Source organism: Mesoplodon bidens, assembly GCF_964165515.1.
Source record: "Mesoplodon bidens genome assembly, chromosome: 17".
Taxonomy (NCBI): Eukaryota; Metazoa; Chordata; class Mammalia; order Artiodactyla; family Ziphiidae; genus Mesoplodon; species Mesoplodon bidens.
This window is the reverse complement of record NC_138174.1, coordinates 75,522,180-75,593,293: the sequence shown is the minus strand read 5'-3', so window position 1 is coordinate 75,593,293 and position 71,114 is coordinate 75,522,180. Positions and strand designations below refer to the sequence as shown.

At 46.9% G+C, this 71,114-nt stretch overlaps 1 protein-coding gene and 1 long non-coding RNA gene across 3 annotated transcripts; both read left to right on the top strand.

Annotated features, from left to right (window-relative positions):
• Window positions 1-16,009: 16,009 nt before the first annotated feature.
• On the top strand, window positions 16,010-20,914 carry LOC308605150. The gene is made up of 3 exons (XR_014013612.1): window positions 16,010-16,115; window positions 16,943-17,137; window positions 20,790-20,914. It is a non-coding gene; the product is annotated as an uncharacterized lncRNA (long non-coding RNA).
• Window positions 20,915-32,114: 11,200 nt separating this feature from the next.
• ANKRD10 (ankyrin repeat domain 10) lies at window positions 32,115-65,892 on the top strand. Of its 2 annotated transcripts, none has more exons than XM_081215195.1 (6): window positions 32,115-32,506; window positions 35,973-36,125; window positions 40,087-40,178; window positions 51,929-52,164; window positions 60,507-60,747; window positions 64,281-65,892. In XM_081215195.1, exons 1-6 carry the CDS (start codon window positions 32,297-32,299, stop codon window positions 64,738-64,740), a joined length of 1,392 nt encoding a protein of 463 aa, XP_081071321.1. In that variant the 5' UTR covers window positions 32,115-32,296; the 3' UTR covers window positions 64,741-65,892. The 2 variants fall into 2 exon arrangements, with proteins under 2 accessions (XP_081071321.1, XP_081071320.1); XM_081215194.1 differs by having other exon boundaries at window positions 32,118-32,506; window positions 60,507-60,596; window positions 64,265-65,892.
• The last annotated feature ends 5,222 nt before the right edge of the window (window positions 65,893-71,114 follow it).

Here is a 71,114-nt window from a genome sequence, read left to right as displayed (position 1 = left end):
CATTCCCGCTTCAGGCCACTAATGTAATGAAGCTACTTTTATGAGCAGACATTAATGACAAGGTCTATCAAAATGGAATTATTTGGGGATTCCCTGGTGGCGCAGTGGTTGAGAGTCCGCCTGCCGATGCAGGGGACACGGGTTCGTGCCCCAGTCCGGGAAGATCCCACATGCCGCGGAGCGGCTGGGCCCATGAGCCATGGCCGCTGAGCCTGCGTGTCCGGAGCCTGTGCTCCGCAACGAGAGAGGCCACAACAGTGAGAGGCCCGCGTACCGCAAAAAAGGAGAAAAGAAAATGATGCTTAATCTTCTTTCGGTTATATTTATATGGATAAAAGTTTTTTTCAGAAATTGTGTGAAGTTCCTAGAAATTTGTCAATATCCTTGCTTTCCATGGTATGTCCTAATATAATGTTATCAATCATTCCAGTTATCTTAACATGTTGTATGCCACAGGAACAACCAAATTGCCTTGTCAATTGCAAACTCTCATCAGATCTTTAACTATGGTCATTTTAAGCCATTTGTCATTCACAGACAGCTATTTTCTACTCTGATATTTTCCCAAATGCTCTTGCAATCAACTACAGGCCAAAGTTCTTCATCTTGAACAAAAAAGCACCATCCTTTAGACTTGTGGAAAGGACAGGTACTCTGGGAGTACAGGCTCCTAGTGACCTTTGCTTAAATAACTTTAAGATCATACCATTGGACTGGGTAAAAATTTTCAGAATTAATGGAGAATCTGATAGATTCATAAAACTGCTAACCCAAGATCAAGCAGAACAAGAATCAATTACATGGGACTAAATGAATTGATGAACAGTGGTTATGATTGTTATGGCTTTTTTTGTTTGAAACTGCAGGTTCTTTAATGTTTTGTTTTTCTAGATTTAAGGAAAGCTTTTCCTCTTTTCTCTTAAGCTACCTATAACTTACAGCAATTTGATGAAGTATACCTTTGTAAAGAGAGTTGAATCATTTATCTTTTCTTTCTACCTGATCTCTCCAGAATTTGAAACTCTTCATGGGTGTTCTTATTTTCATGGCAATCTGGTTATTTGCATAAGGTCAGTAAGAATGTGTTCTCCTGGGACTTCCCTGGCGGTCCAGTGGTTAAGACTCTGAGCTTCCAATGCAGGGGGTACGGGTTCCATCCCTGGTTGGGGAAACTAAGATCCCACATGCTGCATGGCGTGGCCAAAATTTTTTTTTTAATTAAGAAAGAAAGAATCTGTTCTCCTTGTAACAGGACACAATAGGAATTACTGGTTATATTACAAAGCGTTGACTGGATGTGGTATTTGAGAATGTACCCTGTAGTGTAAGTGACAGATATTAAGCTTTTTTGGTTGTAATGTAAGTGCATGACACTGAGATTTTGATTGCCAAGGCATCCACTTCAAAGACATTCATCTCAAATAAACATATTACCAGCCATATGACACAGTCACTAGCTAAACAACTAGATAAGGGGCCAGGCCGTCCCACCCATCAAGTTTCCCTACTAAAAAGTCCTGGGTAACCTGGATAGCTGACCATTTGAGTGACCTGCTTCTCTCGTCCCGTGCCCTGATTCCCACTCTTATGTTTCAATTCACCAAAAAAGAGTGAACTCATGAAACCCCAAGCACTCCACCCTTGGACCCTAATAAAGGCAGAGCCCCAGGTTCACATGTGCTCAATCTCTCTCCCTTTCTACCCACAACCTCACTGCGTGGTCCTAGGGGAACCACGTGTGGCCATGTACCCACCAGGACCTGCGAGTAATAAACTTCGTCTTTTCCTTGATGGATTTTGCTGAAGTGCATCTTGCAATCATAATAAGAACCACAGGGCCGGTCCAGCTACAACATTGGTTCCAGTCGGGGAACCATCTGTGGGGCCTTGCCACAGGTAATATGGCCTCAGGTGAGTGACCCAGGCACTTCTAGCCAAGAGCATCACTTTCAGTAAACTGAGACTGATGCAAAATATACATGCAATCAGATATAGCCAGACGGCTCTAAGGAACTAAGGCTTATTTTATGGAGCCAATACAGATCCTTGGAAAACAAGCCTTGTGAGTTTCTTACTGGGTTTCCAGAAACTTTACCAGGTGAGTCACTTCCTCACAGGCCCAGGAAACTTAGAAGGTTTGGAGGACATCTAGAAGAAAGGATTCACCCAAATTATAGGTATTGCAGGCAAAATCGGATGGCAACGCTGGGCTTGGCTTACTAGCCTCAAGAGGCTTTTAACAGTCCAATCGGAGATCCCTTGTGAAAAGTTCCAGTGAAGTAAACTCAAAATCCCTATTCTTGCTGCATTTCTGCAAGTAATCAGGCCAATTTTAATGAGACTAGTCTTATCTTGCAAACAAATTAGTCTTACTTTGATTTTCTTTGATAGAAACGGGGGTGATTATAGAAAGAAAAATTATGTTTCAATGGAAAACTATAGCACACCCCTGTGGGTATTCCTTTACTGTCTTTAAGGTTTTGTTACCTACCTATAAACTGGACTAAACACATATATACAATCACTATGCTGTACACCTTAAACTTATACAACGCTTTATGTCAGTTATATCTCAACAGAGCTGGAAAAAATAAAAACTGGACTGAATCCCAAATTCCTCTCATTTCCTCCAATATCTGGCTACAACTTTCCAAACTAATGTTTCCAATTTTTTCCCATCCCTCAAACTTGAATCACTAAAATAAAAACGGCCCTTTTCCTAAAGCTCTGCCAGCTGAAGCTGGACAATTTGATAAAAACTTCAGAGAATTCACCACAGCAGCTCATGTGTGGACAACCTTCATGCCTGTTTCTGTGTGGGCCACTCAGTTCAAGTTCGCCAGAGTATCTGATGACATCATCAGAGACATTCACACTGCAAGCCAGGAAAACCTGTCAGGGCTGCCTGCCTTCCCTCCATCTGAAGCTGCTTGGAGCCCGACATCTAGAAATCTTCTCCAGTGACTGTCCTCTGGACACGAATTTAAAGCTTGTTCTAACCGTTAGCCTTTCTCGGTTTGTTTTGTTTCCACAGACATGCGCAGGGCTGAGAGACTGGGTCATTGTGTAGGGGACAATCTATTCTGGACTATGAGTCTTCTTGGGAAAGTTTCAGATGGGAGAATGATGGGGTTCAGGACATGCTACTCTAAAACATGGCACCATGGCGTTTTGCATGTCTTAAGCTGAGGAAGTTGAGGAAAAGGCAGAAGCGGGGAGGTCTTCGGAGCTTCTCTCTACCCCCTCTCCCTGAAACAGGGCCCCCCCCCATACCCAGAAGAAAGGAGCATCCTCATCTAGGAAGACAAATGGATCCCAAGAAGAATCCCAACGGACAGGCGTTGCTGAGTTTCCCTGTTCATGACACTCACCTCCTAGCCCTTGACCTTCCACATTCCTCCACCACTCTCCATCCTTCATCAATCACAGCATGAAAACACTCAGGTCCGTGTATACACTACCAAACGTAAGGTAGATAGATAGTGGGAAGCAGCCGCAGAGCACAGGGAGATCAGCTCGGTGCTTTGTGACCGCCTGGAGGGGTGGGATGGGGAGGGTGGGAGGGAGGGAGATGCATGAGGGAAGGGATGTGGGAACAGATGTATATGTATGACTGATTCACTTTGTTATAAAGCAGAAACTAATTTAAAAAATAAATAAATAAACTTAAAAAAAAAAAAAAAAAAAAAAACACTCAGGTCCAGCTGTTTCTTCGGATCTTCATTTCCTTACGAAGGTTTTCATTTCCTTACGAAGGTTTCCATTTCATGTAAAATATATTTAATAAATGTGTATGCTTGTCTCATTAATCTCTTTGTCAGTTTAACTTTCAGACTTAAGGGGGTGGAAGAAACCTTTTTCCTCACCCACAAGAGCCATAGTAGCCACTAAAAAAGATGCCCTGTAGTCAGAATTTCACTGTGCACATGTATCTTCCAGGGCTCTGGTGAAGATGCAGGTTCTGATTCAGGAGATCTGAGCTGGGTCCCAGGCTCTGCATTTCCAACAAGCTTCTAGGTGAGCTGTGGAAATAGCCAAAGGATCTCCAGGACTGAAGAAGGAACCAGAACAGGAAACAGGCGTGAGTAGAGGCAATACCCACTAGATCAAGGCCCCAGCCGGCCTTCTATCTCCTTCCCAGTTACAGACCCTGAGCACAACTCTCTGTCACCCCATACACACAGGGCAGGACCAGGCTGCTTCCTGCCGTGATGTCACACACCCTGGACATTCCAGTGTCCTGGAGACCAAGGCGGGAGAATCTGAGGGGACCCCAGGAGAGCCTCCTCCTTCCGCAGCTGGAGGGACATGGCAGCTAATACAGGAGTGGCCGTCTTCGTCCTGCTGCTTTACTGCAGTCAGGGAGCTGAGCTCTGGCCGATAAGGATGTTTACAGGTATGGTCACGGGGCATTGCTGTGGCCGGGAGAAAACGGGCGCCTCCCCGGGCTGGGTCAGGCGGGCCGTGGCCTTCTCCTAGAGCTCCCTCTCCTTCATGCCTCCCCAGATTTACCACTTATTCCCGGGGGAATGGAGCAGGTTGAAGCCTTGTTCTATATTTGAAGCTTTTTTCAGATCCAATACTCCATGGGAGAGTAGCATACATTATATATTTTAACTTTTAATTATGGAAAATTTCTAGCTTACCCAAAAGTGGGGGAATCATGGAAACTCCATCACCCGGTTTCAATAGTATACGTTTTGCCATCTTGTTTTACACACACACACACATACACACACACACACACTTTAGTTGTTACTGGAGCATTTCAGCATCGTCCAAGATGTCGCAAACGCCTTCTTGCTAAGATAAAGGCATTTTTCTCGTACACACCTACAGTGTCGTTGAAACACTAACAAAATTAACAAAAATCCCATGCAGGGCTAGTACTGGCCCACACTCCAGCCTCCCCCCAGGTCTCAGAATGTCCTTTACAGGCGGCTGGTTCGAAGCCCACCCAAGCAGGCCCCACTTGGCTCTGGCTGTTGTGTCCTGACCTCTGAGTTGAGGAAGGGGACAGTGGACGCGCCCCCCTTGCTGGGATGTGGCTCGCTGGCCGAGGAGGCCGAAGGTGCAGACAGGGGCAGGGCCCCCCGACCCCCTCTTCCTGGCAGGAGGCTGCAAGCCCAGGCCCCCTGCTCCCCCCTCCCCTTCCTGTCCCCCCCAGAGGTCACCAAGGGCGAGCTCGAGGAAAGGGGCCCCGACAGGCTCCCGGCCCAGCTCCCAGGCCGGATGAGCAGGCCCTGGAGAGTCAGCACAGGGCCCATGCGGCTCCCCTGAGAGCAGGACGTGGCCCAGGCCGGGCCCAGAGTTACCGGGCCGGGGTGGGGGGGGGGGCGGGGCGGCCCAGCCCAGCCTGGCTCTGGAGGTCACCCTGCCTGACCTCGTCATGAAGAAGCTACTGTTTCCAGCTGCTTTCCTGCAAGAAACTTTGAGTTTTGAGGCACCTACCAAGGACGGCATCCTCTGGGTGCTGGGGTGTCGAAGGGTCTGTGACAGGTGGGGACGTGCGGTCACCCCACACAGCTGGGTTGCCCTGGCTGCCCGTTCCTTTCACGACTGTCGGGCCCCCAGTGCCCCGGGAGCTGCTCCCACACAGGCTTGACCCAAGCGCTCCTGACGCAGCCCCAAGTCGGGCCGTCTCCTCGTGCAGAGACGTCCGCAGGTGACCGTCAAGGCCTTCCCAGCTCGGTTATCCTAACGCGGGCACAGGGCAGGTGGGAAACTGAGAATGTCAGGGAGAGAAGGAGGCGTCAACAGGCAAAACACGGCGAGGTGGCTACACTTGACAGTGCACTCTGCAAACCGCCGAGACCACAGAACGTAAATTTTCTTCTGCATGCGCTCACTGGCTGGCTGGCACAGTGGCTCCATTATAATTGGGGACAGACACAAAATGAGAAGAATATTTTTAACAAAGTGCTTGCACGAGCAGCTGTACTCGTTCGTAATGACTCGTTAGTGTTGCATCCAAAGAGGACTGTACTTTTGTTCGCTGCGTTTACGGAGGTCAGCGCACTGGGGAGCCATTGTCATCACAGCACGGCCCGCTTTATGCCGGTTTCCTGTATTGTTCTAAGCCGCGGGCGCGCAGATGAGCCGATTGGTATGCAGATTGTCCATCATTAAAACTGTTTGAAAATCAGCGTCGTCACTGCTTTAGTGCTGGAACTTGAGCGTCTGCAGGCGCCACCTGAGCGCTCTGTGTGCCCCGAGGGGAAGGTGGCCCTGCCCGGCCGGCCCCTGGGGGCGGCTCTCTGCTCTCTGCTCTCCCCAGGGGCTGGAGGAAGAGGCTGACCCTGACCTTGAATGGAGGACGTGGAGCCCGACACCCGGCTCTAAGAAGAGGGGGAGGGGCCCTGGGTGGTGCTGCCGGGGGACCGACACTCAGAGTCCCCGCCCACTGCCCGGCCCGCGAGGCTGCTTCAGGTCGGCCAGGCCGCTGAGGCCGGCAGCCAGGAGCCCGGGGGCCCCGCAGAGGACTGGCTTCCGGCGGTCAGCTCCCCCACGGGACTCGGGCCACCCGGAATCGCTCGCTTACGGAAGAGGAGCCGGCGGGGCCAGTGTCTCTGCCCCCCCCGCCGACCCAGAGAGGCACAGGGCAGGTGGCCGTGACGGTGTCCCTTCCTGCACGTCACATCCTCAGCCCGCCGGCCATACGGGAGCAGCGTGGGCGTTTTACGGAAGACGTGCGGGTCCCTCTTCACCCGCCCGGCGCTCCTTCCCCCCCGAGGGGCGGCGCCAGTGAGCGCTGCCCGGGAGCGCGGGTGTCAGCTCCAGCGCCCGGCGCGCCACCCGTCCTCACCCCTCCCTCCCGACGGGCCCCGAGTCCCAGGAGCCCCGTGCAGGGCCCCTCCCCCTCGAGCAGGTGGTCGGCCCCGCAAAAGCCAGTCTGCCGACGGACAAGTCGGTGCAAATTCAGGGAACGTTGCTAAACTATTGGGGTTTTTTTATCTCCCCTCCAGGTCCAACCGCTGAAGTGCGAACCACTTCAAAAAGTCAGGAGGAAATACCCGGAGAATTCGGTAAGCAGCCTCCTGTTATCACACATCTGGTCCACGCCTGGAGGGGGTGGGTGTGTCCCAGATAAGCTGGGGCAGCCGCACAGGGTGGAGAGAGGTGACTTGGTCTGAGGCTAGGGTCACGTTCCCACGGCCCGCGCAGGCCTGAGCTGCGGGGAGTGAGACCCCCTTCAGGATGCTGCTGGTTAGGACGCGCAGCTCTGGGGCCGGCCGGTGGTCAGCTGAGCGCTCGGGGAGAATCCGGCGCCACCAGGTCAGGGAGTGGCTGGGACGAGGTCTCACACTTGCCTGGCGGGTCTGACAGTTACTGTAGCGGAGAGTTATAGTCCCGACACCAGCACCCGCTCCGCCCGGGCGGCCCACCACCCAGAGCCCCAGACAACCTTTGGGAAAAGGTCAGAAACAATGGAGTCACCGGGATTTCTGATGATTTTCTGGGCCCAGCAAGCTAACCCTGCAGGGGAACTGCAGCCCCTGCCCTACCCTCACCTCCCAGCTAGAAAGTGGAGAGCGTTAGAAGTGAAAAATCCTTGTGTCTGGAAATAAGCCAAGGCGACCCACATGAGAAGAGCAGAGGTGCTGATTCAGAGCTCGCTGTGCAGCGTCAGCCACCGTCACTGGCGTGTGGCAGAGTCTCAGGCAGGTGGGGAGGGGAGAGCTCATGGTGGGAAAAGGGGTTCAGGGGTGTCCCGGGGGAGGTGCTGGGGGGACAGCTCAGGGGTGTCCCGGGGGAGGTGCTGGGGGGACAGCTCAGGGGTGTCCCGGGGGAGGTGCTGGGAGGGCAGCTCAGGGGTGTCCCGGGGGAGGTGCTGGGGGGACAGCTCAGGGGTGTCCCGGGGGAGGTGCTGGGGGGACAGCTCAGGAGTGTCTCAGGGGAGGTGCTGGGGGGGCAGCTCAGGGGTGTCCCGGGGGAGGTACTGGGGGGACAGCTCAGGGGTGTCCTGGTGGAGGGGCTGACCAGAAGCGGGTCCGTGTGATGGGTTAGGGGAGCACGTCTGACTCTCTCGCGTCCTGAGTTGGAAGCAGGGAGGAGCACGGGAAGCCACCAGTCACTGATCAGGCCCGGCCGTCAGGGGGGCATCGATCCCTGCGGGCGGGTGTTTGGCCTCCGGCGTCAGCTTCCTGTGATGTCTGGGTGGCCAGCTCGCTGCCCTGCAGGTCGCTCACACAGTGGGTCAGAGTGTTTTCTATGTTATGTGGGTCATTGTCCATTTGCACGTTCAATATCTCATTTCTCAAAAAGGAAAATTTTAAGTAGAAAAAGGACAAGGTTTAAAAACACAGAGCTTTCTCACCTTGCACACCTGGTCGGCTCATGTCTACCTGAGGGTTTTTCCAGCCACGATTATACGCACAACATACAGAGGTGTGGAAGTTTCCAGCAGCTTTTGGTTTTGGTTTGCCCACCTTTGGGGCGTCCCCAGCCCCCAGCCCCGAGGGTGACTTCGGCCCCTCTCACCCGAGGTTGTCCCTGCCCGCCAGCAGGGAGTGTGTCCTGCTGCAGCTGGGCTGTCACCACCCGCTCTGGGGACCTGTCAGGATGTCTGTGGGTCATGGCGCGGGGGGTCCCCGGAGGCCACCCCAGCGTCCTGCACGTCACACTGACCCCAGGAGGCCTCGCTTCTCTGCGCTGGTCGGCCGAGCCCTGTCCCCTGCCTGGCCGCCGCGCCAGCCCCGGGTAGGGGCCCTGTGACAGCCTCGTCCTGCCCTCACACACGGCTGGATGCCTCGCGACAGAGACCAGGGACCAGGGCTGGGCCGTCCCTGACCCTCCAGCACCCGGACCGCGTCTGGTACTCAGTAGGTGCTCAGTAAATGCTTGTGGTTCCCATGAGTGTCCACTCTTCCCCGTGACCCCCAGTCTAGCCTGACGCCACGACGTTTTCGGGACTTAGTGGTGGTCCTTCTGCACAGTAGCTCCCAGCAAAGGGGCCGAGGCTGGCTTGAGGTGGGGGAGGTGCTGCGGAGCCGCTGCAGAGGCCGCGCGAGCAGAGCCCCGGGGGGGCAGCACCGCCCCAGGGGGTCCGCACCGCCCCAGGGGGTCCTGTCCTGTGTCCCCAGCAGCCCCACCAGGAGGCCGCGCCCCTGAGGTCACCCTGGCCGGCCCTCCAGCTTGTGCCCCGGGGCCCCGGGGGGCGTCCACAGCTCTAGACGTCAGGGCCGCCGCCAGGTTGTCAGAAAGAAGCAGGGCTGCAGGTCCAGACGCTCCGCACATCCTGTACCCCCCACCCCGGCTGCAGGGGTCTCAGAGCGCCCCTGGGTGCACACAGCCAGGCCCTGGCCAGGCTCAGGCTCTGGGGGGACGGAGCCACAGAACTGGGAGAGCCTGGCCCCGTGTGTGGGGTGAAGTCTCTGCTGCCCGTGATGCTTGCGGGCTTCTCCCCTTTCCGTGTGTCTCCACGTGAGCTGGAACCGGGGCACCAGCCAACAGCTTCAACTTCCCTGGGACCGAGGGGCTCCCGGGAATTGGGACTTTAATGCTGAACCAGAAAAATCAGGGCTCGAGTCAATACAAACCCAGCGCGTGGATGGCCGGTCACATGACCACCGGGCTCACAGCTGGGACTCAGCGCTGCCGTGTATTCATTCAGCCTCAACCCCATCCCAGTCTGTGTCACGTGCTCCCTACATGCCCTGCTTCATTTGAACCTCGTAAGAATCCCGATGAGATAAGCACAGACCCCATTTTACAGACGTGAAAACCCAAGTTTCAAGAGAAACGTGTGTAAGAGCACAGCCAGTGAGAGCAGAACCAGAGTGTGGTCCAGGGCTGCCCGACACACAGTCCAGGACGCCTATGTTAGAAGCTCCCTGGCAGAGGTCAGAGGATGTACGGGAAGGAAACCCTGCCGCATTAGGTAGAAATCAGGAAAGGTGCTCGTGCCTGCCTGGCGGGGGACAGCTAGAGGGAGAAGTCTCAGAGAGCAGACAGAACGGCCTCAGGGGCAGGAAGGAGAATTACGACGACGCCCGGGCCGGGTTTCCAGCATCGTATCTCCGGGGTACCTGGATGATCTCAGGTTTTCAGAAGTTATTTAGGGAGGCGGTGGTCTCCCCACCCCGAGACAACGTTCTTTAGAAACCATGTCCATCTCCACGGAGCTCCTTGAGTCCCTGTGTCCAGTCCAGCATTCGCCGCCTGCCTTAGGTCTGCATAGAGCAGAAGGATGTAGGTAGGGTCTTGCATTGCTGGTTTAACTGTCCTTGTGTGCTTTTTCCAAGGTGAAATTCTGGTCCAAGAGATGCTGGAGCCAAGTAAATCATGATTTCTTGAAACACAAAGACTACCACCAATATCAACAAAGACTCCGACAAAGAAAAAAAGCAAGTACACATTTTTTAAAGCCTAATTGCATGTGTTCCTAGATGTCTGTGGTATATATGCACAGTCCCATCATGATTGCATTCTTTGAGGCCAGCTACTTCTGGGGCAAAAGCAGATGGAGACGTGGATGAAACAGTAGTCCCAAACACTTCTTATACTCTTCCCAAGATTGGGGAGGTCACACCTAGACTGGCAGAGACAAGTTCCTTTATCCTGGCTGGTCTCTGGGTGCACGTGCAAGAAGGGCCTCGTGCTTGGGATGCAGGTGGGGTTTAGCCACTGCAGGAACCCGGGGCGCACGGAAATAGGAGCTTTCGACAACCCAGCACGTTTGATGCTCACCTAAACCTTCTGAGAGCTGTGCAGTGACTACAACCCCATCCGACAGGATAAAACTAAGGTCTGGAAGAGGACTGGCCCAAGGCCCCAGAGCTAGTAGTGAACAAAACAATGTGCTTTCCAAACTGCAGCTGCATGTGGTCCAAATGCGTACAGATACGTAAAATAGCACCCTGAGACCCAAGACGGAACATTTGGTTGACCCTCACTAAGGAGAGGGCCACGTGACAGAAATCTACACGCAGCGTGTGAAAATGCGTTCAGCAGCAGGGAAGTTCAGCATTTTCTTGAAATGTTGCATCCAGGTGTAAGTTCCAGTAGCTCATGGAACATCTGCCAAACAGCTGGGTTCAGGAGGTCAGATGACGCCTGACTGTTTCCGTACTAAGTTGCCAGAGCACATTTTCACTAGAAGTTGAAAACTGTGTTAGCATCCCAAGCTAATGTTTTAAAGTACAGTACGGGTCGGAACGCTCACGGGAGTGTACATTTATGTTTTCCCTCATTTTTTTTCCATGCTCTTCATCAAAGAAGCCCGTATTAAAATGAATTATCAGACTGACACTAAGACGATGCAACATGAAGATCAATTCTCTGCCAGGAAAGGAAATGAACTCTTCTTTAATGGTAAATGCAGCCTGGCAGGTCCCCCCACCCCAACCCCAAGCTCAGACGAGGTGGGAAGACAGGAGGATGCAGGCAGAGACGCCTCCCTCACTGGGGATGAGCATGTGGTTGGAGAGGGAGCTTACTTCCCCCAGGTCGGGCAGATTTCCCGCCTCTGTCGGGGCTCAGGGACCCAAGCCTCCACCTGCCTCCTGTGGGTCTGACCCAGGACCACTGGACAGAGATTCTGTCCCGCAAGCAGGTGGACGCCCCAGCCGAGGAGGGCGCTGTGGTTCTGCACGTTCCTCCCCAGACTTTTACTCAGGTCATTGCTCCTCCCTGGAGCGGGCGGGACAGGGAGAGCCCAGAGTGTCCCCCAGGGGTGCCCCCAAGGAATGGGAAAAGCGTCTCCCCAACCAATGAACTTGCTGGAATAAAGACCAGGGAGGCAAGGCTCTGAGGCTGCAGAGCCAGCATCCTGCGGGATAACGGAGCTTCCCTTTGCCCTAAAGACCAAGCTCAGGAAAGGGGGCACGGCACAGCCCCCGGGGCTCCCGGCCGGGACCCGAGCTGGGCCCTAGAGGCGAGACCAGGTCACGGGGGAGGGGAGCTGGCTCAGATTCTCACTCCCGCCCCCCCCCCACCCCGAGCTTCTCCGTAGGCAGGGCCCGGGAGCCTGCGTTTCAGTCTGTTCCCCAGCCTCTCCAGTGAGCCAGCTTCTGGTGTTTGGAAGACTGAGCAGGAATAGGGTTCCAGTTCCGGCTACTATTCCTAACACCTTTGGATGCGTCCCGCGCCGTGACTTCTGCAAAGAGCCTGATGGTTATAAATTAAATGTAGCTGGATGTCTTTGGTGGTGGGCCCACACTGGGAGAGGCTACAGGGTGAGTCAGGTCCGGCCCGAGCTGGACTGGCCTGGGGACGCAGCGTCTCTGCATCACACGCATCGAATTCATTGAAGAAGGGAAGGAAGTGAGGACGGCCCTAAGGTCCCAGGACAGGCTGAGAGCAAGTCACAGGGAGCGGGTGAGTCGGGGCTCAGGAGTTGGGGAGAGAGGCCGGGGTGAGGGGAGCCTGCATCAGAGGAAGCGCCGGCCCACCAGGGTCCTCAGAGGGACCATGAGGTTCCCAAAGCCGTCCTGCGGCGCTGACAGCTGCAGAGGGGACCACACCCCCGCTGTGTTCACACCCCCGCTGTGTTCACACCCCCCGCTGTCCCCTGCTGCCTTTGTCCCTGGTCCTCAGTCAATCCTGAGACCGACCTGAGGGCCGGGGGGGGGGCCCTCCCCCCTGTGCAGCTCCTTGAGCTGCTGGGACCACAGTAGATTCATCCAGACCCTGAGGCGGGTGCCAGGCTTTACCGCCAGCGGATCTGTTAATGGAATTGTTTTGCTCCTAACCGCCAAGCGTGACAGAGAGAAGATGGAGGTAAGTTATGAGCTTGGGGCAGGGCAGGCAAAGGCCGGCCTAGGAGGGAATGTGGGGACAGAGAGCAGGGCCCTGGGCCGACACTGTGAAGAAGCCGCTCCACTGTGTCCTGGCATGTGACCCCCGATGGAACCAGGGCCCGGGACACCACGGGGGGCGGCCATCCATCCCAGCAGCAGCTCTGAGAGTGGCGCCTTCAGGGCTGCTTACTGTGCTTGCTGCGCAAAGACCCTGAAGCTACCCTCCAGGTGTTTCCCCGTGAGCAGGGGCAGCTGGTGGCCCACTGATCTGTTGGGTCCACAAGCTTCTTGACAAATGGCCACTGTCCCGTGAGAGTCAAGGACTGCTCCCTGGCACCCGGGCCAGCCGTGACGTGTACGTGAGACAGACAGCCATGGACGACAAACGGAAGGGGGCCGGACCCAGCGCCCCCCTCCCGCCACACCGTGTCCCTCTGCCAGGTTCCAGTGAGTGAGGTTGTCACCAGCAGAGCTGCCGTGGCGTGTCTGGTTCTGAGACGCTGGCTTTGAACAGCCTCCTCGTGTTACAAGGCTGGGTACCTAGACCGTTGTTGTCCTGGCTCCTAAAAGAATACTCGGGCCAGGGGACCGCAAGCCAGGCACCTCGGGGTCAACAGCCTGCCCCTCCTTGCACATTGGAAATGCTTTTGCTTGGACTGGATGGCGAAGGGGTCCATCCCTTGGTCTTTGGAAAGGCTTGTAGCTTGTGCTTCTCAAAGGACCCGTGTCCATGGCATGAGGGCTTTCTTGGAGTGAGCAAACAGTGCATGCGTGTAGTGGCCACTTGCAAGGTGCAGGTGATGGATTTATAGGCACACAGGCAGCACTGGTGATTCCCCGTCATGCAGGCAGACCCGTCTCTTATCCACTGCCCCTACTCTTTGTCAGCCATGTCCTGCCCCACTGCCCAAAGCTGCAGGACGTGAGGAAAGGTGTTACGAGAGCAAAGTCCTGCATTGGTGGAGGGCAGATCAGAGGAAGCACCAGGGTTGCCCGGACGTTGTGTTCATGGCGTCATTTTCATCTTAATCTTTTAGGCTATTTTAAGCGCGATTCACCTAGTGAAGGTCTCCTACATTAGCAAGAGCTTGGGTGTGGTGAAAGTAGACTGTGCCTCTCCCAGCTCGAGAATAAAATTATTCAGTTGTATCCTGAATTTTTCAGGTGGGGAAGAGGAGGCACTGCTCGGTGAGGGATTACCCTGTATCCATAGCGGGTATAGGTAGACGGGGAACTGGCCGGCCGGCAGGACGGGAGACGGTGCAAAGAGGTAGTTGGAGGTTTGCAAGAGGAGATAAAAGCCTTATTAACATAGTTTGGTCACAATAGAAGCCTGGTTGGAGAGCTCCAAGAAGGGCGGGGTGACCCTGGGCAGGGGGTGTGGGTGACCCTTGGGTGCAGGTGAGGTCTCCGAGGCTCATGGAAGAGCCCCCTGGCTGGAGCGGAAACAGAAGGAGATTGCTGAGCAGGATGGAGGGCTGTCACCCTCAGCAGAGATTATGATGGTGCATCTGAACAAAGATATTTATTTGCAGAATGCTCTTGGCGATAGGCAGATTGTCTCCGGCTATTTATAAATGGAAGTGGGTTGCTGCTGTGTGTGCGCCCGTAATCCCGAGTGTACAGGCATGAGCAGCAGCGTGTCTGGGGAACAATAGCACGGGTAGAACAAGGACAATGTGAGCATTTAAAACAGTTTCCATTGTGAAATCATTTTAGACATAAAAAACCTGCAAATGCATGCAAAGAGCTTCCTGTGCTCCCTTTACATGGCATTCCCCTGCTGTGAACATCTTAAGCAACTCAAATACAGTCACGAAAACCAGGACATTACCATCAATGTGATACTATCAAATAACCTACAGACCTGATTCAAATTTTGCCAATTATCTTACTAAATTTATTTTATTTTTTTACTGCTCCAGGATCCATCCAGGTTTCCACATTGCATTTACCTCTCATGTCCCTTTAGCCTCCTCCAATCTGGGAGGTTCCCTAGTCTATCTTTGTCCCTCATGACCTTGAAGAGAACTGGCTAGTTCTTTCATAGAATCTCTTTCAATTTGAGTCTGTCTGCAATTTCCCCATGACTAGGTCCAGGTTACGCATTTTGGTCAAGAATGTTAAAGATGTGATGCAGACATATCTCATTACCAGGGATGTTTACCTCATCACTTGTTTAAGGTGGCGAATACCACGTTTCTCCATAATGAAATTAATACTTTTTGCGTTTGTAAATAATTAGTATCTTGTGGCGAGATACTTTCAGACTGTGAAAATTTCTTATTTCTCATCCTATTTTCACCTATTTAGCATCCTTTGCTTCTTACCTGCAAAAATTGTCACTGTAGTATTTGCCACAAGGTGATTTTCTATCGCCAGCTCTCCTTCTACATTTATTGGTTAGAATTCTACTGTAGGAAGAACTGTTTTTTCTCCGCCCTTTATTTACTTGTTTATTCCATTATGTGTTTACATCAGCGTGAACTTACTCATAGTTGATACTGATAGTGGGTAGCAAACCACTAATACTGAGTCTCTCAGACTCTCAGATTTGGTTCTTGGGGCCTTGGCATGCTGCCCTCGCTTCTGAGTACTTGCCAGCTTTCTGGCAACACAAGAAACTCCAGGCCCCTCCCTCACTTTCCCTGGCCCAGCCCTGGGACCAGCCATGTCTCCAAAGAACCCTGGTCTCTTATATTGGAGAATGGTAGTTAGAAGTCAACATCTGGGGCTGGGAGTGTTCACTGCTCCTGGCGTGTCCTTGTTTCCAGGCCCTTCCCACGGACAGAGCCAGGAAGATATGTGTGCGTACAGATCCATCTATTCTACATCTGTCTGTTCAGATGAGCCCCCTGACCCCAGGCCTGTACCACCAGGCCATTCTGAGCTTCCTCCTCTCCTTTTAACGGTGGGAAACCTGGCTCTCAGACGTCACAAGAGCTGACCCCCTTGCTCAGTCCTAGAATCACAGGAAATAGTTGCTGACTTCCTAGCGTATACCCACCCCTGTGAAAAACAAATTTGCTATCAGACAAGAGCTGTGTACAGACTTTTGTTCTCAGCCTTACAGTATACCGTCGTGTACTGCTTTCCAAAGTGCCTTACTGGTTCCTTTCTTCCCATCGCCTTCCATAGGGTTCTCTTATTTACCTATAATGTTCCATCTGGGGGTTGTATTCCATTTTGGGTCCCTCTCCATCATGGTTGATCTCACTTATTTATTCTGGAGTGTGTGAAACGTGACCCTGGTTCTAACAGAAAATGTGGTACACTGGGAAGTCTCACTCCACCCCACCCCCTGCTCCTGTGGTTAAGCAGCCTCACTTCTTCCTGGCTTGGCCTTCCTGTATCGCCTTGGACACAAATGAGCAGGTACATGCACATGCTCCTTTTTGGGTACAAGATTATTCTGTTTACTGTTTTATATTGTGTGTTTTCATTTTTAATTGAAATATAGTTGACACACAATATTATGTTAGTTTCAAGTGTACTACATACTGATTTGACATTTGAATACATTATGAAACAATCATCAGGCTAAGTCTATTAACCATCTGTCCCTAAACAGTTATTACAGTATTATTGACCATATTCCTTATGCTGTATATTACAGCCCCGTGGCTTATTTATTTTATAACGAGAGGTTTGTCCCTCTTAATCCCCTATTTTGCCATCTTCCACATCCCTCTCCTATGGCACCCCCCCGTTTGTCCTCTGTATCTATGAGTCTATTTTCATTTTGTTATGTTTGTTTGTTTTGTGTTTTAGATTCGACATAAAAATGAGATCATACAGTACTTGTCTTTCTCAGTCTGACTTATTTCACTTAGCATAATACCATCATAGTGTATATCTTCTTATCCAGTGCTTTTTAAGCCACTTTATTGCGCTATGATCGTGTATGTTTTCTCATAACCTCTCCGTTCTTACACGAAAGGCAGCAGCACTGTAGATACTTTGTACTTTCCTTCTTTTAACCTAACAATATATACTGTAAAGCACTCCATGTTAGTTTGTAGAAAGCGTCCTCATTATTTTTTTTTACAGTTGCATAGTTCTCCACTGTGTGGACGTAATATAGTTTATTCAACCACCCCACTATGCATGGGCTTTCAGCTTATTTCTAATATTTTGCAAACAGTGCTGAGATGGATAACTTAAGCATGTGTGTTTTCATTTTGTTGGAATGGTATCTTCAGGATAGATAGCTACAGTGGATCGCCGAGTCAAAAGATGAGTGTAGTACGCATGTGGTTGTGTCTGAACCACCAAACAGCCCACAGGAGGCTGTGCCGGTTTGTGTCCCCACCAGCAACATATGCGAGAACCTATTTCCTCACAGCCTGGGCTGCAGAGTAAATCATCAGACATTTCCATCTTTGCCAACCTGACAGGTGAGAAATGGTACTTCGGAGTTGTTTAAATTCACATTTCTCTACATATAAATGAGTTGGAACACCTCGTGGTCATGGGTCGTTTTTATATATTTTTGTGAATTATCCGTTGACATCTTTTTCTCATACTTCTATACCTTCATTTTAAAGAATTCTTTATACGTGAGGGATATTGGTCTCTGTCTGTGATGTACGTTGCAAATATTTTCTCCCAGTTGGTCAATTGTCTTTTGATGTTGCCTGAAAGTTTATAAACACAGGCTTGTGGCGGGCGGTGGGGGGGGGTGGGGTTATGGTTTGAATTGGTCCTTTCAGCATGTTCTGGTCAAGCTGGGAAACATAGCTTTAGAGCCCTGGCAGTGACACTGCTGAGACACCTGGTAGAAACAAACGCAAAACTACTTTGAAGAAACAGCCTCAACCAAGCTCCACATGATTTCCTCAGCCAAAAGCACTGCCAGAGAAAAGCTTATAATTCACATACAAAACATGTAAAGAGCAGTGCACCACGGGGGAGAATAAAAATAGCAGGTTTAGACAGGAAACTCAGATAATGGAACAATTTCACAGTGTAGAATAAGCATGCTTCAGAACTTTTTCTTACTTTTAGGTTACAGAAAGCTACCAAGAACATTGTTCCCATCCTAACAATGTGCTGTTTGTGATAACAAGGTGATATTTTCCTGGTTCCCTATATGCTGGGTATCAAATCCTAGACACTGTAAATATTATGTTGTTTTGATTTAATCCTCTGGAGAACCATTGATGTTGTTATTTTAGCCATCATTCTGCCTGATTAGGATCACACGGTATATTTTGTCTTGCCATGCGTAGGTGGCGGTTCAATCTGTCACTTTTTTATTTTTTTGGCCGCGTAGCATGCGGGATCTTAGTTCCCCAACCAGGGACTGAACCCGTGCTCCCTGCAGTGGAAGCTCGGAGTCTTAACCATTGGACCACCAGGGAAGTCCCACAAATCTTTCACTTCTCAAAGTGTTTGCTCTGCTGGTTTGAGTGTCTTATGTATATACGAGTTCCAGGGTGAGGCTGGGACTTGCAGGGTTCCATACATAGAATTAGGAAATCCACTTTTCCTGCGTTCTCCCCTTCTGAATTCCCTGAGGCACTCTCTGCTCCCAGGGACTCCTAACCTGTTTCCTACGGCCAGGAAGATGGATTTCTATCTGAGTTTTTGTTCTCATGACACAGCATCTCACCACCACTGAGGCTGAGCCTTGGGGCAAAGCCAGGAGAGAAATAAACACAGACACATGAAATTCATCCCCTCATGGGTAATGTTTCCACACCTGCTTTCTTCTCCGAAGCCTCAGGTCGTTCCTATGTGAATTCTGCAGAGGTTTCGGTTGTAATCGTTGGAAGAGATGACACAGACCTTACATAGGACTTAGAGCACCAAGAGGACACCTAATTCCCACTTGAGCTTTTTTAAAGTTTCATGAAACGCAGACCTTCCACCCATGAGAAGGTGCTAACAAAATGGAGCCTGAGCTACATAGTGTGACCTCCCCTGGGGACCTTTTACCTGCAGTTACTGCTTGACCACCTCCTACTTCCTCCCACAGCCCGAGTCAGCTTTTTTTTTTTTGCGGTACGCGGGCCTCTCACTCTTGTGGCCTCTCCCACTGCGGAGCACATGCTCCAGACGTGCAGGCTCAGCGGCCATGGCTCACGGGTCCAGCCGCTCCACGGCATGTGGTATCTTCCCGGACCGGGGCACCAACCCATGTCCCCTGCATCGGCAGGCGGACTCTCAACCACTGCGCCACCAGGGAACCCCCCGAGTCAGCTTTTTAATTTAGGAAAAGGTGGCTGAAGTGTTAGACGCCCCCAACCTAGTTTGGCTCCTGGACATTAAGGGTAGATGGAGGTGGAACTGGTGAGAGCCTTTGTTCAGGCTCCGGCTGCAGGCTCTCTGGCGCGCCCACCTCCCAAATCTACCCTTGGCTCTAGGATAACTTTAACAATGGCTTTAAAGTCCATTTTCATGTGTGTTCCATCCTTTCCTTGGATTCCTCCTTTTTCCATTTTCTCTTCCAACCAACAACCTCATTTAGACAGTTAAATATTCAAGTGGCTTCATATCAGGGAGGAAGGATACACAGAGCAGGCTCAAGTCTATGTCCTTAGGTCAGTGGTGGGTCCCACTTCCTGGGCCTGGGACCGCTGCCCGTCAACCCCTGATACGTCAGAGGGCTACGGTTGAAGTGCTGTTCTGCTGGTGAGTATTGCCTCCCTAGCAGGGAAATCTTGACTAGGAAAATCTTTCAAAGGAATGGACCTCAGCCATTTGGGCAGATGGTGGGGATGGGTGTTGGACTTGGGTGGGGCTGACTTTCTCAGGTTCTCTGCCCACATTTCACAGGTGCTTTGCAATGCACAGCCACCCACGCTTTCTTAGGAAACGAACCAACCCCAGCGGCCTGTTGGCTACACCTTGGGCTCAGCCTGAGCACCCAGAATCCAACTCACCGGCCTCACCTGACGAGCCACGAGCACCTGCCTCACGCCAGGCACTGTCTCAGGTCCCGGCATTTACCACCTCCAAGCCGGACCCAGGGCCCCGCCCTCACCGAGCTCACGTCCTAGGGCGTGGGGGAGGCTCAGGGGCCTCGGCGGCCCAGCCTGTGGGAGCCTCTGGGTCCTGACGCTTCCTATCGGCTGCTCCCCCAGGCCCCCATCATCCTCAGACGGCAGGGCCTCCATCCTGTCCTGGGTTCAACGCCCCTGAGGGCGGGGTTCCAGGCTCGGCGCTGGGACCTCCCAGGGGCTCAAGGTGTCGCCAGGCACAGGCCCAGCTGCTCTGAAGTGGGGCCTCCCCGCCTTGGACTTTGCAGCCAGAGCTGGTCCGGGGCTCCCCCCTGACCTTGGCCGAGGCCTCTTCTTCCCCCAGAGCTGCCGGCTCTCTCCCCTCCTGGCTCACTGAGCGTCTCCCCTCAGCCCACGCTCCCCACTTCCCTCCGTGCAAACACGCCTGGGTCGCCTGCGGCTCTGTCTTGTGTCTTTAACATCCTCTGAGCCTACCGGGGTGACGCCCAGCACCTTAAACTCAGAACGCCCCGGCCGGCCTCCGTCCCCCACTGGATGCTCACCTCCCCCGTGTCCTTCCAGTCCCCTGGCTCTTCTGGGGAAACTGAGAAGGACTCACTGAGGTGCTGTTCTGACTCCCAGCTGGTGGGGCTGGGTAACAGTTGAGAGTGCAGGATTTAGAGCGCCCCAAGCTGGGTTCAAATCCCCATCGGGCCCCCAGTGAGTTGTGTGACCTTGGGGTAACCTTGGGCACGTGACAGTACATCCTGAGGCTCAGCATCTTCGTCCTCAAAGTGACGTATCCAGAGCACCCGTCTCATTGGGGCGCAGGGGGTTGAACGAGGCGATGTTTGCTGAGTGCTGAGCCCTCAGTCTGCACACATACACGCCCACCCGGACCTGTGGGAGGGCCGCACCTCAAGCGACCCCAGGAAGGCATTTGTTCTGAGTCGAGGACCACAAAAGGGGATCCAGCGCTGCCCCTGGTCCCGCACTCCCCAGCCTCACTGGGGCTCACAGGGGTGAGTGAACCGTGGGAGGGTCTGCAATGCAGGCTCATAGGGACACCTAGAATTTCTCAAGAAAACCTCCTCTTTCCAAACAGGAAATTCTCTCCAGCAAAGGAGAAAGAAGTATAAACGTTTGTTCAAGGGAGGCAAAAACCACAAGGGGACGCAGAACCTAGCCTGAGAAACCAGGACTGCTCACTCACGCCCCGCCTCTAGGCAGAAAAACAAAATAGAATTACTAACCATTCTGTGTAAAGGAGAATCATTTTATTCAAGGAGTGCCAAATAAAATGAACCTATTTAAGTATTAAGTTAGAGGCAGTGTGGTTTTTTTTTCCTTAAACAAAAAAAGAAATGAAAATCTAATTGAGCCTGAAAAATAAGTGTCCAAGCTTCTATTGTCTACCAGGATGAGCTCTGAGAAAAAACATAACCTCAGAGGCTGTGCAGTCGTCAGTGTCCTCCAGAGAAACAGAACCAACAGGAAGTGCATATAAATATAGAAAGAGTGATTGTACAATAATTGTGAAGAATTGCATCACGTGATTATGGAGGCTGACCAGTCCTGAGAGCTGCAGTTGGCCAGCTGGACCCAAGAGAACAGATGGTGTGGTTCCAGTCTGAGTCTGAAGCCTGACAGTCTGGAGACCCAGAAAGAGCTGATGTTTCAGTTCAGGTCCAAAGGCAGGAAAAGGCTGATGTCCCAGTTGGAAGGCCATCTGGCAAGAGGAATTCCCTCTTACTCGGGGAAGGGTCAGACTTTTGTTCTGTTCAGGCCTTCAACTGCTCAGATCAGGCCCACCTACACGGGGGAGGGCAATCTGCTTTACTCAGTCCACTGATTTAAATGTGAATCTCATCCAGAAACAACCTCATAGAAACACCCAGAATAATGTTTGACCAAGTATCTGGGCACCCCATGGTCCAGTCAAGCTGGACCTAAAAAGACATAAAATTAACCATCACATCTGTCCAATCTGTCTGTGAAGAACCAGAGCCTATGAAGTCCTGCCAGCCATCCCTTCCGTGCCCCCCTCCTGCTGCAGCATCGTGCAAGGTGCACAAGCACGTGTACAAAGTCTGCAGACACACAGAGTATGTTCCATTGCTTTGTGAAGGCTCAGAAAGCACACACTGGGTTTCTGTCTTGAGGAGCTGAACCAGCTTTCCAGGGACCCACGTGGTTTGACCCTCACAGAGGGGGGGCTGACATCCTACCTCCCCGGGGCCACGTGGCCACTGTCCGACCCCGAGGGTGCTTAAGTATTTTGCATCTGATCCCTGAGCGAAACCGAGATCTCTACAGAGAAGAAAGCTTTCCAATCCCCAGGAATGACCCATTTTCAAGTAACTTTCACTGCACTGGAATTCTGGGTTATCAGAATGACGTTGGCTGCGGCACAGAGAGATGGACATGCTCTGGGAGCTGGCCCCGACTTTGCACCATCAGTGTTTTAGCTGCAGAGGATTTGGCCCACCAGCGTTTTCTGGGAGAAGATGAAAAATTTCGTTCAGCAACTGTCAGAGTGTCTTCCACAGCTTCTTATCCAAACTGGCTCTGGTTGTGGATGAGCTCAGCACACTGAGGTGAGCAGGCTGGAAAGTGATATTTGGGTTAAAATGTGAGATTGCCCCCATTCCTCCAGAGAGGTGGGTCTGGAGAAGGTCGTGAATCCTGCCTTAGAAACAACCAAGGAGAGAGAACTTCTGTTCTGAGATGCAGACTTGGCAATGGATTGGTGTTTGTTCTAAAACCCCACTTATAAAGGCACCTGGAGATTGGATCCAACTAAACCATCTTATTTGTAATTGCCAGCTGTGTACTCTTCTCAGGACAGACAAAACCCTTCTCCCCTCGTTCCCTGATGTCATCAATATGACTGTAAAATAGAGGACTGGGGGATTGGAATCAGAGAATGAGGCCTTTCATCCAACACTGAGACCCCAGACGAGGAAGCTGAGGCACAGAGAGGTCCTAAGACTCGCGCGTCACCAAGTAACTCAGTGGCCAAGCAGGAAGCAAATAGCTCTGATTTCCAGCCTCTCCTATTTCTACGGCTTCATTCTGCAGCTCCCTATCAACAAGTGGAGGTTTCAGAGTCGTTACTTCTGTTTTTTTTTCCTGCTTGACTCTAGTATTAGTTTGCTCGGGCTGCCATAACAATGTACCACTGATGGGGTGGCTTAAACCGCAGAAATGTATTGTCTCCCAGCCTGCAGTCTGGAAGTCCAAGATCAAGGGCAGCGTTGGTTCCTCCTGAGGCCTCTCTCCTTGGCGTGCAGACAGCCGTCTTCTCCCTGTGTCCTCACAAGGTGTTTCCTCCGTGTGTGTCCGAATCTCTTCTTAGAGGACAGCAGTCAGAATGGATTAGGGCCCACCCTAATGGCCTCATTTTTAACTTACTCATCCTTTTAAGAGCCCATCTTCGGACATAGCCACATTCTGAGCTCCTGAGTGGCAGGGCTTCAACATGTGAATTTCAAGGGGACAGCATTCTGCCCAGAATGCCTCGCCAACATTTTTAGAGTATTTTGTGATTTGTGAATTGTTTCCATGCACACAATGCCATTGAACCCTCACCACAGTGCTTGAGAGGGAGGTGTCACCTCCACTCAGAGACGTTAAGTGACTTTCTCGTTGTCACACCATCACGTGGCCTGTGGTGGACCCAATACCCTGGCAGGCCTTCTAATCCAGAGGCCAGGGTCTTCTCACTAAATGTTCTAAAATCATGACCACCGCTCGTTGCCCATCAGGATGTATAGATGTAATCAATTTACACAGCACTGCTGTCCCCAGGTAAGACGAGATATTACAAGTCCTTTTCATGACTTTCTGTAGGTTAATGAGATGCTTGACTTTGACCTTCCCTTGGTCCACCTCTGAACCTTATAACTCCTCTAAGTACAGCAGTTTCCAAATCCTGAAAGTGTAATGATTTAATATTTTGACCACACAAAAATGTCCCCAATCTAACTGACAGCATCCAAAACAGCTGAGTCAGTGCATTGGGTCCCCGGCAGAGAGCTGAGCTCCTGTCCTCTGGAGATCTGCTGTCCAACAGTGTAAATATGCTTAACACTACGGAGATGTACACATAAAAACGGTTAAGATGGTAAATTCAATGTTATGGTTTTTCTAACCACAATAAAAAAAAATAATACCTTAGAATGTAAATCTACAGCTACATCATGAAGAAAATAAGAGAACCCACAGAATAGGAGAAATTTGTTGTAATATATATCTGATAAGGGACTTGTATCTAGAATATAAAAAGATCTATTGGAGGGAGGGATAAATTGGAAGATTGGGCTTAACACATACACACTACTATATTTAAAATAGATAACCAACAGGGACCTACTGTATAGCACAAGGAACTCTGCTCAGTATTCTGTAATAACCTAAATGGGAAAGGAATTTGAAAAAGAATAGATACTTGTATATGTATAACTGAATCACTTTGCTGTACACCTGAAACTAACACAATATTGTTATCAACTATACTCCATATAAAATAAAAAATTTAAAAATAAATAAGTAAAAAGATCTATTACAGCTCAATAATAGAAAGACAAATAACCCAGTAAAAATGGGCAAAGGCTGTGAATAGACAGTTTTCCAAAGAAGAAAATGGGCCTTCGGTCAAGACTGGTGCTCAACCAAAGGAACCGGTAGTCTTCCCTCAGTAGAAAAATATCCTCAACTAGTTCCGTTGATTTATTGCTAGATGATGTATTAGCTTCCAACCTGCCAGAGCTGACCAACAGACATGAAATACAGGGTACATATATGTAGTTTAAAATTTTCCACTAGCCACACTAAAATAAACAGGTGAAACCAGCTTAAATAATCTATTTTATTTAACCTGATGTATCCAAAATAGTATAACTTTAATATGTACCCAATATTAAAAGTTATTAGTGAGATATTTTATATTCTTTTACTAAGTTTTTACAGTTCAGGGTGCACTTTGCATTTGCAGCACATCTCAGTTGTAGCATTCGATTTTCACTGGGAATATCTGATCTGCATTTAGATTTCGGGATAGTTGTAGTCAAAAGAGAAGCTACCCGTAACCAAGTTGTTTTCAGGCTGTTTAAAAATACTCAGCGTTTTCCCAATAACTGAATCAAGTTTAAGATTTCAAATTTAAATAAATTAAATACAATTTAACATTCCAAGTCTGTGCCATTTGGATTTTAAATTCAAGGAAAAGGTATTGGCCGGTTTTAAGGCAGTGCTGTTGTTAGATTTACATCTTGAAAAGATCCTCTGGCTGCTGGGCAGGAAAAGCGGAGAGGCTGTCACGCTGATTTAAGTGAGAGAGTGTGGCTTGGGTGGTAGGAGGGGAACAGGAAGGAAGGGGGTGCCCTGGAGGCAGGGCCACCAGGACCCGCGTGAGGGCGTGTGTGGGAGTGGAGAGTGTTGACCCCGGTGCTGGCCGTGAGCCGCTGCAGAGAACCCAGTGGGCGTGAGCGGGGGCAGCAGGTCTGGGGTGACCCGAGCATCACATCTGGGGCATCCGTGGGGACGCCTAGCAGAGATCCAAATGCAGATGGGAACTGAATTTATAAGACAGGGCTGAGGGAGAGGTCAGGGCTGAAGATGTGAACTTAGGGATCATCAGCACATAAACAGTATAGGAAGGCATGGGATGGGACGACATTGCCTAGGAAGGAAGTATGGAGAGGAACAAAAGGTCTAGGACCCAGGCCTGGGGTTATTGAATATCTGGAGGTGGAACAGAAGATCTGGAGGGTCACGGAAGCCAGGAGCTCAGGGTGATTGGAAAAGGCGCTGAGGGCCAACCTGCTGAGCGCCCAAGTAGGTAAGATTAGGATGGAGGATTGATGACAGGCTTGGCCAACAGGAAGGTGTGTGCTGAGCTTGACCAGGGCTATTCCAGGGGGTCCTGGGGCCTGACACCCAGCTGGAAGGGGCTGAGGAGGGAACGTGAAGCAATAACTATGCAAATGCTTTGAAGTTAGGTTACGAAAGGAAACAGAGGGACGAGCAGTGGCTGAAAAGGTACGCGTGGGAAAGAGAGCTGTTGTCCCAAGGCAGAGCATCACGCTAGCGTTCCTGAGCCAGCTCACCTGTTGACGGTCTGATCCATGCAGCAGCACAGGAGAAACCCCTGATCACTTGCTTATTGGACATGTACACCTCCTTTCAGTGAACTGCCTTTTCACGCCCTTTGCCTGCTTTCCTTTGTTGTTCACCTTCTCTTGTTTATTTGTAGACTGTTTATGCTGAATTCGAATGCTTTATTTGTTGAAAGACTTGCAAACTATTTCCTTCCATCTGCCACTTATCTTTCACTTTGTTTCTGGTGCCTTTTGTCGAAATGAAGTGAGCAATTATAGTATAGTCAGAGCTGTCCTTTTCTTTTTACGGGTTGCTTCATGAGTCTTGTTAAGAAATCCTTCACTACTCTAATGCCATAAAGATGGTCTGCTGTTTCCTTCTGAGCCATTTTCGCTTTTGCTTTCGCATTTCTGTCTAATCCACAGGAACTAGATTTTTGAGCGTGGTATGAGCTCTTTGATTCCCCTCTCTTCTCGCCCCTCATCCACTGAGGCAGGCAGGCAGTGGAGCGGGGCCAGTCACATGAACAACAGCGACAACAGTCCTTGGTCTCCAGCTGTTCTCAGGAGGGCAGCAAGCACTTGCTGGTGTCCCCAGACCTTCGGCAAGTGCTGCTCACAGCAACAGCCTGCTCTCTGCTGTGCTTTGGGGAGCTTCATCCCTACAGTTGGGGTGAAGGGGCCAGGGAAGGGCAGCGTCCCTCAACCACAGGTCAGTTTGCTGTCACACCAGCAGCCCTAGGACAGCAGTGCCCGGGAGCCAGGCAAGCTCCGAGGGGACACGCAGGGCAGCTGGCGCACGTTCTGAGTGGCTCCAGTTTCCGACAACAAGACCCCTGGGGGCCTGGACACTGTCATTTAGTCTTCAAGAGAAACGAAACATCCAGCAGTAGGTAATACCTCATACCAGGAAGACTTGGTGACTGAAATGTTTATAAGTTGCTGGCGGTGGGGAAAATAATAAAGGTACTTTGGAGAAGAGTTAGTAACCTAGATCTTCTCAATCTGAAAAGGCTTTCACACCCACAACCTCCACTGAGCCCGACAAAGACCCTTTTGCCATGCTAAGGTAACAGTTACCTTCTTTCATGAATGAGGAGATTAAGCCAACAGGCTGAGAAATGCTCCCCCAGCAAGGAGACCCGTTCATATACTTTCTTCACGCGTCCTCGCCCGCAGACACAGAGAAAGGGCGCAGGGCTGGAGTACCAGCCACAGTGCCCTGGGCCACCGCTGCTCGGGCCCCCCTCCCCCCTCCACCCCATGCTCCCAGGAATGGGGTGCAGGGCTCCAGGCAAGCGGGATGAAAGAGGCAGCCACGTGTTGGTCTTGCAGGTAGAGACCACCTTGGGACCAAGTGACCAGAGCTTTTTGCTCCCACCTGGCCTCCTAGGCAGAGTACTTTTAATTTGACAACCTAACTCCTGTTGTTTCCTCAGGGGGCTAGGATTATACTCTCCTCGGTAACAGAGATTCCTGTCTGGCTACATGCTCTTGTTTCTGGAACATTCTTAAAGAATAAATTCAACAGTGGGAGTGTCAGGGTGGCTGAGGAAGACGTGACAAACACTCATCGCACCAGGTGTCTGGGTCTGGTCCAGCGAGCAGCTGTCAGCAGCTTCCGCCCAGAGACTGTGGTTCTGCCTGGGAGGCCAGCCTCAGGGTGGCCACGCAGGGACTTCCCAACCTGCTCCACGGAGGGGCCACCAACCCCGCCCACGGGGACAGCCGGGCACGTTCAATACTAGCCATGACTCGCTGGGGCTTTTCTCTCCAGTGAAAACACTGGGAAATTAAGGAATCAGCTAAAACATTTTAACAGACTGTGTGGTTGCCAAGTTAAAGGTCAAGGGGTCAGGAGGCGCGTGCGGTCCTCCTCAGTGGCCAGCGGGACCCTGCTCAGGAGCAGCCCAACCCGGCTGCCCCCGTCTCTGGGCGCCGGCCGGCCAGCCCGCTGTTTCCTTTCCCTTCTGCAAACCTTCACCCTCCATCCCCACGATTCTGCTTTCAGTCTGCTTCTGAAGGGAGCACAGACCTTCTGTTTCTATTTCATTTTAAGAACGTTTGTGCTAATCACTTTTCTAACAAGATATAAGTAAGACAGGACAAGCAGTAAGATTCCAGAACCTTAAAGTTGGTTATAGCCGAGATCCCTGGTCCAGGGCATGTCTCTCTCTCTGAAAAGCATTGGCCAACGGATCTGAGTCTAGCCTGCATTTCACATCATCACTCAGCAAATTTGTACTGAGGGTTTAACGGGGCCCCCTGTCCACAGCGTGAGGACAAGAGAAGGCAACTGTGAACCAGGAGGACAGGCCTCCCCAGAACCCACAGAGCTGGCCCCCTGATCACCGACCTCCAGAGCTGTGAGAAACACGTTTCTGTTGTTTGAGCCATCCGGTCTGCAGTACTTTTGATGGTAGCCCGAGTGGACCCAGACCCTTACATCCAATTTTAAGCAGATTTGCCTTCTTCACAGATGGATCCGGCAGCGTGGTGGGAGATGGAGGGGCGGGGAGAAGGCGCAGCAGAGAGAACAGAGCAGTTGGGCTCTGGTCCCGCTGTTAGGCCAGGCTGAGGGCACCATCAGCGTGGACCCTCCGCCCCGCCCCAGCGAGCTGCACTCCCACCCCCTGGCTCTCCCTCTGCACCCAGCCCCTCCCTCACCCAGCACAGCACAGCCCTCACCGGCTGGCACTTCCCGGAATTACTGAAGCTCCACGGGTGGCGGACAGCGCGGGCCTGCCTCGCTCTACATTCTCTTCTCCCGTGACACACTGCTCACCGTGACCAGTCCTAGGGTGACGACAGCGCTCAGAAGAGTCCCGCCGCCATCTACCAAGTGTGCGGACCCCTCTGTGCATGTCTCACAGGAGCCTCCTTCCACTGAGGGCTGCCCATGTGAGCAATTCCTCACCACACAATCCTCTTTTGGAAAATACAATGCCAATCTTTTTTTTTTTTTTGCGGTACGCGGGCCTCTCACTGCTGTGGCCTCTCCCGTTGCGGAGCACAGGCTCCAGACGTGCAGGCTCAGCGGCCATGGCTCACGGGCCCAGCCGCTCCGCGGCATGTGGGATCCTCCCGGACCGGGGCACGAACCCGCGTCCCCTGCATCGGCAGGGGGACTCTCAACCACTGCGCCACCAGGGAAGTCCCACAATGCCAATCATAAAGGCAGGCTTGATTTAGGTTTTGTTTCTAATACATATATTGAGTTTTGAATCTTTCTCTTTTCCATCATGTATTTGAATCATATCTTCAAATACCCAAGTTTGCTTATGTTAAAGAAAAAAAACTATTTCAAGCTGTTAAAGAAGACCTTATTCAAAGACACTTGTTAAAGCATGGAAAGGCAGACTTGATCCAAGAGGGGGCCTTCATACGGGTGTAGGGACCCCTGCAATGGGACGGGTGAGACCTTGTTTTTTTCTTGCAGTCGAGGAAAGAGCTCAGACTGAACTCTGAATGCCACGTGGGCAAGCGGGAACTCAGAGCCAAGGAGCAGGGTGGGTGTCAGTGGATGGAGAGTTCCTAAGAGGAGCCATCAGGGTCAACTAAACATCCGGGGTTCTGGCTAAACCGACCTAAGAGGACTCTTGCTGAAGGCAAGCCAGGGTGAGCGGTCATCGGTGGGTGGTGGGAGGGCGAAGAACCCAATTAGATTTGGAGGGTTAGCAGAGATGGGGGCCAGGGGATTCTAGCCAAACCAACTTGGCAGGATTCTTGCTAGAATTGGACAATGCTGAGATGAACACTCAAGTCCCAAAGTTGAGGCCTCATTGAAACTCAGGGGATCCTGAGTAGAGTTCGGTCAAGGAGAGAATCTTTGTCATTTATTTGTGGTTGCTTTATCAAATAAAAAACAAAGGATGTAGGGCCTCCCTGGTGGCGCAGTGGTTGAGAGTCCGCCTGCCGATGCAGGGGATACGGGTTCGTGCCCCGGTCTGGGAGGATCCCATATGCCGCGGAGCGGCTGGGCCCGTGAGCCATGGCCGCTGGGCCTGCGCATCCGGAGCCTGTGCTCCGCAACGGGAGAGGCCACAACAGTGAGAGGCCCCCATACCGCAAAAAGAAAAAAAAAAAAAAAAAAAAACAAAGGATGTGAGTCATGAAGGCACTCCTTTTCCCTAGAGCTCTTTCAAAACAACAGTCCGAAAGAAAATCTGTATTTAGTAATCATTATAAGAGTTGGGCAAAACCTGGGACCAAGCAATTGGACTGTTGACTTTAGCAGTACTCCCTAGACTGTCCTTTATCATTCTCATATCCACAATTACCATGCAGCGTATTTTAGGGGTCCATCATCATATTCATCTATTTCTAGACAGCTACTTCAATATGTATATGGTCCGAGTAGCCCCGAGAAACTGGGAAGTCATCTTGGCTGAGGAAGGACGAACTCCAAGCACCCTATCACTGTAACCCGCTTTGTTTTCCGAGGCCTTAGGACTCTTTATGCAAAATAAATCTCAAGGTTAAAAGAAGTCTAACTGTGGGTTGGAAACTGGTCTGGATATTATTCTAAGCTCTGCCACAGGCAGGCAGCTTGTCCCTGAGCAAGTTCCTCGGCCTATCTCTGCCTTGGATTCATCATTCGCAGAAGGTAGGGTAAGGAATATTATCCCCTCTCATTATTATGGATGGCAAGGTGTGCTTATGTCCTTCTGCAAAATGGGCTGCCTCTTTCCTAGGAAGGGTGGAAGTCATCGCCCAGGTATATATCTTTTTTTTTTTTAATTTTTAAATTTTATTTATTTATTTTTTAATTATTTGAAAGAAATTTTTTTTGGCTGCTTTGGGTCTTCGTTGCTATGCGCGGGCTTTCTCTATAGTTTTGGCGAGCAGGGGCTACTCTTCGTTGCAGCGTGCGGGCTTCTCATTGCGGTGCCTTCTCCTTGCCAAGCATGGGCTCTAGGTGCGCAGGCTTCAGTAGTTGCAGTACGCGGGCTCAGTAGTTGCAGCGCACGGGCTCTAGGGTGCGCAGGCATCAGTAATTGTGGTGCACGGGCTTAGTTGCTCTGCGGCATGTGGGATCTTCCCCGACCAGGGCTCGGGCCCATGTCCCCCACATTGGCAGGCGGATTCTTAACCACTGCGCCAACAGGGACGTCCCAGGTATACCTCTTAAAGAGATAATTAGATTAAAAGCATCATGGTTTTTACAAAGAAAAATAATTGAATTCTGGAGTGGACCAAGCTCGAAATGGATTTATAGCATACTTCTACCTTCTTGGTCCAAACAAAAAAGTATTGCTCGAATTACTGAAATTTCCTTTCTTGCCTCATCTAACTGATGGGAGACAGATTCTAAGTTTCCTTCACACTTCCCATCCATGAGTACTTGCTCACTAAGGTGAGATACCCCCTACGTTTTCTCCTTTGCTGTGTCTGAAGCATTTCCCAGTGTTTCATCCACTATTGTATTCAACCCGCGTTTGCTGTGTGATGAGTAGATGACCGTGTTGCATATTTATACCATAAATTAACAATTTCCCTTTGCTAGGCGTTAGGTTTCTAATTTCTTGTTTTATTAACTAATGCTGCTATGTGCTACCGTATGCATCAATATCTTCCCAGACATCTGGTTACCTACTTAAAGCTGAATTACAGTGATTTCGAATTTTGCAGAAGAAAAAAGGAAAGCAATATACACAAGGAAAACGAATATATACAAGTGAAACAGACCATAAGGTTACAAAAGTACTGTAAGGAAATAGCCCTAAACGTTAATAGTGGTTATCCCTTGACAGTGAAACTATTGATGATTTTGACGTATTACTCATAATCAGAAAAGAATATCTTAAAAAACCCTGTGATCCTCGATCATTGAAAGAGAATTTAGTATTTCCTTGCACGCTGTCATGTTTCTCAGTGTTTTTGCCGTGGGTCCTCGAAAACGTGCAGCGCACCTCGCCAGTCAAGCAGGACAGAAAGCGCGGGAACTGCCCTCAGGTCCCCGCAGACGCCCCGCCTGATTAATTGAGCGAATTAGAGCTGCGCCGCCAAAACCTCAGAGGGCCGGGCCCAAACCCCAAACCTGCGCCTCCCGGAGCTTTTTATCAAAAGGGGGTCGGGACACTGTCGGGCCTGGGGTCTGGAGAGGAGGCGCGGCGCAGAGCCCACGCCGCCTGCAGGGCACCGGGAGCGGCCTGGCACAGTCCCCTGCCCTACACCCCGCCCTGCCCCGCCCCCTGCTCCTGGCCCGGCCCCCCTCCCCTCCCCGCCCCGCCGCTCCAGGAGTAGGCCCCGCCCCACGGCCCACGGCCTCCGCCCCCGACGGCCCAGGCCCCGCCTCCTGGCCCGGCGTCTCCCGGCGCCAGCTCCAGTCCTGGCGCCGCAGGCCCCGCCCCGCCCCGCCCCGCCCCTGTGCGCGCTCAGCTCGGCAGCCGGCGGGACGCGGCGGTGGTGCTGCCCTCGCTCCTTTGTGCTCGGACGGCGGCGGCGGCCTCTCGGGTCCTGACTGGCGCGTCTTCTCTGGTCGCCAGCCCGCGCTCTCCGGTGACGGACCATGTCGGCGGCGGGAGCGGGCGCGGGCATGGAGGCGGGCTTCTCCAGCGAGGAGCTGCTGTCGCTCCGTTTCCCGCTGCACCGCGCCTGCCGCGACGGGGACCTGGCCGCGCTCTGCTCGCTGCTGCAGCACACGCCGCGTGCCCACCTGGCCGCCGAGGACTCCTTCTACGGCTGGACGCCCGTGCACTGGGCCGCGCACTTCGGCAAGGTGGGCGCGGGCGCTTTAAGGCGCCATCTTCCGCGGTTTTGCCCTGGGGTGTCGGAGAAGGCGGGGGCCGAGGCGTTGGGGGGCGCGGGGCGTGTGGGGAACGCGGGGCGCCAGCTGGGTCGGCCGCCAAGGCGCCCCGAGGGGCCGGGGCGCATGTGCGGCGGCGCGGACCGTCTGGGCCCCGAGGGGCGCGCGGGGAGTGCCGGGAGCGCGGGCGGAAGCGGGCCCTGCGGCGGCGGCGGCGGCACCCGGAGGGGCCCGGGGCGCATGTGCGGCGGCGCAAGCTTCGAACGCGGGTGGCTTCCCGGAGGCGCCGCCCGGGCGGGTGAGGGCTCCTCGCCGCCGGCGGTGCTGAGGGCCGGGCCTCCCGCGGCGGCCGGCTCGGGTCGAAGTGCGGAGACGCGGTCCGCGGGGCGGCGCGCGAGAGTCCGGAGCCTCTCTGAGGAAAACCTCTGTGAGGAAGGCCGCGGGGCCTCCTGACGCTCCTCCGACGGGGACGCCCGGGCGGGAGGCCGCCGCGGCCCGAAGGTCGCGTTAGAGGGTTTCCGTGGTCAGCCCGTCGGCGCCCCCCGACGGCTGGGTCGGGGGAAGGTGACGCTCGGACCGAGCTGCTGGGGGCTTCCGTGTGGAATGTCGTCCGTGCGCCGGGGACTCGGCTCGCCCGGCTTAGGCGAACCTGTGCTGTTGGACGTGTCACGAGATTGGAAGGGCAGCGTGCTGCGCTGATTGCTGACGAGCTGCGGCAGCGTTTTCCTCATCCGTGCGGTGAAGGGGGTTATTCGCTGGGAGAGGTGGCCGCAGAGGGGGGGTGCACGTGCTGTTGTCCAGAGTGGCTTCCGTGACGAAGACGTGGAGACCCTCGTTCGGGGCCTTCTGACGGCGTTTTCGCCCTGACAGGGTGGGGTTGGGTTGAAGTCAGGAAGCGCTTTTGCGGAGACCCAGGCAGGATGATGGTGAAACGTGTTCCCGTCTTGGGGTGAGATGGTTGTGTTGTGGTTAGTTACCTTTTCGCACCTGACGCGGCCGCTTCGCTTTGCTCGAGGTGCTGCGTTCCCAGTACAGGGAGAACTTCGGGGACGCGGGGGCCGAGCGCGCTCGCAAAGGGAAGCCAGGTTTACGTTGGCGAAGGGAGTGAGAGGGAGTCGGGACGGCAGGGGTGAGAGGCCGGCCGCCTGCGCCCTCGGGTGCCCGGCGCCGAGAGCGAGCGCCCTTGGGGAAGCAGCCTCGACGCCCTTCGCCCTCTGCCCTTGAACGCAGGCTTCCAGGCTGAGGGGTGATCTCCCCGCCGAGGGCGCCGCGTGCACTTTTACAGCAAGCTGTGGGTAACGCTCAAGGCGTTGCTTCCCAGCACCGCTTGCGCCTTTGTGTTTGGGGGAAGAGGCACCGCCTTCTGGGAGACGGCTCCCCTCGGGATTCCGATCCTCCCAGCCCTGGTTGAGAAGGACGCCCAGTAGGACCACCCGGTACGTCGGCCTCGTGACAGGTGGTTCCTTAGACTGTCTCCCAGGCCGAGGCTGCTTCGGGCACCTCTGGGGAGTCACAGTAGCGCAGAGCGCTTAGAGCGGTCGATTTCACGCCTGTGTGTTTTACGGTAAGAATGCACGGGGTCTCTGCTTCCGTAGAACGCGAGCCGTAGGTAGGTGAACCCCGGAGACCGGAAGCTGCAGCCAGAGGCATTTACTTCGGGGTGTTCAGTCGTCCGTAGTCACAGTGAGCGCAGGGTCTGGGATGTCGAAGGGGCCGCAGGAAGTATCGTCCCGTCGGTGCGAAAAGGCTGTTGGGGCCGCACTCCTGCCCGGGGGCTCCCGGTCCTGTGCCCCTGCACCCTGCCCCCAGCTTCCCTCCGTTTGCGGGCCTGGACGCGGTCGCTGTGCGCAGCCTGTGCGGAGCCAGCCGAGCGAGCGTCCCGCGTGCCGTGAGCCCCTCCCAGCCCTCAGGCCGCGTTCCTAGAGACGTGCCGGCGCGGCTCGAGGGTCCTAACCTCCTTAGGAGGCTTGTTCGCTCCCAGAGGACTGACGTTGTTCAGGAACTCTGATGGCGCCTTGCCTTTACGAGCTGTCCCATCGAACGGTATCTTTACAAAATTAATTGCAAACCGGGTTTTCCACATCCAACCCGCAGGTAACGGGTTTTAAGTCCAGGGAGCTCTCAGCCGATGCGAAGACTAACCGCTTCTGGCGTACCATTTCTGCTTCATTTCTGCTGGGCTTGAGCCCTGCTCATCTTACCACTAGTCCTGGCCGTCATTTTTCGCTCAGTACATGGATGAAGGCGATAGATAAAAATATACCGAAGTGGTACCTCTTTACCAGCCATTACCCTCCGATTCAGACTCCTGGAGGACAGGTCGCGTTTTAAAAATCAGTGTGCCACCAACTGTGAGCATTCGTCTCACAAGAACGTTGATGGCAGCGATCTGTCCTTTACAGGGAAAGGCTTAAATGGCTGGAAGAGGATGAGAGACGTGGGGTGAGACCCGAGTGTAGCCGTTCTGCGCTCGAGGTCTGTTCTCAGGAGGAGGGTTGCTGGCAGTGAGAGCTTGTTCGCTCGCTGCGCTGTGCGTCGGGAGGGAGACGAGACCCGAGGACACGCTGGGCCCCGAGGACACGCTGGGCGGAGCCGTGTAAACCCGTGAGGACAGCAGGCCTGCTCCCGCCGTGCCTGGCACACGGGAGGCACTTGCTGAATACGTGTTGAGTGCGCTGGTTCTTCTTCCAGAAGCTAGTATGGTACCGACGCCGGGCTGCACAGTCTTGTCCTGGCTCCTGTGCCTTCGTGGTTTAGTCACCTGCTAGGGCAGAGCTCAGCTGTGCTCCAGGCCTTTTTGTCTTTGGTGGGGCAGGGGAGGGGTTCTGTGCAAACAGTGTGAAAAGACGAAGCGCTGCCCTCTCACTTACTCCACACATCGTTTCCCCAAGGAGCTCATCTGGAGCTGGGCCTGAATCGAGTGTGCGGCCAGTGCGGCCAGTGCAGGCTGCAGAAAGTCGTCTTTGACCGTGAGGGGTTTACCGACCCATCACTTTAACATCTTTCTTCTTTAGAATAGCGCCTGCAAGCGGCAAAGCTTAATTCTGACAAAAGTCTGTGAATATGCAATCTAGTCTTTTCTGACTTTGGCTTTTTTAAACACTGAGGTATAGTTGATTTACAATATTATATTGATTTGGGCTTCTTCAGTTGTAGGAAAAACAAAATATTGAAACTTGTATGGTGTCAGTTGTTTCGACTTTCTCTTCCTGTGTACCCACTTTCTTTTACAAGGACGAGGGAAAATGCTCTTTTAAATAAGCCTTTTAAATTTTGTATGATACTGGGAAGGAATGACTTAACTCTGTTTTCTTAAACAGAAAAAAAGTTTAACAAACGATGCCACTCGTCTCCATTACAGAACGTAGATCATCTGTGTAACGTTCGACAGTGTACTGACGTTCATGCCTGTTTCCTCCCCCTCCTGCTGCCCTCCAAGTTGGAGTGCTTAGTACAGCTGGTGGGAGCCGGAGCCACGCTGGATGTCTCCACCTCCCGTTACGCACAGACCCCGGCCCACATCGCCGCTTTTGGGGGACATCCTCAGTGCCTCGTCTGGTTGATCCAAGCAGGAGCCAGCATTAACAAACCGGTAAGGCAGTGCCCGTGATGGACGGGGCTGGTTTTTGTTTTCTTCTTCCAGTTCTAATTACATGGTGTTGAGTTTTAAATCGAGGCGTTAATTAGAGTTTGATATCTTTACCTGTGGGCCAACTGGAACTTACGTTTATGAAGTTCTTTGTGGGCAATCGGCCTGTCACATAGCAATGCCTTGTGTTCAGAGTGCTTTCGCCAGTTATGTGACTTACTGTGCCCCACAGTGAGTTGCCCAAGGTCACAGCTGGCGATTGAAGGAGCCTGGCCTTGAGCCTCGGTTTCCTGGCCCCTCTGCTCACAGCTGCCTTAGCTCCGTTTCCACAGATAACTGCGAGAACACATCTGTTCCAGCAAGAGAATGGCAGTTAAGTCATCCGCAGTCATCTGTGTGGTTCAGGTAGCATCAGCAGGTTGACCAGCACGAGTTGTCGCTTGAGGTGCGGGTTGGGGATGATGACCAGACGCAGAGAAGTAGCCAGGTGTCCTGTAGGAAGTGACTCCTGGACACCAAATTGAGGAAAGGTGTTTCAGCAGTGGTTTAAAACCAGGGTCAGTGAGAAGGGGGAGGGGGTGAGGGATAAGGGGGCAGTTTGTTCTCTTTAAGAGACTGGGTGGGAAGGGCGCATGAGGAGAACCCTGGATTTTAGGCCTGTTTCTTTTTTTTTTTTTGCGGTACGTGGGCCTCTCACTGCTGTGGCCTCTCCCGTTGCGGAGCACAGGCTCCGGACGCGCAGGCTCAGCGGCCATGGCTCATGGCTCACGGGCCCAGCCGCTCCGCGGCATGTGGGATCTTCCCAGACCGGGGCACGAACCCGCGTCCCCTGCGTCGGCAGGCGGACTCTCAACCACTGCGCCACCAGGGAAGCCCTAGGCCTGTTTCTGTTACTAAGCTGCCAGCTGGATGTGGGACGGCTCTTTGGGTCCCTGCACTCTTCCTTCTTTCACGCGTGCTCGTCTACTGCTTTGTTGACTTGGTCCGTGAATTCAGGAGTTACAAGTGGGCGACTCTGTACCATTGTGGTGCTAGGCGTCGCCTGTCCCCACTAGTCTCCTTCCTGCTCGGGGATTCTCCCCCCCGCCCCCCCCCTTTTCTCCTGGTAGAAGGGGCACGCCTGCTTCCTCATCTGTCTGGCCTTGGACAAGTGGTTTGCTGGTTGTAACTCAGTCTCCCTGTCAGTAAAATACGGATAGCCCGTGAGTAGCAGTAGTTAATATTTAGTATTCATGTGGAGTTTTAAGTATAAATTTTCTAGATGATGATTTTCATTAAATTGTTACATAACATTGAGAGAGATCTAAAGAAATTGTCTAACGCTGCTTTTCAAATCTTTTTAGACCCAGAAGCCCCCTTTTCATGTACTGATTTCTAGCAGCTCAGTATTTCCCACAGGTGAAAGGTTTGAGACTCCCCTTCCCCAGCTGCTCTCGACAGCACCACGTGGAAATCCCTCCTCAACCCTGCTCCCAGGGCAAGAGTCCCCAGATCCCACTCGCCTTACAGCTCTCCTCTTGTGTTTAAACAGCCCACCAGGCTCAGCATCCCCACGTCCTCTCATGTACGAGGGTATCGCTTGGGTTTCTTAAGTGTCTTGGCACTGCTCCCGGAAGGGCCTTGGTTGGCTGTGGTCTCAAGTGCGGAGCTTCGGCCCGTCCGAATCTCGGCTGTCGCTTTGCACTGCTGTGACAGGCACCCAGTGACCCTGAGGCCCCAGTAGGCTTTCTGTTGGCTCATCTCAAGGTAGACAGTTTTTCTCATTTCCCACATAAACTTATGCAGCTAGATGCAGGTTTTTCTTATTCTTTGCGTGCCTATAATTTTTTGAACCTTAGCGTACCTTTTCCTTCTTTCGGCATGTTAGTTTCTTACCATTCTAAGTTCCTTTTCCTCAAGTTTAATAGAGACTTTCTCTGCCATATCTAAGGTTGGCATGAGGGGTTACTGAAGCTCAGATGTGCTGTCTGGAGGCTCAGTGTTCTAAGTTTACCCAAAGAGGAAGTCAAGTTAGTTTTTAAGTGGTTTATTTTTGTAAGTCCATAGTGGCTACCCATGGGTGTCACTTTTTGTAAGTCATCTCTTTAATACCCCTTCTAGAATGGTGCTGGCATTTGATATTGCCTTTAGTTTCTTGTAACTAGATTAGAAGTAAGATTCTTTTAATTAAAATTCAAGGTGACTTGTCTGTCTTCAGATTTCTGGCACCTCTCCCACTGTCCTTTATGACTCAGAGTTTGCCAGCAATAGTTCTAGAATCATATTACAGACTATTTGGTATTTTTGAAAGATGACTGGTCTGAACTTGAGATGTGAGTAACCTTAAAATGGCTCTTGACTCTCATTCTCTTGGTTGCAGTTTTCTTTAAATAGTGTTTATTCTGCCCTTCCCAGCTTAAATAGTCTCCTCGTATAACACAAAACAGGAGCAGGGTAGTTTTGCTTTTTTCTCTGGCATCTATTGCTATCCCACCCTGTTCTCGAAATAGTATAGAAAACCTTTTCCTTCTTGTACCAAAGATAGCTTTTAAAATCCTTTTTGGTTTCCTTGAGTTTTTGTGGTGTTTGGCAAAATCTCACCTAAATCTTAGTTCTACTTTCCCTGGCAATGCGTGTACGTAATTTTTATTTGTCCTTATTGTGTACCTCCTCTCTCCCTTCCCTCCCCTTTGCAGACAATAGGGTAGGTTTTTCTTTTGTTTTTTAAGTCTGATTTCACTAGCTAGTTCCCCGTATAGCATCATGATTTTGTTTCTTTCTTCAAAATTGGGACTATTCTGTTTGGAACTTTACGTCACTTTTGAGCTTATACATAACTTTTCCCTCCAGTAAGCGGTTGAGTCTTTCATACTATATTTTTCTGTGAAATGCTCTACCACTGCTGCTTTCTAGTTTAGTCCTCACCTCAGTTTCCCCCCCGTGAGTTAATATTTCCAAGTGCCATGCACTGTGCACCATTGCCCCACTCCTGCTTTATGTCTTTATCCCTTAATTATGTGTAGTTTTCTACTGCCAGGTTCGTATTCAGTGATGATGGGATGTGAGTGATTCAGGAACTGTTGCTGCTTAGTCAGTTGGCATTTCTGAGGCAGAAAGTCCTAAATCAGTTTTTCTAATGGAAACGACTTCCTTCTCTTAATCGCTGTATCTTTCTTTACCTTTTTTTTTTTTTTTTTTAACCTGAGAGCCTGTGAATGAAATGGTGTTTCACAAATTTTTTTGGTCCATCCATACAGTGTAAAGTAATTCTTTTTTTTTTTTTTTTTTTTTTTTCTGATTCCTGTATGAGTCTTCAGAGTCATTTCCCCAAGTCTGCTCATTTCCTATGCTTCCTTCAACATTGTTTCCTGAAGGGTCAGTCAGGTTCTAATGCATCCTTTCTAAAAGTCCTTGAACAAAGTCCCCCATCACAGACAGCCTGAGTTGTATACAGAGCCGCCTGTGTTTGACCCTATGTTCTCCCTTCCCATTTTTTTCTTGACCCTTTAACCTTAGCTGTCTTGTCTAAAGTATAGTCCTAATTCAGGCTCGAGATAAAATAGTCCAGGGGAGGCACTGGTGTGTCTCGACTCAGGCTCTCCTGTGGGTGGACTAGACCAGACGTTAGCTGTTAGGCCTTGATTACTATTTTTTGGTCTGAGGATAATAATTTTGGGTGTTACATGCATCTGTGCTGTGATCCATCATAAAAATTATTTCAAAATTGCCACCTAGAGTGTACGTGCTGTCATGGTTGGAGAGGCCCCATGATTTTTTTGTTCTTGACCTAAGAATTCAGGAGAACGTGCTCCTTCCTTGGTCTGCTTTTATTTTCTCTTCACGTCTACACTTCTTTGTGTTCTGCTTCGGATTCGACTCACCTTATTCTATTTCAGAGGAATGAGATGGTACGTGGCCTTTGTTAATTACTTTAGAATGTGGAAGTCTTGTATGGATCTGAATGCTTTCCTTTTTGTTGTTTCAGGACTGTGAGGGCGAGACTCCTATTCACAAGGCGGCTCGCTCTGGGAGCCTGGACTGCATTAATGCCCTGGTGGCTAACGGGGCTCATGCCGAGTAAGCATCTTCATTTATTCTTGCCAACCAAAGATGTGGTCAAGGGTGTCGTGTTTAGAGACAGGATTTAGAGCAAGCAAAAGTTCTGAGCTTTGTTTTCAAGAGTTTTGCTTTTTAGATCAGTTGGCGTTAGTGAGCAAGTTGTTGTGTGAGTTGAGTTGACCACTAGCAGAAGGGGCTGAATCCCAGCAGCCTCAGCGTTCTTGCCGTGAGAGAGAGAGCACATTAGGGTGGAAGGAACAGTTAACTCATTAAATTTGGAGCCTGGCATTGTTGACTGTACCATTGACTAGTTGTGTCCCGGTGGGCAAGTCTACAAACTTTGCCAAGTTTTAATTTCAGAATGAGTGCCTCGAATTGGATTAGAATATCTTTTCAGGCCTCTCTGGCTCAAAAAAATTCTTGCAGACAGTTAGCTTTTCTTAATTTTGCTAAAAAGATGGTTTCCTCATCTTTTAGCAGATATGAGAACATCTTATGTTTTAAAACCTATTATGATTCTTTAATGATTTTATAATTCCTTGTAAAATGGAACTGTACACATTAAAGACTTAAGAACTCACTCTGAGTTTTTGATACTGATGGCATTATTTTAGAATATCCTTGTTTTAGCCCAGTTTACATCAACTGGCTTATTTCTAGCTTGAGAGAACAGTATTAACATTTAAGTGTATTAATTTTAAAATGTGATCTTGTATGCAAATCATTAGCTAGCCATGGCATTATACATTTATTTCAGTATTTAATTCATTTGTATTAACTTTTTCTTAAAGATTCATTGTAAAAATTTTTCTTCTGCAGTTCACAGCATTAACAAAATGGATGCGGTTTTCACCCTTAAATATTGAGTGTAAGCTATAGAGCTGTAATAACCAAAATAACTATGATAATATCAGCTTTTTTGTTTTACCTTGAGTGTCTTGAATATTTCATAAAAATTAATTACAAACCACTTTATTCTGATTGGAAATGTGAAAATTTAGACTTCGGGAGAAATAAAACCCACAAAACTGACTTAGTTTAACCCTTTGGTTTCCACTTCATTGTTTTGACTCTGTATTATAATAAATATTGAAAACAGATCCTGGACAGCAGAACCATATAGGTTAATGAAAGGCCTGTCTGACACCAAGGGCTATCATTAGGCTCTTAGTATCTTAGCTTCTGTTTCATTAAGTATTATTATTAAGATTAGACATTAATTTGGGCTTGGATCATTTACTATGTAGCCATTTAGTGTTACAAATATGACCTGTGTTAACTGTTACATTGCAGGGAACCTTGTGACTTCATATGTAGTCATAATTTAAGGTAATGTAAAAACAATTGATAATATGAATATATATTACACAGTTTAGAAAACATCAAGATGATTCTCATTGCATTGCTTTAAAGCAAAGTTGTAGATGCAGTTTTCTTAGCTGTTTTGTAGATTTAAAACTTAAATCTTTAATTTTAATAACAGAAGCTTTGATTATAAAATACAGAGTCGTAAAATAATTGATTAAATTCCTTAATTGTCATTTATTGAAATAATGAATAATTAGAAGTTGATCTTTTCAGTGACTTATTTTTCTAAACAGTACTCTAATTGGTCCTGAGCATTTTATTACTAAGATGTTAGTTTTATTCATTTTAATGGATAGCTTAATCCTTTGAACCAATAAATATCTTTCTTGCACTATGTCCTTTTTTTAATAGGTGTCTTTTTAAAATGAGATCATTTTATTTACAATTCTGTCCTTGTTACAGGACCCTCGAGTGTCTCTTTCCCACCAAGTGTGACTGAGCATGGCCTCGAGTGCCAGTTTGTTTTTCCTTCTCAGTATAAGAGCCACTCCCTCAAGACCCTGCATATGGTGATTTCCCTTGACTGAACTTTCAGATATTTTTTAGAAGAAATATTTAGCCTGAGCCACCTAGCCAAAAGCAATTTTTAAAATTATATGTCTTTGGCCTGGAGATAGAGCACAAGTAATCATTATTTATTGCTATTGTATATGTGGTTATTTAGTTTTAACATCTAGATAAAATGTCAGTTTCGCCAGTAAGCTAAATTGTACGTTGCTTTTTAATATCTATTCTGCACATTTTTATAGTTTAACACTTTTAGTCTACCAACAAATAATAGTTTGATTCCCCCAAGTTATGGTACTTAGATCTCTTTTATTTGTTTCCTGTTATGTTGCTCATATGGTAAAGTGTAGTCCTAGCAAATAAAATGCCTTTTTCTTTTAAGGTCATCAGGGGGCACAGAATTAATTTACTTACTTGAAGTTAACTTATTTTGTTTCCAGTTCAAAGTGAGCCAGATTATTAATTTTAATATTACATGCTATAGTGTTTAGGAGTTGGTGGAAATTTTTCCTTTTTCCGTGACCAGATTAAAAGCTGTCTTGTATCAGTATTTTCTGACACTTGGTGGTAATTAATAATTTTGTTGTTAATTCCTACTTTGCTTTTTATATATTTGCTACGTAAAGTGGCCAAAATCTGAAGTTGCTGCTTTTTTGGTCATGGGGTAGATAATGGTGAGGGCAAGTGTACCAGGCATCTGTGGCTAGAATCGTTTGTTACATAACCTACTTGTCAATGTAGGCTGCATCCGTAAGATAACGCATGTCAGCTGCTGTGCATCGTAGCACATTTTCTAGCACCACACGTGAGTATGTTGATGGAGTTTCTTTTTCTTCTCTTATTTTACATCTTGAGTTTTGGTGCCAAGTTTTCTTTTTCATGTGAGGTTTTGTTTCTCCTTATGTGATTGTCATTGTTACTTGCCACTGTTTACATCTAAAAATAAAAACACACAGGATTAAGTGTAAGTTCTGTGACCAGACTAAATGTTTGTATACTTTAAATGATCTAAACCTCTACAGATGCTTCTCACTCTCATTTTTTCTCAAGTAGGGAGTTTTCATGAAGTAAGTTAAACTGTCATCATCCTTAACTTTGCTTATATGGCAGTTCAGTTCTTCATTGCAGCCAGGATTTGAACGCTACTTGCTACACACAAAGGGTGTTTGATTGGAAGAAGGACATACAGTAACACGGAAAAGTTGTTGCCTTATTTTTCTTTTGGATGATCAAATAAGTAACAATATAAAACTAAGTTTTAATGTGATTTCAGAGAAGGACTCTTGAAAATTTGCTGTCTGCTGATAATTAAGACCACCTTTTTTGTGACCAATGAAGAGAAGCAAGAGAGCCTATTTGTGTTCCCACAGGCCAGCTGGGCACTGTTCTGTTCAGGTGACTTGGGGGCTCTAGTCATGCCAGTGGAAGATGAATGTAACCTGCGTGGTGATTCAATCAAACATTTCCTCCCTGACTCCAAAAGATTGGCATCAATCCTGAATGTTTATGTGTTGCATTTACTTTTACAAAAGAAAAATTTATATATATATATATAAATAAATTTTTTTAAAAAGACCTTTTACAAACAACTTTTGCAAAGTACACATTTCTAGCCTTGAATTATCTTTCCTTTTAGTATTTTGGCACTGACTGATTTTGGTTATTTTTGTCTTTATTTTCTTGAGAGATGTAGTGGAGAATGTTTCCATATCAACCAGATATAAAAGTAGATTTTTTTTTTGATGGCTCAGAGTAGAAATAAAGGGATTTAGTGGGATTTAGAGATTCAGAATTGCTTGCATCTAAGGCCAATTTGCTAGTCCATTTTAATACCACATTATACCAGGTGCCAGTGTTTAATTATGTTGTGGCAAAGTCCCATAGCTTTTTGTAGGAGAGCATTTCTGTAGAAGCCATTGATTCTCTGGTAACCAGATCTTCCAATGGGTTACATATATTTTAGCTTAATTATTTTCATCCCAAGAGGAACTTAACTATGATCATCAGATAGCTGGAGAAGCGTCTATAACCTTATATAAGCAAGTTCAGTGATTCACTCTGAAAAAGTCTTTCTTGCCTAATTTAGAAAATAGACACAGTTGGCTTTAGTAACAGAAGTCTTAAAATGTGATCATAATAGACTTTTTTGAATGTTGCAGAAAAAAGTATTTTGCTGAACTTCTAAAAATTCTTAATTGAAATGGAATTGGTTTAGTTTGGTCCATGTTTATGACCCACCTTTATTTGCTTACCCGTAGAGCTCTGTCTAGAAGCAAAATTTTCATTAGGGCAAATCGTGTGATGAGCATATTTAATATTAGTGTCGGAAGTTGTTTTGCAGCTTTTGCCCTTGGCAGACTTCATTAGACATTTATTCGTGTTTGAAGTTTGTGGTTTCTTTTCATTTGTTCACCTATTTGCCCTTCAGAATAATAGTCCAACCATGAAATTTATTAGCAGTGTAACTCTGAATTAGTGGTTTCTGATCTTGGATCGTGTGCATTCCAGTCCTGACCTAGTGTTCCCTCCCTGACCTACTTGTCACTACACAGTCTTGTCTGATCTTGCAATTTCCTGGCTCTTTTTTCCTTTTATTAAACTGTTGCAGGCAAGGTGGAGGAATTACTTCCTGAGATAGCTGATGAAGTTCTGCCTGCTGGAGAGGAGCAGAGAGATGGCAGGCTGACAGTATTCTAGAGTTGTTGACAAATTCAGTTTAGAAGAATTTTGATTGTTTTTCATAACAGCTTGAATAATATTTAGGTTTTAATATTTGTTTAAGCACTGCTTTTATATAGTGCTTTCAAGTAAAACCAATGATTTCCAAATTCAGATGTCTTTTCCTTTGCTAAATTATAGTGGGAGCAGGTTAAATATTTCATCAGACTCTTTGAATGATGCTGTTATATTTTAATGTATGCAAACATAGCTGGAGTTCAGTTGCAACATAAAACTATTCTCAGTAATGTTGAACTTGAATTGAAAACTTGGCACCAAATTTATTCAAGTAGAAACTTTAAAAAATCGTTTCTTCCTATTGTTACCTGAAGAATATATTTAAGAAAGTCTTCATAATTACGTATTTAAGAGTTTGGATACCAAAGGGTTAAAAATACACGTTTTCCTTTTACTGAAGAAATTTTAGATGTTTGTAATGTTTTGTCTGTACAAATGGACATTTAGTAATGTTTTTTTATCTTTTTTTTTTTTTTAATGATTCCATGTATTTGCTTATTTCCATCTAGGAATAGTTACTAATGTATTTGAGATACAGCATACCAAATTTTAAAGTAACCAGAATCGTGAGTTAATGGTTTTTAGTCCATACTGTTAAACTTTTGTTGAAATAACTGACATAATTAAATTGGCTTCATGCTAAAAATTACTGGAAGTAATTGAAAAGGCAGTGTTTTAGAGCAATAGCTCTTGGTCAAGGTGGTCACATGACAATGGCTTACGCTCAGTAAATGTGCTTCTGCACCTCATGTATGTATATGTATTTTTAATCAAAATGTTGCCTGCAAATATGTGATCCCTTATTATTTAAGTTTCCTGTTTTATGAACCATTGCCCGTTTTAAATCACACAGAAGATTCTGAATCTGTAAAAACTACACATGTCAATGTTTTACAGCTACGTAATTCGAATTGACTTGATTTTTTCAAGTAATCCTAGAAAGGGGGAGCATTCCATATAGAAACTGCTGAAACTGCCACAGGTGCTTCTCCGAAAACCTTACAGTTGTGGCATTGAATGTTCAGTATGGCTTCCTTTCTCCACTCGAGGCATACTGTTGAGGTATTTGTTGCGGTGATTGGTTTTAATGCTAATCTAGGAGTTCAGATATAGATTCTTTAGATTTGCATGCTTTGCTTACCCTAATTTATGATATCTACCTATTTACTTGTAAACTAACAATAGTTAAGTTGAGATCAGAATTTTAACAGAAATATTATTTATATAAAAATTGTGGTTATCTTTTATTGTCACATGGCATTAACCAAACAGAAAACGTCCTGAAGGTGATGTGAGAACTCAGATTCTGAAAAGTGTGTTTCAGGTACTTCCTGATCCGTGGTTTCGCAAATTAAACAAAAAAAGAAAAACTGACTAGAATGGCTTCTCATATCCTGATGTTGTGACACTATAAGTGGAAAATAGATGGGGGATTGGCTGGCAGCAGAGTGGAGTTTTGTCTTAAAGCTCTTTGGGGAGACACTCTTAGGTATAATAAGTCTTAACATTCTATTCAGAATTTTATTACAGAAAATATAGTACATGAGCCTTTATGTTTTAACTTTAGTAAAGTTTTTTAAAAGTTTATTTTGCCAGTTATTCAGCAGAATAAATAATTCACAGTGAATATTAATCTACGTCTTGCCATGTTTTCATACTGCAAGTTTGAAAGAACACTAGGAACTCCTGGGAGAAAATGGGTAGCCTGCCCAAAGTGACTTTTCATAGTCTCGGGGAAGGTTGTCATAGCTTCCGTGACAAACTGTAGCAAGTTGATTTTTACTAGTCTAAGAACCTGATCGTGTCAACTCTTAAAGAAAGTCAGCTTTATTTATTTTTATTTTTTTATTTTATTTTTTTTTTTTTGCGGTAGGCGGGCCTCTCACTGTTGTGGCCTCTCCCCCTGCGGAGCACAGGCTCCGGACGCACAGGCCCAGCGGCCATGGCTCACGGGCCCAGCCGCTCTGCGGCATGTGGGATCTTCCCAGACCGGGGCACGAACCCGTGTCCCCTGCATCGGCAGGCGGACTCCCAACCACTGCGCCACCAGGGAAGCCCAGAAAGTCAGCTTTAAAACTTCAACAGACTAGACCCAATTTGGACATCCAGTTGACTGGTGTCTGATTTTTTAAAATCTCTGCCCATTTTCAAAGATTTTTCAAACCGATACCAGAGGGGACCAGAAGGGTGAACTGGAGCTTTTAGCTCACAGCACGTCCCCCATGGGGCTTTTTGCTGTGCGAAATAGACAGAGGTACATTTTACATCAGGCGTCATCTGCCCAAGTGCAGTAAACCAAAGGCAGGAAATTCACGTGTGTGTTCTTTAAAGATTTAGTCTAAAAATATTGTGTACACTTTCATCAGTACCCCAATTTTCATGCAAAATACAGTTTTTGAGAGTAATTTTGAACAGTATCTTCCAGATACTGAAAATTTCCATTTGGACTAGTGTGTGAAGACCACAGTTCAGATTAACTTTGTCTTTAGCAGCCCCTCACTTGGGGTTGCTAGGAGTAGCCAGCAGTGAGTGCAGTGTGGCCATATCACACCCGCAGTGAATATCTCGGGATTGAAGAGTGAAGGCTTGACTCTTTAAAAAGTACTGTAACAGAAGAAAAGACCAAATTCAAATGTGAAATTATCATAGAACCTGTAAATCCTAAATCACATTCATGTACCCAGCTCCCACTGGATTTTAGGAAAATCATGGAGGGTTGCTTAGGTTTAATATCTGCTTAAACTTGTAACACTAAATAGAGCTGAAGGCTTAATAAATTGATGATACATTTTAACCAGGATAACGGTTTCAACTCTTAAAACGTTAAAATTGAAACATGCTTAACAAATAGGAGAGCATATATTAAAAAATGCATTGAAAGACCTGAGCCTCTTTTGTTAAAGTGTTTTAAGAACTATACCGCTTAGTTATTCTTTATGCTGCTCTTCACCTAGAAACGCACGTGATTTTCAGCCTCTGTGAAATACGTTTGAAAACCCTTTCTACTTATTAAGAAGTGACTTGAGGAATTCAGACCTGTAAAGACAGTTTCCGCCCCATTTATATTAAGCACGTCGCCCAATTCAGTCGTAAGACACTTAGAACTTTTAACAGAAAACACTCAGATGGAGTAGGAATGATTATTTCTTCTGCATGCTCTCTCAAGGTCTTTTATTTTACATTCCTTTAAAGTTTACCTTTAAATATCTCTTGATATTTAACATTTTGTGATTTAACAGATTTGGCAACTTTTAAAAAGTTATTTTTTCGTTTGAATTGAATAGTGCATAAAATTTCCAGAGAGACAGTTTTCAGGAACCCACAGGCATCTGTTATTTAGAGTAGGGGACTAGTCAGAAAAAGAAAGACAAATACCATGTGTTACCACTTATACATGGAATCTAAAGTATGACACAAATGAACTTTTACGAAACAGGAACAGACCCACAGACACAGAGATCAGACTTGGGGTTGCCAAGGGCGAGGGGGAACAGGGGAGAGAAGGACTGGGAGTTCGGGGTTAGCAGTTGAAACTGTTATGTATAGAATGGATAAACGACAGGGTCCTACCGTACAGCACAGGGAACTATATTCAACACCCTGTGATGAAACATAATGGAAAAGAATATAAAAAAGAATGTGTGTGTATGTATGTGTATATATATATATATATATATATATATATGTATAACTGAATCACTTTGCTGTACAGCAGAAATTAACATTGTAAATCAACATACTTCTATAAAATAAAATTTTTTTAAAAGAGTGGAGGACTAGTTACCAGTATCATCTGTTGGTTAAATGTTACTCAGTTGGTCCAGCCCATTGTTTGTTTTTGTATGGCCCATGAACTAAGAACGATTTTTATGTTTTTAAAGGGTTGAACAAAAATCAAAAGGATAGTATTTCATGACATGTAAAAATATATGAAATTCACATTTCAGTGCCAGTAACTAAAGGTTTATTAGAACATAGCCAGGGCTGTGGTCACACATCATCTAAGGCTGCTTTCAGGCTACAACGAGAGAATGGAGACTGTGGCCTGTAGAGCTTAAAGTCCTTGCGGTCCAGCCCTTTACAGAAAAAGTGCCTGCCCCGGATTGGTGATCCCAGTCATTCCTTCCCACCCAGTTTTTGTGCACCATACGCTTGCAGAGCCACTTGCAAGTTTTTAAATACGACCAGAGCAGAATTAGCATGTTAAACTTCGGGTAAAGAAAGGAGGAATGAATGGGGGGTATGTAGGAAAGGAGATAGGAAGGAAAGCATTTGGAGGTGGGAGAGGGAAGTGGGAGGTTCTGCTGTCCTGTACCAGAGTCAGGTATTAACGGATCTTTCTGCTTTAGAGGAACATAAACACTATTAAACTGAATGTTACATTCAGTCCTTAGTAACTGAGAAATAATACAGTTGAAGACTTCTGCAGTTTCATCAGAAGTGGAGAAGGGATACTGCATGTCCCTGTTTCTAATAATACTACTATAGGGATAGTGCCAAGATTATAATCTCCCAGTTAATTTTTCCAGTTACCTTCCGTCCCGGATTCTGATATCTGTCCATACATTTTCTGGAATGTTTTGAACTCTCCTTCGGATCACTCTTTAGATCCCTCAGAGTTATATGAGGAACCAGTTGAAGTTCAGTTCGGCTTGTGCTTGTTCTTACTTCCTTGGTCCACACATGAGGAGTACGTAGCATGAGCTGACTCTAGTGACTGTTCTTTCGAGTTTTGAAGATAATACTTCACACCCCCTGGAAATCTGACTGGCTTCGTCCAAGCCGAGTGCTGTGCAAGTGTTGGGACCACTCGTGGTGGTGGGGGACGGGGCAGGAGACGCGGCCTGTGCTCGCAGGCGGGTGCTCCCACTCAGACATTCACAGTCTCCGTGGTCTCCGGATATTGGCACGCACTTGCTCTTTTTCTTTAAGGCTATATTTCCCTGGAAGAACAGTAAACTTGCCCTTCTAACTCAGATTCAGTCTGCTGTTCAGTTTCTGAATTAAGAGTAAAGGAATTGAGTGTAGTTTGGATGTCCTCGTTTTCAGTGACTTAGAAAAGTTGGCGTGCTCCCTGAGCATCTCAGCTTTCTTCAGTGAACTGGCATTCAGGGTGGTAAATGCCTTTTTAAAAAATCTGTGTGCTGTTCTTTATTTTACCATCCACTGAGGAGTAATCTTTATTGTCGGCGTTATTTGTCCTGATTTTAAGCAGCAGCTTCTCATTTCTATATTCTTTAATTTTTGGAGAGCAAGTTCATATTTATCTATAGAAATGATCATTTTTTAAACTTTGCTTATATGTTCTGGGTCTTTGTCTTTTCAAATTGTGTAGAGTTAAATTTTTTTTTTTAATTTTATTGCGGCTACTTATTCTGTTCACAGTCTTCATAGAGTAGACCTTTTTGGACCATTCACTCATGATGTCTTCTGAAAATGAAATACACCATTTAAAAAAATTATCCAGTTTTACACTTGCTTGAATGTTAAATTTCTATAACATGTTGATATTAAAAATCAAGTATGTGATCATTTTCTGTACACATAACTAATGTAATTCACTCTACCCAAACTTTGATATTTCCTCTCTATTTAATTCATATATCAAAATACTATGAAATTTTAGAATAATGTTTATCAGAAATCATAGCCATAAATCAAATAAAATGTCAGTTTTAGTTCCCAGTAGCCCTGCACACAGCTGCCTTATATTTTTAAGAAAATATTGTTGGTTTTGGGGATTTTCAAGTCTTGTCTCTTTTATATTTGATCAGATTGAGTTTGGGCTTTTGCCTTTCTTCAGAATGTGTGATACATTTCTTTATCTCATGCTTTTAAAAGTGGAAACATATTTAGTGATTGTCCAAAAGTATATAGATTTTTCATTTCTGAGTTTGGAACCTTCTGAGTATGATGGCTGGAAATAGGAATACCGGGGTTATCATTATCTTTAAAATGAAAAATCCTTATTTGTCCCTGATTCTGTAGTTTTCTCCCTGAAATGGCTCTTTCTTTCATTCACGTTAATCTAGGGAAAAAGCACCCAGGGTTGTGCCCTGTTCTTTAGGGAACAAGACGAGCCTGTGTTTGGTCACAGCTGCATTGTGTGTGGCACAGCTCGCTGGGAGGTGTGGTACTGCCTTGGCCCTTCCGTGCTTCTCCAGTTTCAGTGGATCAGCGTGCAGCTGACAAGCTGTCTTGCTTTTTTACAGATTTATTTCACAGAGCAGTGTATTTTCTTGTCTTCCAGGGGAACTTCAATGTGGAGTTGCTTTTGTTCGCTCAGTTTTTATTGTTTCCTAGTTAAGATTTACAATTTCAACTGGTTCTTTCATATTCATCTTATTTAGAACTTTCACTTATATTCTGCCACCACTTCTGATTTAGTCTGACTCTTAGCTAATGCAGAGGACATCGGACCTTTACTTGTTAATGTTATTAGCCACGTAGGATGATGTTGATTCTTTTTGATGGTAGGACTCAGCCTAGGGAGATGAGTTCCTAGGACAGTATTAGAAGGAAACACCCACTCAAATGCTCTGAACTTCTGCAAGTTTTCCTAAGGCCAAAAAACAAAACACAAAAAACTCAGCTTTTCAGATCTCCAGTCTGATGATAAATTAGTCTCAGGACATCCTTCTAAACTTCCACTTATAGTGTCACATGTTAGCACAAATTCTGGCTTGTTGTTAAGCCAGTTGCCTTTGTTTTTAGGGAGCCAACTGTTATAAATGCCATGGACAATTCAGTACATGTTTGTTTGTTATGATTTTACTCGAGCTAAAGGAATGGATTATTAAAATTAAGTGCAGATAATATAGAATTCAGTTTCAGGTTAAGTCTGAAGTTAGCATAAATTTACATTCTTCAGACTTACATAACAAATGATTTTGAGAAGTTAAATAGGAAGATGCCTTTTTTTTAAAGTTTAGTATATTGATTTTTAAATTACTATCTCCCAAATCTTGCTTAGTAATCAAATGTGCATAAGAGAGAAGTTAGTTACAGAGCTAGGATGAGTAACTCCTTCTTTAATTCAGACTTGCTGTAAATCTGTATGCTCTTTCATATCACCTGCAGATAGTTAGTCAGTTCAGCAGGAACAGACCCGATGAAAATGGTAATGGGATGTAATTCAGTGTTTTTGTGTCGTACAGCCTGAGAAATGCCAGTGGCCTGACGGCAGCAGACATTGCTCAAACCCAGGGTTTCCAAGAGTGTACCCAGTTTCTCTTGAACCTCCAGAATTGTCATCTGAATCCTTTCTATAACAGTGGCCCCTTAAATGGGGGCCATCCGAATGTATTTCCTAATCACATTAGTGTGGGAACAAATCGCAAGAGATGCTTGGAAGATTCGGAACCCTTTGGAGTAAAGAAAGCTCGAACCACAGGTGAGACCACTTTGTGGGTGGGAGAGAGCAAACTTGTTTCCTTTCTTTAACGTGTTTTCTTTTTTATGGCTGAAAGCGCCTTCGAGATGACTCCTTCACGTAAGGGGTACTGTGCCCGGAGGACTCTGGTGCAGTGATGGAGGAGTTTTTCCTGTGTTGCCACTTTGAAGATTGGCCATTTAACGAAAGGGGAGGATATGAGAGGGCAGTGTTGACAGCTGAAGTGTAAATGTGTGTATATAACTTTCTGCACACCCAGGTTTACCTGCCATGAATTAGATTTTTCTCATTTGTTGTACCTGTTTGAAATACAACTATTAAAAAAAAATCTGCCCCGTGCCTCATTTTTTTTTTCCTGTGAATTTTCCTGGGCTTAACAACAATTGTTAGTCTGATAGTAAAATATAATTTCACATCTGGGAAGGTAGATGTTTGCATTGGACACAGTGTGGTGTGTGTTTGTCGCAGCAAGGCCCGGTGTGCCACTTTGACATTGAGGACTTAAGTCTCTAAGGTAAGTTATTTTAGTTTTAAGTGTTCTTCCACCTTTTTATCTTTAGATAGTTTCGGGGTTTGTAAATAAGCAGAGTCAGCTAGTCACTCTTTACGGTTGAGGGAAAAAAATCTCCCTTTCATTTAGGGGGAAAAACATTAAGAATTACTAGCATGGCAGGAATATTCAGCAAGCTTACATGGAAAGGGTAATTCAGAGGTGATGGTGAAAAGTAATCATGGTGAAATTATGCGCTCAGATAAGTTTTGCTGAAGATAAATACAAAGTTGTGCCCTTTGGCTTTAAAAAAAAACAACTGTACATGTATAGTCTGAGAAAAACCTGAGTGGCTGGTTTCAGTTGACTTTAATGTGTCAGCTTTATCCTCTTTCCTGTGGGCTGCCTCTTTTGTGTAACTGGAGTCTGTCCAAACAAAAACATTTTTCCTACAGAGTCAATAAAACTGCATCATCTCCTTCACAACTTTTAAAATGTTGGTCCGTATAAAAACTTGTGATTATGTGACTTTTCTATAGCAATGAATGTATGAACTTAATAGTTTCTCAAATTCATAGCTTTTGTAAGTTACGGGCCTAATAGTTTTTAGAAAGGTATAAAAATCACATGCACAACCTGAAGGTATGTCTAAACTTCAAAACATATTCCTTGTTTTGTTTAATGCCTGGTTAATAATTTTGGGATGGTATTGTTAGCTTCACTCTATGACCTCATGCAAGAATTGGACGGGTGTCCATATCATGTTAGTGTATACGATAAATCTTAAATTCTGTTTAGTTTTTTAAAAAAGATGTCACTTAACGTTCTAAGAAGACTCAAATGTACGTAAAGAGTTTTAAACTAGTCTCATCAGGTTTTAAGTTCGGTTGAATTGGCCAGTATCTTCTTATTGAAGTATCTCTTTCAAGCCTTTCCAAGGATTCCTAAAACTTAAGAACTTGTTTCCTAGCCCCCGGGGGTGCACAAATTGGGTTTGAATAATCATGCAGGTATTTGGGAGATTTTATTTTCCTCCTCTAGACAGGGATTCATCTTGGTTGACTGGGTTAGAGATTGGTGTTTTGCACATTAAACTCAACAGTGCAGCTTTCCCAAAGTGCCCATTCCTAGTGCTCAGGTCGAGGATGCCAGTTGAGAAGAAAATGGGGTTGGAGCCTGGCGTTTGAGTTTGCCTGAGTGCTGCTCCAGTGCACGTGGAGAGAGGGGGGTCTTCTCACCCTCAGCACATGCACCTGACTTCTCAGCTCCTGTTTCCGGGCCCTCGCTTGGCTACTGGCCCCTGAGGTTCATCCCACTGGTCACTCAAGATTGTGCATGTGTGTGAATGTGCATGCAGAACAGATGGGCCTTCGTCCCACCCTTGCCCCTGCACTCCTTTTTCTTTTCTCTGGGAGAAGGTTTCTCTTTTTTCTTTTTACCATAACATACTCACTGTGAATGGGGTATTGGGGCAGTAATTCTCAGTGACTAAAACAAGGTTTTTCTTCCCAACCGCCTGAACTTTCTAAGTGAAATAATAGTTGGCTTCAGTAGCTGTATAGTTATTTACATTCTGTGACTGGGGTTTTTTTGTGTGTGTGTGAGGGTTTTATTTTTTTGTATGTTGCTTTAGTTCATTTTCATTTAATTTCTGACATCTTGTTTTGATTTGCTATATAAATGTATGAGCTTGAGGTTTTGTTCATTCTGAATTGCTCATTTTGTAGGTAAGTTTTTAGTTCTCATGCCAGAGTAAAAAAATGTGTTTACCCCCTTGTGTAACATATGCATATAAAATACATTTTTGAATAACTTCACATGTAAAAGTATTTAGAGAAATTTTAAATCTTTTTGGGGGGGCAGTTAAATTTGCTGTTTTAAAAATAGATGCCTGGAATAATATCTTGGCTACGTAAATGCATAGCGTGGACCTTATCAATAAACTTAGTCTATTCTGTCTTACTAGAATTTAATAACTACACATATTGATGTTTTTAGTGTGGAATATATATTCACAAAAGCAATCACTTCCAGAAATGTTTCTGGCTAAGCCAGCTCTTAAAGATGTATGTGTCCTGTAAATTTAGCTCTAACGTTTTTCTTAAGTTTGGAATCACGAATGTGATCCTCTCCATAGAGAGTAGGATCTCTCTCTTAATAAACTGTTTGCAGATATTTTAAGGTAATGGGAGTAATTTTTCCCATGGAAACCTTATTGATGTAAGAGAACGCAGTGCAGTGATCAATTGTTCTGCTCAAGTAACAGAGTGTCCTTGGAAGCAAGTTGTACTACAGACATTCACACTTTAAATGCCTGTCGTGTGGTCATTCACACCAGTATCGGGACGCACCCTGGTCAGAACACAGATACGATAGCTGTGGCCACAACCTCCCGAAGGTGAAATAAACTCCAAAGCTGTGTGGGCGGTTGGTATAAAGGAAAAGTACTTCGGGGTAGTATTCTCCCCAGTATGGATTGTCTTCATTTAGGATGGTGCAAGGAAGCATCAGTATAGAACTAGGTTTGGGGTTGGTTGGGTTTTCTTTTCCTCCCTGTTTACCAACCATTTGCTCAGGATGGAATGACAGGTGGACCTCGGGACTTCAGCTGCCCAGTCAGATTTGTGTTAGGTCTGTTAGCATTCTAGTTAATCTTCAGGAGTAACTGCAATTACTCACAAATGTACTCCTGGAAAACTTGTCCACATTATCCATGATCCAGGATAGAGAAGAATGCCACTCTCATCCATGAGAGAAACTTTTCATCTTGTTAATGAAATCCATAATTGTTGGGGTGCAGCTCCAGAGTGTTCACTGGGGAGAGGCAGTGTGAGTTACAAACTGACCCAGGGACCTACAGTTTTGTTTTGGGTTAACAGTTGCCATCAGTAGGAGGCTGTGGTGGTACCAGACCTCACGTGTTGAGTTGACTTCACGGTTTTGTTTTAGTCAAATAGATGTATTACTGAGCTTAGCATCTCATATGTCACGTGTTAGGTATTTAATGTAAAACACCGTTGAGGAAAAATATATCATGAATTAGCTTCAAGTCAGCAGTAGGAAGTTGCTCAGCAGATGATCCCCAGGATGAATTTAACATAGAGACTCTCCCTCCACTTTCTGCTCTGAATTGTTCGTTTTGACCAGGCTTAAAAAGACAAGGAGAAAGGAGGATGGGTGTGGCTTAACGAGCTTGTTAAGTGATACAGGTTAGCTGATGACTTAAAACTTCAGATGATAGAAATCAAATTGGTAATGTAGTTCCATGTATGTGACATACACAAAAGACTTTAGTAACTTGTGGTGTATCTTTACTGTTCTCAAACTTGCAGTAAATGGCTGTATTTGCTTTTAAAAATTTGACCAGAGAACATTCCTAATGGCGTTGCAATAACAAATGATTGTTTTATCTCAGTCCCCAAAGACACAGCATTTTATAAATACAATCTGAATGAATGACATTTAACAACCAGGTGATTTTCTGTTTTAGTCTTGAGCTCAGCAAACCTCACGCACCTCTTCCTCTGCACGTTGTGGCAGCTGCAGCGGGAATCAGCCAGGGCCAGGCCCTGGCGCGCTTTGTTCCGGGTGGTTTGTGTCACGTGCACCTTCCCTTCCGTGTTCTTTTAACAGAACCCCAGATCCCTCGTTAGTGTTTCCACAACTGTCACTGCTTCTCCGTGTCCTTGGCATATTCACTAACCTGCCCTCTTGAATTTCCCCACCCCCAGTCTGCTGCAGTTGGGGCCATGGCAGGAGTCCCAGGAAAGGTCACCGTGTGGTAGAACCACCTTCCTACTGGCTTTATGTGCCGTTGTGATTTTAACAGGACCTTTCTTTGCAAAGGTAGTTATTTGGGTAAAATGTACTGTGTAGTAGAAGAGAACAGTTGTAATGAGTAATGCGGGGAAACCACGAAGGGAACATTTCCTTCCTGGTTCGTTTCATGGGGAATAGGGTTCCCCAATGGTCAGAGCTCCCAGTTGAGTGGGAAGGCCAGAGGGGTGTGAGGTAACCTTGGTCGTGGGTCAGCACCTAGGATTTCCCACACTGGCCCCCTCAAGAGGCGCAGAGGACTGTGAACCACCAGTCGGTCCCCTGGCCCTAGGCTGCACTCGACACACTGAGTGAAAGTGCTCGACAGTGTCCGCACATCGTGTGGTGTCAGCTGTGTGGGTTGTGTCTAGGTAGTGGTGCCCTGTTACGTCTTAAAGCACAGGACTGTGTAGACTGGTTTTTGCCTAGTAAGAGATTTCCTTTCCTTAAAAGTTAAGTCTGATGAGGCATTTCTCATGAGCCCTAGATGTGCAATGTAAATGTGCCTGGCAATCAAAATCCTGTTGTGTGCATGTTCTACATCTTGGGATGAGTGGGGTGCCACTTGTACAGTAAAGGCACATCTTCCTAAGTAGACCTAGCCAGCACGAAAATAAGCTTCCTTGATGGCAGTTTCTGTAATGCTGCAGACCCCTCCCTGTCTAAAAGTTACGGAAGGCTTTTCCTATGTTTTAAAACTCCTTGATCAGAAATAGTTTATATAGTTTTAGAATCTCACTGGTATCTGGCTTTAGGAGTTTTTTTCAACTCTCAAGTCTTAGATGAAAATTCAGATGCGGATTTCTGTGTTGCCCTGGGCACCTTCCCGAATGGAGCATCTTTACTGGCCCCAAGGTCAAGGATGAGGGGCTTCTTAGGCAGTGGTCACACCTCGTCATGACTCCACCTCTGGGGGAAGAAAACTGGGAGGGTTTATTTTGAGCCAATCCTAGGTGATTTTCTGTCATAAATACGCATTGTCTAACGTGTATTGAAGTCACGTCTAGTCAACAAATACCTGCTTTGGCAGTCAACGTAAAAGATAAGGACGCTTTTTACAGATGTTCGGTAATTTTTCCTTTTAACTGGAATAGGAAGACGGGAAGGGAAAGTGCTTCTTTTCTAAAACAAATAGAACCAAAATGGATACTTTTGGAAGAAAATTTTTTTTTCTGAAATGTCTACAAGCCACTTTTCTCAGACGCGGCGTGGAATATTTCGGTAGTTCCTTTGGCAATGGCGATACGTGTGTTGGGAGAAAATGCCGCAGGTGATGTGCTCCGTGGCTGTGGGGAAAGGAGTCGAGTCCAGATGCAGTGTCCTTCAAAATTCTGAAAGGCCAATTTTAATTTCATGGCTTATAGTTCAGTTTTAAAAGGTAAATGATTACAACCTCAGTGCTCCCATTGAGCTGCTTGAGCCCTTCCTGTTTCCAGGTGCTAGAAATAAAGACATGAAGGCGTCGGTATAAAATACATCACCCAGGGTTCTGGGCATCTAGGTTAGCAGCCAGGTGGCTGCACGTCCTGGCAGATGGATCCGGTATGGGAAAAACGCCTTGCAAAGATTGCTTATCTACGGAGAGAGTAATTAAATTCTAGGCTGTCTGTATTAACATATGCCTCCCACGTTCAAGAGTTTTCTTTACTAGAATCTGAAAGCTTTGGTCTGTTGCGTTGTTGTCCCACTCTATTGGTGAGCAACTACCTGCATGAACAAAAGACACGTGTAAAAGGATAGCGTCCCTGGTGCACTGCATAGGCCTCTGGTTAAGGGATCAGTCTCTGCTTTAAGGTGGTATTGTGCCCTCTCCTCTATACCCGCTTTTATTTTGAAAATCCCTCCCTTTGCCACCAGCTCGTCTGGCCCCCTAGTGGTAGGTCTGCCCTCCTGTCCTTTTTCATTTTATAGCTAGTCTGACCTGAGATGACTCCTCCAGTTACTCTTAATAGTTTTGCTTGCTTTCTGTGTGTGTGCCTTTTCTGGCTGGAGCCTGGGCATCATTCATCGATGGAACACTGCCAGGCACTGGGCTTGGCGAGTGAAGAGACATTCCCTGCCTTCATGAAGCTGTTTTCTTGTTGCACTTTTGGGGGAGGAGGGGGGTCCTCGTGTCTCACCTGTCAGCTTTCTTTTTAAAACCTGCTTTTGCCACTGTAACCTAGATGTCACTTTCCCCAAGGAATACTGGCCCTGAATTCCAGAACAAAACCAGACATTAAGAGTATGGCTACATAAAGCTATCTGCACTGTATCCCCAGTGAAGTCTGACCTTTTGTATGATAGGACGTTTGTGGCTTTGCCCCGATAACCTGCACTGGTTCTCAGTAAACTGCCTGATCTGGCTCATCAAACGTGGGCCTTGCTAATGTAGGCCCCTCATCTCTGCAGTGACTGACCGAGAACTCCTGAAGGTTGTGAGGCTTTTGTCAACTGGTACCTGGAACATCCCTCTCCCAGCCCCCCCCCCCCATTTTCTAAGATGTCCTATTTACCACTGACTTTTTGAAAGTACCTTGTTTCATAGTGAAGATGGAGCCTAGCCTATCACTGATTTGGGGCCTGTGGAGGATTAAGAAAAGCTTCACAAAAGACTGAAGTCCTCAGTTTGTTGCCTCTGGCTTTAAATCACCTCTTTGTAGGGTGCTTTTGGCTTCATACCTGTGCAGATTTTTTCTCAGCTGCACAAATCACACGGCTCTGTTTCTATTTCTTCCATATACTGATCATTGGGAATTTGTGTTTCTCTTTTAAGACTTTTTTTCATTTAAAACTTTCAACAGTTTGGAGAATACTCTGGAACTGATATGCTCATTCCTATATTGAAAATAACTCGTGTGTGTCTAAAATTAGAAGTAATTGAAGCTGCCCAGTTCAGGTCTCTCTGTTTTTAAATGTTTATTTGAAAGAAATTACACTGAAAGTTGTTACTTATTTGTTGTATATACCCTCTGACCCAGAAATCATTCTGGTTTATCTTGGGAAAGAACCAGAAGTGTATGCAAAGGTGCATTTATAGGGATGTTAGTTATATGGTATATTCATGATAGGAAAGAAAAGGAGCCACCCACACCACAGTGGGGAGCTGGGTGGTGGGTGAACTGTAATCCAGCCATACAGTGGGCTATTATTCAACTTGAAAGATCCTTTTGAGTTTAGTTGATGGGATGCATTCATGCCATGGTAAATGAATAAAGGCGAGGCGTGAAAGTGATCTTTGGATTCAATTTTGTAAAATATGCGTGCTGCTTAAGACTGGTGAGCCATACGCTGCGTGAGAATGGCTGCTCCCGAGAAGTAGGCTGCCCGGGGCTGCAGGAGGTATTGCTGCACAGAGTATGTGACCCCTGAAGGAGTGGCCAGGTGTGCACATGAGCTGTTCTCCAAGGTGCGGGAGTGGGAGTCTCATAAGAAACGTGCGTCCGTAGCGTCCTTTCCAAATGTCTTGGAACCCAGACGTTTAGTGGGTGTTTCCAGCTGCATTGCATCTTGGTGCAGAGGGTCAGAGCTGCTCTCGGGCGGTACTGGACAAACCTGTCTGGATCTTGGCTTTTACTTCATTTTCTGTTAATGAAGTAAGTTAACTTTTTTAAAAATTTGAGGACCGTTTTAGTGGTTTTTATGTTGTTCAAGAATTGTCATTTCTTTATGAAAAACAACTGAAGGTACATTTGGGGGCATAGCATAGAGTGTCCTGAATCTTTAAAACTATTTAGAAATGTCTGTGAGTTGTATAACTGCTTTACATTGTCCAAATAACAGCCCTAAATGAAAATTTATGCCGACAAGTAAATCTCAAGTAGGTATGTGAAATGCCATGACTTTTCATCGAAGCTGCACATTTGAGGAATTGTTTTCTATTGGGGAAAGTAAGTTTCTCGGCAGTGTGCCAAGTCCATTAATAATCCGTAGGTTGTAAAGTTATCTGACAGATTGAGAGCCTCCAGTGCTCTGACAACAAGGAATAAGAAGCGTCTGTGTCAAAGTCCTCTGCTGCGGTGTAGGGAACCTAAAATTACCTTTGTTTTCTGTGCAGCTCAAAGCTCGGATGACCCCATGCCGCTCCTGAATGGCGAGGCGGAAGACGATGCTGACAGCATGCACGTCGATAGAGAGTTTGTAACAGGTGGGAGTGGACAGTTTCCTGTTAGCCACAGCAGCGGTCCAATGGTCGAAGACACCAAACAGCAGGAGGGTGGTTCCGTTGGACCGAAAGAAATAGAAATCTATACTGTTTCAGCAATGCAGACCCCCTGCCGCTGCAAGAACCAGTATGCGTGTTATTTCTAACACGCGTTCGCTCAAGCAGTCTTTGCACTTTGTCCAGTGTTTTAAAGAATGTTATGCTATAATTTGCATATCTTGGACAAGCTTGTAGCTATAAGGAGAAGTGTTCTGGTGCATTTTATGGATATGAAAAATACAAGTGCAATCTTCCTATTTTGATTTGAGGCTTTTGCTTAATGTGCCTTGTTTAATTTTAATGAGGTTTCTTTCACATTTTTCATTTTCTGACATAGGACCTTGGGGTGACTATACCAAACAAACATCTATTGCTAGTAATTTCAAAGTGATAAACAGCAAAAGGAATGTCTGGCTGTAAACACTGAGAACTAGTAGATGTTGTGGTTTTGACTTGTAACCAGTCAGGCCACTGTGAAATCTCTAACTCAGCATTCCTGGTTGCTTTGGTTTGTGTGGGGCTCACTCTGAATCTACTAAGATGCTGAGCACTGTGTCTCACGAAACACATTTTTTCACTAAAATTTTTAGTATATTAAAACAGTTGATAGTCATTTTTGGTTTTTAAAAGTAAGGGCTTTGTTTCTTTTACTATTTAGAGTAAAGATTTAGCCATTTAGCTAATGCTTTTTTCTACCATTCTTTTATCTAGGTGACCATGAAAACGTTTTAGCCATTCTCTTAGTGTGTTAATATATTTGGAAATAGATACTGGTTTTTAAAAAGTTTTATTATTATATCTGTATGCTAAATTCTTCACTGGGGATAAAAGATTATATATAGGGCTTCCCTGGTGGCACAGTGGTTGAGAAGTCCGCCTGTCGATGCAGGGGACACGGGTTCGTGCCCCAATCCGGGAGGATCCCACATGCCGCGGAGCGGCTGGGCCCGTGAGCCGTGGCCGCTGAGCCTGCGCATCTGGAGCCTGTGCTCCGCAACGGGAGAGGCCACAACAGTGAGAGGCCCGCGTACCACAAAAAAAAAAAAAAAAAAAAAAATCGTTTTTGTTCACTAAGATGAAAAGAAAATGTGTACATCTTTGTAGAAGCTACAGAATTGTTACAGATGGAGTCACCATTTTGCCAAATACTTAAATGAAATGGGTAGATTTTCCAAGGGAAATTCTGATTGGATAATACATTTAAAGATCTTGGCTAAAGATAAATAACAGAACTCAAAGCCAGCTTTTTTTAAAATGGCATTGCTACATGCTTTTAAAAAGGCAGAAGTAATCACTCTTTAATCTTCAAACAGTAATTCCCTCGGTTTTCAGGTTAAATTTAATGCCGCTCTTGAACCTAACATTGAAAAGGCCATTATTTAAACTCAACTCATCCCATACGATAGGTGCCAAGTAAGCATTCCCCATGTTTTTCATCACTTCGTTTATAACACTCTCTGACTGAATAAACAAAAGGTATGGAATTGCTAGAGATCACTTACAGTAGGTGGGCGAGGGGATGGGATGGAAGAGGCGAGTCCTGGAAGGCACGTTGGAACAGAGTGTACGGGCGGCCCTGGGCGGTCCTGCAGACCGTCAGCAGGTGCGGGTCTGACCAAGCAGCCCTAGGTCTTAGCCAGTCTCTGGGAGGTTTGCTGCTCTCATGCTCAGTTTTACTAGATGTTTCATAATGACATGGGGTTACAACTAGCCTTGATTTTGAGAATGCTTAATGGAGCTAACTTACTTTAGCTGGGCACCAGAGAAGAATGATACACATGCAGTGAACATTAAACAAAAAAACATCAGTCTATGGGCTTCCCTGGTGGCGCAGTGGTTGAGAGTCCGCCTGCCGATGCAGGGGACACGGGTTCGTGCCCTGGTCCGGGAAGACCCCACATGCCGCGGAGCGACTGGGCCCGTGAGCCATGGCTGCTGAGCTTGCGCGTCCGGAGCCTGCACGTCCGGAGCCTGTGCTCCGCAACGGGAGAGGCCACAACAGTGAGAGGCCCGCGTACCACAAAAAAAAAAAAAAAATCAGTCTAGTTAACTTGGATTTCTGAGGCCCAGTCACCTAAAAATATAATTTCTATCTTTGTTAGTAGTAGTATAGTTGTCTTAATAACTATGAAGGTCAACATCCTACTCATGAGTTTTATTACCCAGGAAAAGCTGTTTATTTTGGGGGAAAAAAATAAATATTTCCCTGGGAATAACTTGTTTTACTTTTAATTTTACCTCATGTTTAGTTCTTGAAACACTTGTTCTCCAGCCTTAAGTTTAACTAAATAGAAAATCTGTCGTTCAATTTGAAAAGAAATAATCCATAATCTGCTGAAGAATTTATAGCGGCTGTTAAACTGTGTCACTTAAACTGCCAGAAAATTGATGATTAATAGAATGTTTAGAAGATGTTTTTGTTCATTGAACAAGATGTGATTTTTTTGTCATCGGAAAGATTTTCAGGACACACAGAAACCTATGCCTGGGTGCCAGTCGGGGGTCATAGTGTGCGGGGTGTTAGGGTCATGGGACACACAGCTGTGTTCCTCATTCTAGAGGTTCCGGAGTCAGTGCTTCTGTGTTTAGTGTCACACTTTACCTGAATAGTGCAGAACATGGGGTAAATTTTGCCATCATTAAGCAAGTCGTAGTTTTAGATCACTCTCTGTACTGTTCTGTGAATTCCTGTGAACGTGAATATTAACCCTTGAGTTTCACTATACAGAAAGTACCTTGTAATTGCCTATTCCCATGTGTCCAAGCGTTTTGTGATTGACATTTTTTTCCCGTAAGACATCTCCCTCTTAACAGATGTCTGTATGTGCAGATTATGGTTTTTGAAAGTGGAACCTTGGAGATCATAGCCACTGTAATTGCTGAACTCAGAAGAAACTCTTCAGAACTGTGCTCTTGGCCCAAGACTGTATGCATGGAATCATTAGGATTCATGGTTCTTCCTGCAGTCTGCCAGTGCTGCTCTGTGGCATTTTGCAGAAGTGCCGTGTGATTCGAGCGTTGCTGAGGAAAGCGCTCCCTGTTCCTATTCCTGTGTGCGCGTCCCTGGCTCGGAGGAAGCGCTCTGAGGAGCCTCCTGTGACGCTGTCAGACTTTGTCCCGGGAGCCTCCTTAATTCACATGCTTCATCAACTGCCTTTCTTTTCTTTTCTTTTTTTTTTTTTTTTTTCATTTCTTAAAGGCTGGAGAAGTTTTTGGTTTATTTTAACCCTTTGTGGGAACACGTTCAGTTCTGATGGACTTTTTCACAGGTGATGATTTTTAAAACTGCTCTCTCCAAAGTAGTCTTAAACTGAACAGTTCCGTGCTGCTGGTATTTTTCATGCCGTATGTTTGTCAGCTGAAGCTCTTTCATTTGGTTCCCCAACACTAATGAAATCTATAAATGTTTCCTATCTTACCAGGCAAATGCTTCTGTTGTGTTTTACTTTTAAATCACTTATGCAACGTTTTTTGCCTTGCAAGAGGAACTGGTTTGTTTAAAGAAAGGAAACTAAATAAATCCTTTAAAACAGTAGCAGGAATGAAGCATTTTATACTGTCTCCTCCCCTCTGGTTCTGAATTTTGGTGACAGGTGTATTTCTTAATGCAGATACGAAAAACAGTAGCTCCGTATCGAATACACTGACAAATGGATGTCTCATCAATGGACATTTGGACTTCCCCTCCATGACACAGCTCAGTGGGATGGAGAGCAGGCGTGACCAGTGCTTAACAGGACTTAATGGAATTGGCGGTGGACTAGTTCCAGGACCGCCGTTTCCGAGTAGCCAGGGTTCTCCCTGTGTTCATGGGACTGAAGAGCCAGAAAAGGGCGCGAGCGTTAACCCCGAGATGTGCGGCTCTCTGCACCTGAACGGGAGTCCAAGCAGCTGCGTAGCCAGCAGGCCTTCCTGGGTGGAAGATATCGGGGAGAACCTGCACTACGGACACTACCACGGGTTTGGGGACACGGCCGAAAGCATCCCAGAGCTGAGCGGTGCGATAGAGCACTCCAACTCGGTGAAGCCGGAGGAGGGGCACGACAGCGCCATCCTGGGCACCATGCACCTGTTCCACGGCTCTTAGGGCCGAGGCCGCCTCTTGGACACATCAGGCCTCCTGCTAACCAACTCCGAATACTAGTGTAGCGTCAACCTGAAGGAATGCCACAACTTGTACTATGTTTTTATACTTCAGCTTTCTGAAAAAGTGCACTCCTATTTGGCAGGTTCTCGTTGAGTCCGAGCTTGAGTACAAGTAGGCTTATTTAGCGCACATGTGTCTCTCCGTGGGATAGTGGGCCTCTTTCAGGATGCACTTCTGAAATTTAATTTTTCTGCTGCCAATCTCAATATTTTCTTTTGAATACTATCACCAGAAATTGCCAGTTTTCCTTCCGTCAAATTAAATTGTATCTGATCAGGATAAATTGCAGACAGTAAATGAGGTGCCTGGTAATTTACCCCTTTGCACATGGGCATCATTTTGAAGAGCTCGCTTTTACTCTCTCCAGTAGAATTTTTGACAGAAGACAACTCTTTCCCTATGCAAGGTACAGCCTTACAAAGATTTCTTGCAGTGATTTGTATGAAGAAAAGAACGTTTGCCTTTTTCAAAGTCTTTTCATTGGAACTTTGCTACAGGCCGTGTGGTGAAGGTCTTACTTGTAGGCACACGTATTGGTTTGGGGACATGAGTGGTCCCTTCTTTAATGGTGTAGCTCACTGCCCTGGATTTCACTGAAAGCACCTGCAGCCTGGGACTGACTTCTGATTTGATGTGTTTTTATTCCACATTTCCTACTTGGACTCTAGGATTGTTACCACAGATAATGGTTTCCCTTATATGTAGTGGAAGTTCCTCTCTGTAGGGGAGTGTCAGGTCAAAATATTTAACTGACTCTTTTCACTTATATTTTCTTTTTTCCTTGTTTTTGTTTTTTGGGGTTTTCTGCTTTAAAATATATACCACTATATATATCCAGTTAACTGAGGGAATTTTGAATCTCTCTTAATAAAGCTGCATTAAGTTTATGGTTTTATAGAAATTAGCTTTTGTTTAGGCAACTAGTGGTCACACTGTGCAAATATTGTCATGAATTTTTACTTTTCTGATTTTTGTAATAAAAATTGGTGAAGATAGAGGATGTGTCAGATGAACAAAAGCAATGTTCTCAGAGTGTTACTAACATTTTGTTTTTAAATTGTCCTTTACACATGGAATAAACAAAAGCTCACACCCGATGTGTCTCTGGGTATGCTTCCCTGCGTGAGGGTGGTCCGTGGGAGGAACTGGAGCGGTAGACTTTTACCGCTGCCTCTCATTTTGCTTGTAAGATTCCATTTACTCTTCTGACCCTCCCATGTAGTCCTTTTCACTGCTTTTGGTTCACATGCTCTAATTTTATGAACACGTTGTCTCACTGGATCTCTCTTGGGGGTAGGGGGAGGTATAAATTGTTGTCAGCTAACAGTATTGTCCCTGCATGCTTATTTTCATAAAAGACCACAACCATAGTTTCCTAAACTTCTTTGGGCCGGTACGTATTAATAAATGTAAGCCTTTTAAGTATATAAATTATAGTTAATAACGGCAACAGAATAGCCATTCTGGCGTGCCTAGTATGTTATTTAAAACGTTTATTTTTGTACATTATGGAAAAACCTACTAGACCAAGTGAAGGAGCACGAGCCTTTGGAAGTGTCACAAAAATTACTCTGTGCTGAGAGCAGAAGTCAGAACATCTGCCGTGTCACCTCCGCCTTCTCCCGTGCAGGGTCAGTCATCACGCCTGGACGCAGGTGACCTCGGAAACCTTTTTAAGGGACTGATCATGAAGCCACCCAAGTGGCCGAGTTTCAAGACAGAGGAAACCTAATGCCGTTCCCTCATTCCCTGCGTGGACTATATTTGAAAGTATCTCAAAGACTTCATGGTGAACTAATATTTGCTGGAAAACATTAAATGAATCTCTTAAAATACGCTAAAGATCAGAACATTTGGTTAGCCATGGAATTGGGGAGAATATGACTGCTTCTTGGGGATAAGAATATTGCATAGAATCTATACTTGGGCAACCTCCACACTTCAGTGGGTAGGTGATACATTGTGGTTCAAAGTCACTGACATAAAGTGCTTAGAAATACATAAGAAGATTGTTATGCTGGAATTCTGTCTTGCCTGGAATTTGCTTCAGAATAATGTAGGACTGGAGAGTGAATGGGACAAAACTCAAACAAGATCTGGGCTGAGCTGATATCAACATTGGGTGCATGAAGGTTCGTTATTCTGTCTACTTCATCTATAATTGGGGAATAATTTTTTAAATTAGGACTTTAAGAAGAAAACAGATGTTCTAATACTTTAAAAACTTGCAGCCGTCATTTTCACATTGACCAAGAATAAGCTCAAATTTTGCTCAACTCACCAAAATTCAGTTCATGCTGAACTCTCACAGTAGTTCACTGGTTCTTCACATTTGGCCTGAAGAGCCTTTTAGGTGCTTGTATTAAATACTAGTGGCAAAGCAGTTGGAAAGTGAAATGAATAGGTCCACTTACAGTAACATCAAAACCATAAAGTACCTAGGAGCATGTCTTAAAAGGTGTCTAGACCTCTACACTGGAAACTATAATATAAAACACTTGTTAGAGAAAGGTCTCTGTAAATGTTTGTGTGGAAGTATGTAGTAACTGAGAAAGGAGAGGTATTTTAATAGCCTTTGCAGTTGATCATGAGTATTGGATACAAAATCAAAACTCTACAGAGGTGGTTTCTACAGCAATGGTTTCATAAAGGTTTGCTGCAGTGTTGAATCAGAAACCATATGGATGAATTTCTTCTACTCAGTTACATTAAACCTGTTTATCTTGTACTTTGAATGGCAGCTAATCCATGCATGATTTTATAACATCATGCCTTAGCTATTTGGAAAATACTCTTTTTTTTAAATCTTCCTTTTTTTTTTTTTTTTTTTTTTTTGGCTGCACTGAACAGCTAGTGGGATCTTAGTTCCCCGACCAGGGATCGAACCCATGCCCCCTGCAGTGGAAGCATGGAGTCCTAACCACTGGACTGCCAGGGAATTCCTGGAAAATATTCTTTAACTGAGGTCTGAAGATCTTCCAGATGTTGAAACATTTCATTTAATATTTAGAAAAACTCATTAATATCACTAACTATAGAAGTCAGAAGCTGACTTCATCATTCGTCACATACACTGTCATTTGTTTTCCTTGAAGTGGCAGGCTCACTTGGTTAATCTTTTTTTAAATCACATCTGCCAAACATAAAAAGTCATTAAAGTCTTAATAACCATTGTCAGTTATTTTTCAAATAAAAATGATGTTTCTAGAAAGAAAGCAACTGGTTACGTTGTAACACAACCAGCCAGGCAAGTGCTTTTCCTGGAGGCAATATTGTGCTTGGTTCCACATGCTTTCCATTTCATCACACAAGACATGTACTCAGTGGTTGAGATGTAATATGTATTTTTTGCTTCATCAAGGACATTTTTAAGTGAAATTGGCCTTTTTTAACTGCACACCAGTGAAGAACATAATGGTAATCAGGACAGTCGTTGCTAAGGCTTTCACCATTGCTTTTGAGCCACAGTGCAAATGTCAACACAGGAGAAAGCAACTCACATCTTGATAACATAGCCGTGAACTTTTGGGTCCCTGAAATGGTCCCAGGGTCCCGGGGAGTCTGCTCATCCCAGTTTGAGAACTGCTGGATCAACTGTGCTGTTAGCGTTTGGGCCGATGAGACCTCGGCAACTGAGGGATAAATGCTGGGATCTAGACAGGGTTCTTTGAATGGCTCTTTAGGCCTTTCTGTAGATTGAATTTTTTCAACTGAGAGCAACAGAGAACGGAGGAAGACTAATTGGAGACAGAAATGTTGAAACCTTTCTGAAGAGTCTTCCTGAAAAGAGGAGCCAGGAAGTAGGCTGTAGGGAGAAGCGGACGTGACATCAAGAGAGAGTTTGAAGATGGAAGATACAGGAGGGAAGGCTGGAGGCCCAGGTGAGCACGTGAGAAGGGGTGGGTCCCCTGATGGCTCCTGTTTCTGGTGAATTGTGAGCCCCCAGCTTGGGCAGGTGGTTTCCAAGAGACACGGGCATCCCAACCTGTGGCTGCAGCCATCGGTGATCCTGGGCAGAAGGGCCGAGTTGACTGGGCTGAACCGCGTTACGCTTCAGCTGAGCCAGCTGGACGAAGCAGCGGTGGAGTGCCTGGGATTTAAGCTGAGGAGGGGAGGCCGGGGCGGGGGGAGTTCTGATGGAGGTGATGGTGTCGGCTAGTCAGGCACCGCGGGGACAAGACGGTACAGTCACCGTGAGCAGTGAAACAGCCCAAGCGGAGTGAAAGGCCAGGGTGATCCAGGCAGCAAACCCTCGGGGGAGGAGGGACAGGCTGCGGATGGGGGCGTCAGTGCAGCCAGTGGTGGGGGGCATTGCCGGTGCTGGCTGATGAGGGGGTGAAACTGGGCCAGGACGGAGGGCTGCACCAAAGCCAGGCTTCCTTCTGCTCTCAGCCCTCACGGGTGCGGGCTGGCGGGGCAAAGGGCGCACAGTGTCCCCTAACCTCCAGCCGCTCACCCTGCTTCTGGGACACACGAGTAACCAGGGAATCACGATTCTGTGCCACGAGGGGGGAGTACAGGGTCCACGGGGGATGAGCTCCCCTAGGACGGGCGGTGGGGTTGTCAGGGGAGCCTGTCCAGAGGAGGGGGATCACGCCGAGGGAACCTGTGCAGGACGCACTGGAGGGACCCTGAACCTCCTTGTTTCTGCTCCCTTTGCTGGCCGGCCCATCTTCCGAATAAGGCCGTAGTCCTTCAGCTGCTTTAAAGCCGGCTCTCTTGTGTTAAACAAAAAGCAAACAGCCCAGGGTTCCAGAATATTCCCCACCCAGTGATGCTACTGCATTAATATCAGAGTCAATTCATTGGGGGTTTGATGTTTAGTTTTTCAAATTATAATAAATGATCATCCATTATGAAAATAACCTTTGATATCTAATAATGGCAGTTGACGATGTTTAAACGACCTGATTTCTTGCACAAGGCATGTTTCTTTAGCGTCAAACAGACAAGCATCAGTCACTGTATCCATTCGTGTACTTGGGTTGTCAGAACTGGAAGCAAGCTCAGGCCCCTGGAAGCAAGCTCAGGCCCCTGGAAGCAAGACGAGGCAGCAATGACGTTTCGTACAGGGCTGGCTGGTGACACAAACGCTGGGGCGCACCGGAGCCTCGGAAGCGCCTGGAACCAGAGACTGCTGAGAAGGCAGCTGTTTCTCCGAGTTCAGTGTTTGGTCTCCACCGCTCTCCCCATTTGCTGAATTCTCCATCTCTCCCCAAACTGGCTTTTCGCTGGTCTCTGATTTACACGAACCGGTTCAACCACAGCTTGGAGGGCAAGGTGCAATTTCTTCTGCCAGAGACCAACTGGCAGAAGGGGAAGCCCTGTTCCAGTCCCCAGCAGGGTCCACCCGTGCCGTCCCCTGCAGGTGGGAAGTGGCTAGAACAGCAGCGGGAGCTCTGAGCCAGAAAGCCGCTCCCACGGGTCTGCACACCTCACACGTCAGAGAAACCAGAGCAGGTCCCTGCGATGTGCAGGCCCTTTGCACGCCTGTATTCCCAGTCCAGTATGTATTTATCTCTGAATTGAACAAACTCTTGGAGACAATAATTCCTTATTTCTGAGGATTTCCCTAGGGAAAGTGGCAGGACGTGGCCATCTGCTGCAGAGAGGCAGCCCCCAAAGCCCTTGATCCGCAAAGGTCATTTACAGCCGCATACTCAGGCGACACATCACCTCCCCATCGTAACCCCACAGGGCAGCAGGCGGAGGGAGACACAGGCCCGTCCACCCATACCCAGAATATGGGCTCCTAACCCAACAAGGACATTTTTGAAAAACAATATCTTAAGCATTTTTTTTATCATTTATGTATGGAACGCTATTTTCAAGGGTTATGACAGAAGCAAACCTACATAAAGTTATACTGGACATTAGAGTCCAGTTGGGATGATACCTTTTAAATCACGGTGATTTAAACCTGAAAAAGAGAAATGGAAAGCCATAGAGTCAAACATAAATATATTGTGTTGGAAATCTTGTTAAATAGGGCACAAGTAAACACAACAAATGTACTAGTAAATTGACAAATGCTTCACGTACCATTAAAAGCCATCACGGGAATTGTATTTCATGAAATACCAATAAATAAAAAGCAAGCCACAACGTGAAACAAATTAGAATAAATGTATATAAAATTCCTATCGACAGAGCAAAATGTACTACTAAAAATTGGTACAAAATGTTAGGCAGACTAAAAAAAACCTTAAATGATTCTTTAAAAAGGTAGCCATAGTACATGTTAAAAAATACTCTAATAAAAGTGAATACACAGTATATAACAAAATAATACATTTGAAACAGTTACAATGTCC

Excerpts from the sequence above, each read along its gene's own strand:
- ANKRD10 (XM_081215195.1), top strand. The coding sequence starts at position 32,297 with ATGTCGGCGGCGGGAGCGGGCGCGGGCATGGAGGCGGGCTTCTCCAGC. Across the intron at positions 36,126-40,086 it reads GAGCCAGCATTAACAAACCG|GACTGTGAGGGCGAGACTCC; the intron begins GTAAGGCAGTGC and ends TTGTTGTTTCAG. Across the intron at positions 60,748-64,280 it reads CGCTGCAAGAACCAGTATGC|CTCCGTATCGAATACACTGA; the intron begins GTGTTATTTCTA and ends GAAAAACAGTAG.